The sequence below is a fragment of the Pteropus medius genome, unplaced genomic scaffold (genome assembly GCF_902729225.1).
Source record: "Pteropus medius unplaced genomic scaffold, Ma_sr-lr_union100, whole genome shotgun sequence".
NCBI lineage: Eukaryota > Metazoa > Chordata > Mammalia > Chiroptera > Pteropodidae > Pteropus > Pteropus medius.
Window position 1 is genome coordinate 284,998 of NW_024356336.1, and position 71,054 is coordinate 356,051.

The 71,054-nt window shown below is 51.4% G+C and overlaps 1 protein-coding gene and 1 pseudogene across 1 annotated transcript; both read right to left on the reverse strand.

The window, feature by feature from the left end:
- Positions 1-979: 979 nt before the first annotated feature.
- On the reverse strand, positions 980-54,685 carry FAM222A (family with sequence similarity 222 member A). Its single transcript, XM_039861802.1, has 3 exons — positions 53,633-54,685; positions 24,861-24,988; positions 980-3,531 (listed from the first exon to the last, which is right to left on the reverse strand). Exons 2-3 carry the CDS (start codon positions 24,940-24,942, stop codon positions 2,255-2,257), a joined length of 1,359 nt encoding a protein of 452 aa, XP_039717736.1. The 5' UTR covers positions 24,943-24,988; positions 53,633-54,685; the 3' UTR covers positions 980-2,254.
- Positions 54,686-70,351: 15,666 nt separating this feature from the next.
- Positions 70,352-70,470, reverse strand: LOC120602048 (uncharacterized; annotated as a pseudogene).
- Between the last annotated feature and the right edge of the window lie 584 nt (positions 70,471-71,054).

A 71,054-nucleotide genomic window follows, 5' to 3' on the forward strand; every position in this document is an offset into this window, starting at 1 on the left:
TTTTGCATAAAGTTGCAGAACCTATCGATGATACTGAGGACTTGCTGTACTGTTCTGCGCGCCGAACCTGGTGACAATCTACCTGCAGTAACTGTGGGCTGTTGGCAATTGTAGCAGTGATAGTAACATTCTCGTCACCTGTGCTGCCCCTCCAACGTTGTAATCACAGGTGATTGTATAAAGGGCAGGGGTGCCAAGATGCTGGAGGGCCCTTTGGGATCTGCTAGCTCAGCTCCCAGGGAGAAGGAACACTGCCAGGGCACCCAGGGAGGCTGTGCCAGGACAGGGTTAGAACCCCAGACTGGCTGTGCCACATGCCCAAGCTTGTCCTGCACGCGCAGACCTGAGCAGCTGAGGAGGTTTTCAGTCTCATGTCTGTACCCCTCTGTATGCCCCAGAGTGAGCGAGCCTGGCGGTGGGCCCAGGACATGGGGACCCAGGTTACCCCGACACCATGTTGGTGGTCCCAGGGGTGGTCCCGGGGATGGAATGGCTCAGAGCCACTCACAGTAGCAATGGCAGGATTTGAACCCATGACTAGCTTACTCCAGAAGCTGGGCCTGCCGGGTTGGCCTGCCTCCAGGGGCCGCCCCGGGTGCTGTGATGCCCCGAGGTGGGCTTCAGCCACGTCTGAGGGTGGAGGCTGGGGGTGTGCATGGCGTGTCTGGAGGCAGCCTCACACCGCACTGTTCAGGGAAGCTGAGGGCCGGGCTTCAGTTCCATCTCAGCTGCTCTGCATACCTGACCAAGTGGCTGACATGTGAACAAGGCAAATGACAGTGTCCACCTCAGAAGATCTGGAAGACTAAATGGAACTCCGAATGCAAAGAGGCCCGGCACTGCAGGTGCCAGGAGGCACCAGGGGGCACCTGGCCTGCCTCCTTGGGGCTCTAAGCCGGTCAGCAGGGGAGGAGATAGCTGGTTTTACTCCTAAGGGGAGGAAGAAAGCACAAAACGAGCCACAAAACAATCCCACAGCTGAGACACCATCTGTGTTTTCCGTTTTTTTCTTTCTCTTCCTTTTTAAAACAATATAGTGCAGACCCGCACTTCTCACAGTAGAATATAATGGTCAATTTTAGTATAAAAAAAAAACATTCTCAGAGATTTGTAAATGCACTTAGTGCTTGAACAGGCCTTGGAGAGAGATACAGTACCGCTTCCGGAATGCCAGAGGGGCCAGGGCTGGGGGAGGTTGGGCTCTGGGGACTCAATGGGGGGACCCCTGCCTGCCTTCCCCGGCTTGATGGTACGGGCAGGCCTTGGAGGGTAGCCGGCAGGAAAGGAGTTGCATTGGCTCTCCCAATTAAAACCAGTAGGTTGCCCCCTCGCTGGTCCTAGGAGAACCCCCGAAGAGGGCAGGGTAGGGTCCCTCCGATGGGGTCTAAGATGGCAGGCCCGTTGTTAGCCCCTGTGGTACCTTTGTGCGAATAGGGAAATGGCACCCCTTCCTCGAGATTCAGAAAATTGCTGTAATAAATATACAAGTCTAGGATGCAAGTGGTGTCTCCTTGGACGAGGTGCCCTTGTGCGGTGCACAGCCTATACAGCTGTGCCCAGCAGCCCTGTAAGATTTACTGGAGAGAAAGGGGAAGCTGGGTAGTCCAGGGTTTGGAGAATGGGGATGGGGGTGCGATTTTTCTATGTTGGGAAGGAACGTGGGAAGGGGAGGGAGAGGAGAAAGGAGCAGCGAGACCGGTAGTCCCTGGAACCTCTATTAGAGTGAGGTTCTGGTCCTCCCTGGATCGGCCAGTGGAGGACGCTGTGAGCCCAGGGACTTCCTATAGGCTCCTTCTCTTCCTTTTCCAGGTGACTGGGGAGCTTGTGGTGGGGAGGAGCTATCGGACCCCTGAGGGCTGCTTTGATCCCACTCTGACTCCAGACCATCACAGTTCCTCCTGCATCCCAACCCAGCCTGAGCTCCTCTCCTGGGAGGGCCAGAAGGAACCACTCCTATTTTTAGTGGTTTCTCTCTCCCTGCCTCTGCCAGTGTGGATGGAGGAAGGCAAGGACATCAGCAGCTGCCCTGGAGCCCTCCCCATCTCCTGGGGCAGTTGATGGGGGAGGGGCCTTTGTGAGCACGGTCACCCTGCCAAATTCCAACAGGCATGGCAGCAGCCAGCCTGGCTTCCCTGTGGGTATCAATGGGCACAGGGTGGGGCTAGGTGCCCCTGCACGCTGCCCACTCTGCTCTGTGGCCTGCCTTCCCCCATCGGTGCCCTGTCCATCTGTCTCTGTGTCCACCAGGTGGGCCTTATCTGTAGACAGGCAGGCGGATGTGGGCGTGCTGGTGGTCAAGCAGCCGGGGCACTGCCACTGTCTCATAGCCCTTGCCCAGCATCTGCTCTTTGATGCAGGGCGGCCGGATATCATTGATGAGATACTCCAGCGACTGCAGGCTGCTGCTGAGCACAGCCGTGTTGCACACGCTCTTGCTGGGCAGGCCTGAGAGGGCCTCCGCGGGGGGCCCTGCCAGCTCCCTGGCTACCCCGGGCCCCAGCTCGGTGACTGCCACTGCTGCTGGGTTGTAGCAATCACTGGTGGGGGTCACCAACACGCTGTTCCAGGGGGCGGTGAAGTACTGACCCGCGGGGAAGCTGGTGGGCAGCCCCACGCCACAGTTGAGGGGCGACCCACTGGCCCGCTCATACGCCCGCCCCCCGCAAGCCTCGGGGGACTTGCTGGCTACTGTGCCGCCGCTGTAGGCTCTCAGTGGCTGGGGTGGTGGTGGGGGTGGCTTCTGTGGCCACAGCAGGTAATCCAGGCCGCTGTCCACATACCCTGCAGGCTTGGTGGCCCCAGACAATGTCAAGGCCGCTGTGCTTCCCTGGCCCAGCTCGGTGCCTTTTCGGCAATCGGGCAGGCCCGCAGCGGCCGAGTAGGCCATGCTGGGGAAGCTGGGCACTGGGCCATGCTTGGCCGGGCTGGGGTGGGACACAGCCACGCCTTGGCAGGCAGTAGGTGCGGCGCCTGGGGCCTGGCACTGCTGGTTGAGCTGGTAGAGGATGCTGTGGATGGAGGGCAGGTTGGAAGGCGGCAGGGCCAGGCCGCGGCCAGGCAGGGGGATGACAGAGGAGGCGGTGGCAGCGGCCGTGGGGAGGCCAGGCGGTGGGGCAGGCGCCTCAGGTGGCTTGGGGTAGGCCAAGGGCCCCAGGGTGCTGGGTGCTGGGTAGGGCGCAATGCCCACCTGCACGGCAGCTGGCGACAGCTTGGTCCGCTTGCCTTCGGCGCTCTTAAGCACGCTTTTGGCGGGCCCAGCGGGTGCGACCACACTGGAGGAGGAGACGGCGGCCTTGACGATGGCCAACAGGCCCTGGTAGCCAGCAGCATGCTGCGGGTAGGGGCTGTAGCGCTGGCCGCTGGTATCATAGCCATTGACAGTGCGGCTGAGGTGCTTGTGCTGGGGCACGCGAATGGTGGTAGGGAAGATCTTGATGGAGAGTGGGCTGTTGGCTACCTTCTCAGCATAGGCATCCAGCTCGGCTGGGCTTGGGTAGCGGGAGGAATGCATGGAGCTGGCCGCCGTCTCGCCTGTGGGGACAAGTGAGGAGAGGAAAGCACAGGTGAGCACCAACCTGGTGACATGGGGAGTCCCGGAGCCACACCTTCTGCTGCTTCCCAGAAACAGTCCTGGAGCTAGCTGTGGGGCTGCCCTTCCCTTGCTCATTTCTCCATTTATTCACTTGCTCCTTCATTCACTCCTCAATTTTTAAGATTTGGATCAAAGTGTAAAGTATGTAAAGGAAACGGCACACGTATTAGCTTGCTGAACTTCCACAAACAGGACACACTCATATACCACCACCTGGGTTATGGGATAGGACACTGCCAGTCCCCTGATGGCCACTGTGCCACCTCCCAGTCCCTAATCACACCTATGTTAGCAGCTCTCCTGACTTCTAACTGCATGAACTAGTTGCAGTGAGATGGACTTGTGCGATGCACACACATTCGCCTCTATCACTGAAGGCTGTGTTTGAGGGCCATGCAGGTGGCTGTGGTTCGTTTTTCTCATTGCTGTGTGCTGTTCACGTGTGACTACATCGCAAGGTACTCATCCTTCCTCCTGTTGATGTTATGGCGTTTGGGTTGGTTCCAGTTTGGGGCTGATAAACGGTGTCCCTGCCCCCAGTGACTGCATTCAGTGGCTTGTTAGGAACATGCCCAGGAACAGAATTGCTGGGACATAAGAGGCAAATGCTCAGCTTTAGGAGAAAATGCATCAACAGTTTGCCAAAGACACTGCCAGGCTACATACCCAGAGGCAGAGCACAGGAGTACCTGGGGCTCCACACCCTGCAAGTGTCTGTCTTGCTGTCACGTGGTAGATGTTCATTCCTTCTACCCCTTCACTTTTCCTCTTGGTGCCTCGTCTGCAAAATGGGATGGTTCACAGCACATTGCTCCGTGAGCAGAGCCCAGCATGGCCGGGCATGGGGAGAGCTGGTGTGAGTGGGAGCTGCTGCTGTCAGCTTTCATCTGGTGCTCACCTTCTCTTGTTCAGAAGGAAGGGCTTTGCCTCCCCCAACCGCCTGTCCCTCCCTGAGTCTGCCTGTCATCTGCAAGGCCAGCGTGGTGGCTATTGCCTTTTTTGTGAGCTGTCAGCACGGGGCCAAAGAATGTACTTTGTGTGACAGGCTGACTGTCCCCACTGTCAGTGGGCACACCTGGCCCTTACCACAGGGGAAATAGGTCACTGGTGGGCAGACCCCTTTCTCCCATCCTAAGCTCCTCCCTAGTCCTGAGATATTCCTCAGTGCGACCCAGGACCCTCCATGGGGTGGGGTCTGCATGAGGCATCTAGAAAGACTGCCTGAGCTTTGGAGCTGTCTGACCTGGTTGTGGGGCTGCATGGCCCTGTGCAAATTGCTTGCCCGGCTAAGCCTTAGTTTCCCCACCTGTGGAATGGGGATAATGATCACGCAGGTCTGCAGAGGGGTGAGGCGCACAGTTGCTTGGTGATCGTGACCTCTCTAGGCCCTTAGGCAAGAAGGACCCTACAAGGTCTCCCAGGTACACTGCCTTCCTCCCTGCCCTGTGGGCATCCAGTGTCCTCAGGGAGACTTGGGACGGGGGCTTCACTACTCTGAGCCTGTTTCATCATCTGCAAATTAGGAGTGATGCTACTGCTAACACTACCTCCCACTGTGGCTGTTAAGGTTTAACAAGTTATGTGTGGTGGAGCACGTTAGCAGAAGTGGGTGCTCTCCAAGTGTGAGTTCCTACCCTCCCCAGCCACCTGGGACGAGGGCCTTCCTGAGAGGAAGGGGCATGGGCTTGGGCACAGATGGGCATAACAGTGGGGCTGGGGCAGAGTGCAGACACCATGTCCTATCCTTCCAGAGCCTCATCCATGACCCCTCATGGGCTCAAAGCCAATTTGATCAAAATATGTGCCATGATGGGGAGGGCAGACAGCAAAGGGACTCAGGGGAGCCACACTCAGCCAGGGAGGGCTTCAGAAATGGCTTTTTGGAAGAAAGAGCAACCCAGTTGAGGCAGCGGTGAAAGGAGTAAGGACGGAGGAGGGAAACATATTTCAGGCCGAAGACACAGCATTGGCAAAGGTCCAGAGGCAGGGAAGCACGTCCAGGTAGGAACTGTAAGTAATTCAGAGAACAGAAACCCAGAGCAGGGTGCGGAGAAGACCGAGAGAGGCAGCTCGGCAGATGTGCACGGGGCCAGAGCGGAAGGGGGTCGGGTGCCCTTCCCTGCAGGGCAGCGGTTCTCAGTGGGCCACCCCGTCCCCCAGGGCACACTGGCGATGTTTGGTTGTTGCAACTAGGGGAGGGTGTGCTACTAGTACCTAGTGGGCAGAGGCCAGGGATGCTACTAAACATCCTACGATGCATAGCACAGCCCCCGCCACCAAGAACTGTCCGGCCAGACTGTCAAGAGTGCTGTAGGCGAGAAGCCCCAAGACATTGGCAGCGAGGGAAGGTGGTAAGCAGGGGAGCGCAGGGCAGGCATTTGTGTAAGAAGGGTCTTTCCGATCCGCCCTGCAGTGCAAGGATGTGGTCTGACCTGGGCAGGGCAGCAGGGCGGGGAGAGGTGGGCAGCACCAAGCACCCTGAGGAGGCTGGAGCAGCGCCCCTCCGGCCCTCTGGCCTAACCTGGGCCGGGCAGGTAGAGCGGCCACAGGCCCTCATCCTGACCCTGCCTGGGGCAGCCCCCATCTAAGTGGCCTAAAATAAACTTAGTGTGGAGAATGGAAATGTCACTTTGGCCATCGGGGGAAATCTTTCTCCGAGATTGGATTTAAACTACATTATACAAGCAATTTCATGGGCACTTAGCACCGCTCAGAGAGTCCCACAAAAAAGGGACCAGCTCTTCATTTACTAGCCATAAATCAGCAGCTGCTATAATGAGCACAAAAATGTCACTTTTATGCAATTTTACAGATGAACAAAACTGGTGAAATTAACTGTGGTAACCTACTATAGTCAGCAAAAGTGGCTGCCGGGGAAAAAAAAATTATATCTGTATGTATTTTTGTTCCTCTTAAACTCTCTTCCCAAGCAAGTTTCTGCCATTGTGGTGTGAAAACTCATTTGTCCTCACCATTATACTTTCATTTGGAGTTTATCTTGAGTATCCAATGAGCCACCAACTGTGAAAATGATTAAATCTACAAAATCTATCTAATGGATGGAATAAATTAGGTGTTTAAAACCTTAAGAAGGGAAAGAAAAAAAAAAGCAATGCCTGTTACTAGTTCCCATTCATGGAAAGAAGGCACCTCTCTGGCCCCTGCCTGGTCAACAGGGCTCAGCAAGAGTGGGTTGGTCCCTCTGGCTTTTGTGGGAGCTGATAGTGGTGCCACTGTAACACAGAGGCTGTCCTTGGGTGAGCACTTAGTATGTCCTACGCTCCGTGCCTATAGCTTTTCTTGGCCCCTCTTGTTTGGAGCACCTGAGAGGTGGGAGGTGGTTCCCATTTCACAGACGAGGAAGCAGACAAGTTGTGGCATTTGGCAAGCAGCCTCCAAGATCTGCCACGCCCCACTCCCAATGATTCTCACATCCAGGTATTCACGTTCTTGTGTAGTCTCCTCCCACTCCAAATGGGGCCGACCTGTACGACCTGTGACATGCTATGGAAGCGAAGGAGTGTGACTTCCAGGGCTAGGTCATGAAAGGCACTTCGGCGTCCTCCTCGCTCATTCTCTCTTGGCTGGCTTGCTCTGGGGGAAGCAGCTGTCATGTGAAGACATTGGAACAGCCCGGGGGAAGGTCCCCATGGGGACAAACAGGCCTCCTGCCAGTAGCCACGTGAGCCTTCTTGGAAGTGGGTCCTCCAGCCCCAGTTAAACCTTCAGGTGACTGCAGCCCCAACTAACATCTGACTGCAGCTCCGTGAGAGACTGGGTAGAACTGTCCATATGAGCCAGTCCTGATTTCCTGATCCACAGAAACCATGAGAGGTACTATGTCATTATTGATGTTTTGAGTCACTAAGTTTTGGAGCAACTTGTTATTCAGCAATATAACTATAGGCCCCCATTTTACAGATGAGGAAATGGAAGCTCAGAGCTTCCTGAGGCCACACAAACAGTAAGGGGCAGAGGTGAGAACAGGACCTAGTCTGCTTTCCCAGTCATCTTCACCCCTCCCTCTGCACCTCAAGGCAGGCCCCAGCGGAAGCTAAGAGACTCATGAGGCATCCCCTCTTCCATAGAATGAGGAAGAGGGGGGACATAAAGTCAGCATGGAGGCTCAGAGAGGCAGGGAGTGTCCCATCAGAGGCCATGTGGCAGGCAGCTCTTACTCCTGCCCTAGGCTTCTGCCTTGCTTCTAGAGACTGCCAGCTGGTAGCCCTGAGCCGGTCTCACCGGGCTGTGTGCTTGCTTGGGCCTCCTCAGTGCTCTTTGGTGTTTTGGATGTAAGAGCCTTTGGGTGGACTTTCAGGTCACCAGAGTCCCTGTCTCAAACCTGGCCTGGCTGTGGTGCTGCTGTGGCCCCTGCTTTATGCCTTGTTCCTAAAGAGTTTTCTCTGGAGCCACCCTGGATGCCTCAAACGCAGCCTTTTCCACCAGAATACCATGGCCATGGCTTGGGGTCCCTGGCAACTCGGGCATGCCTGGGCCCCCAACCCCAGCTTGGTGGAAGGTTCCAGACCCTCCCTCGGAGGTGGGCCCAGCCCCCAGTGTTCAGTGCCATTGGGCCACCTTGGTTTGGTAAATGTAATGACACAGAAAAAGGCCTCACACGAACCAGCTGAGCCTACTGTCTGGGGCAGGCTTCCAAGCAGTGGCAAGGATGGAGGGCAGCATTCACAGGGTTGATGTGTGGGAAGGGAGGGCCTATGGGCCCACTGGGGACCCCAGGACCCAGCTTAGATGCTATTCTCCACCTTCCCTGATTCTCCTAGCTAGGCGAGGGGACCTCATGGGGGTCCCACCAGTGCCTGGGGTTCCCCACTGCATTCACTGATCCTGATTGCTGTGGGCTTCTCCCCCACCAGATGTGGGCTCCCTGAGTTGGCTTGTTCACTGCCGCGTCCCCACTCACACATAGTAGGTGCTCAGGAATGTTGTGCTGAATGGGTGCTGAGACTGTGGCCAGACAGACCCATCCAGCCTCAGAGACATCCTGTTTACTGCCGGTCGCGACACCTGGGGGAGACCGTCGTGGGGTAAGCTAAGCCAGAGAGACAGCTCCTGACACTTCCTGAGTGTCACTTCTGGAGTCCCTCATGTGTGCAGGCACTCTCCTGGGCCTTGGACATGAAGCAGCTATCAAAGCAAACCAAAGTCTCCATGTTCATGGGGCTGACAGCCTCGTAGGGGGAGATATTATATAACATGGTGGGTAGCAGCAAGCCCCATGAACAAGAATAAAGTGGTGTGGTTTTAAAACATGTCCACAGATTCTTTGACAGGCTTCCTACAAAGAGTGGAGCCTGTTTTTTCTTCGCTTGAACATGAACTAGTTTGGTGACCTGATTCTACTGAATAGGCCACGTGGAGAGGCCTTGTGTAGGTGTTTCGGCCAGCACCAACCACCTGATGATGTGTGAGGGAACAAACCTACAGAAGATTCTAGCTCCCCAGGCCAGATCTTCCAACAGAGGCCCTCCCCTCTCAGCGACATCATGGAGCAGAGACACCAACCTCACTATGCCCTGTCTGTATTCCTGAACATAGTAAATGGCTGCTGGACGCCATTGAGTTTTGGGGTGATTCGTCACACAGCGATAGTAAGCAACACAGAAGGGTACTGGGGACTGATAGTGATGAGATAGAGGAGTGGTGCCTAGTTTGGGCAGGGTGATCAGTGAAGAAGGCCTCTTCTCTGATAAAGTGGCTTTTGAAGAAAGATCAAGAGATGAGAGAGGAAGCCATGTGGATAGCTGATGAAAGAGTGATTTTGGCAGTGGGGACAGTAAGCACAAAGGCTGAGGGGAGCGGATGAGGTAAGTCTGGGAAAGCAGAATAAATGGGAGGATCACAGAAGATGAACCGGAGAGGTCGGGGCGCGGGGGGCGGGGGCAGGGCATGCAGTGTTCTAACACCCGGTAGAATGGCTATTACCAAAAAGACGAGAAATAACGTGTTGACAAGGATGTGGAGAACAGGAACCCTTGTGCATTGTTGGAGGGAATGGAATGTAAATTGGAACAGCCACTATGGAAAACAGTATGGAGGTTCCTCAAAAAATTAAAACTAGAACTACCATAGGACCCAGCAATTCTACTTCTGGGTATTTATCCAAAGGAAACTAAATCATTATCTTGAAAAGATATCTATGCCCTCATGTTCATTACAGCATTATTTATAATAGCCAAGATGTGGAAACAGCCTAAGAGTCCATCGATGGATGAATAAAGGACATGAGGTATACAGATATATAATAGTATACTACACAGGCATAGTACAAGCATGAAATCTTGCCATTTGTGACAACATGGATGGACCTCAAGGGCACTTAAGCTAAGTGAAATAAGTCAGAGAAAGACACATACTGTGTGATCTCACTTATACGTGGAATCTAAAAAATTTAAAAAACTGAGCTTATAGATACAGAGAGTAGATTGGTGGTTGCCAGAGTGGGAAGGGGTGGATGGGAGAAACGGGTGAAGTTTTTAATTAAAAAAAAAAAAAAACAAAACGAAGTGCACTGTGAGGACCTGGGCTCTTGTTCCACATTGGATGGTGGGAGCAGAGAAGAGATGTGACCTGACATAAGTTTTAACAGAAGCCTGAGGGCTACTGGGTAGAAAATAGGACAAAAAAGAGACATCAGGAAGAAGTCTTGGTAGTAGCCTGACTGTCCCCAGGAGACAGAGCACCCAAGAGGCCCCCAGCAGCAATATGCTTTGCTGGGCATTAAAACTTAAGTTCTAGAAGGTTCTGACAACATGGGGAAATGTGTATGGTACTGGTATGTGGAGAGAGGAGGTTACAGGGGACTGTACCGCATGAGCCTTGGTCTCCTTTCTTGCTCAAAGGGGTTTGAACCAAGATTTGAAGGAAAAAGCCCCGGATGCCAGCAGGGGCCCGGCCTAGGAAAGAGCATTTTATTCATGTTTTTCTGTAATGGCCAGTGGTAACCACAACTGCCCGTGGCTTTAGGGTGGGGCTCCTACTCCTAATGGGGTCCTGCCCTTGACATGACGCAGCCCAAGTCAAAGTGTCCTCTGCTTCCCTTGGCCTTGAGCAGCCCAAGGCCCTCCTTGGTTCCTGCCCATTATCATCTGGCTAGGTTTGTTCCTGAGCAGAGCACAAACATAGTCAGGGGCTTTTTGAGAAGGCTTCATGGGGTGGGGGTGAATGTGGGCTCCGACACCCGGGTTCAAATCCTGGCCGTGCCACACACTGACTGGCCTTGGACCCCTCGCTGAACTTCGGTTTTCTTTGTGTAAAATGGGGACAATGCTATTGCTGCTGCTGCTGACCTTGGAAGAGTTTTTGTGAGGACTGTAAAGGGTACCTACCCTCAGTGGGTGCCACGGTTGTTGGGGATGAGTTCACTAAAGCCGCCCCCCTCCACTGCCTCCAAGCCCCAGCTGCCTCACGAGGGTGTCAAGCGAGGGTTGCAAACACAAATTCCCACATGTTTTTGCTGACCACTGGAGGACAGATGGGCCAGGAAAGAGCCGGAAGGCCCAGGCAGGGCAGGGCCTGAGGTGTTAAGGCAAGCGTGCCCTGCCCAGGGACATTCACTTTTGACATGATCAAACATATAACAAGGCAGACCATACACTTGGTGAGTGGGATGGTTGTGGCTCACGGGCTGCCAGTTTGAGATTTCTGATAATGGAACAGAAAGGACCTGTGAGCCAGGATCTGAGCCCTGGTCATCCATCCTCTGGGCCCCTGCTTTTAGTTATTGGGCGTCATGTATGCTGTGACTCGGGCTGGCTACAAGCTGATGCATCTTCCCTCGTTAACCAGAATCCCACTGGTCCTTCAGACTCCAGCTCAAATGATGCCTCCTTGAGCTGACCACCTGAACACCCTGCTCATCTGGTCTGTGTCTGTCTCTTGTGCCCCATATTCTCATAGAAAGTGCCCCATCTCTGGGTCCCAACAGTGATGAATCTGGGGTTGGGTGGAATGTCTGCTTAGTGCCTGGCACACAGTACATGTTTGAATTATGTGCTGGGAGAATGAAGTAAAAGGTGTTGCCCACACCCCCTGGTCTGCTGGCTCTGACTCTCCAGGTCTCAGCTGGGATTCCCCCCACCGATCCAGGGAGTTTTCTTTGACATGCACCCAGCACCTCCATGCTGTAGCTGTCTGGTGACTTGTCTCCTAGGCTAGATTTAGAGACCTTTGAGGATACCCTGCTCTTTCTCACCATACTTAAAAGAATGGGTGTAACCACAGCAGGTGCTCAGGGAGCACTGCGTGAATGGTGGTGCAGAGTCCAGCAAATCCTGTTCCAAAGCCCCCAAGGCAGCCGCTAGACAGATCCTGCGCTTTCGTGTGCAAAACAAAGGTGCCCACCCTGTGAACTGGGCCACCCCTGCCCTATTTCCACCCATCAAAGCCTTGTCAGGAAATTTAAAAGGCTGGCTGGAAGTGCAGACAAGTCATCACTGCCACTGAGTTAATGTTGTGAGCCATTTATAGGTGCCTCAAGTAGACGTGGTTATTAACGACTATGTTGAGCCAATTAAAAGCAGCCTTTTGAGTGCGATTTAATGTTGCTACAGGGAGACACGAAAGCTGGGCGGGACTGGGCAGCACCCTGACTTTTGGAAACTGCAGGGGAGTGCATGGGTGTAGTGGGTAGAGGCTCTACCTTAGAGACCACGGAGGTGAGAAGCCCTGACTCCCGTCAGGCCACAGCGGTCTGGCGCCTGACATTATCACTTGCTGTGGGTGACCTTGAGTAGCCCCTTAACGTGACCCTCAGTCTCTCATGAGAGGTGGGCATGTCATAGTTGCACTGTAAGGCATGTGGTACTTGCTCACCAGGGGGCAGTGGAGGTGGGAATGGTGGTGGATGGGGCAGAGGAACAACACTGGCCCAGAATTCCTGGTCCCATACTCCAGAGTTCTCTGTGAGACCCCAGGCATCTGCTGTGGAGATACGCCAGTTCCTCGGTTACTGTCTAGCTGAACACAGGTTCCTACTGACCCACTGGACGTACCCCCGCCCTGGACAGGTTGTTCCCTCAGTGGACCTCAGATTTTTTGGCTGTGAATGGAGCTAACTGTAGCTTTCCCACAGGAGTAGTGGAAGAATTAAAGGTGTGCCAGGCACATAGTAGGTGTTTAGCAAATGACATTTTTCTTATAGTTTAGGTTTTACCAATGATCTCCCTTATGGCTCAGGAAGTCACAGTGGGCATTACCTGTGTTGAAATGCGGGGGTGTCCAGCGCTGCTCTAGGACAGAAGTGGTCCCTGGGCACAGGGCCTGGCCCCAGCCCATACAGAGAAGCAGCCCACATCTGCATTCCCCTTGGCTGCTGACACTCTGTCCTTGGAGGTGGCAGCCTCCTGAATGCTCAATTAACATGACACTAATTAGCTGGTGGCACCAGCAGAATCCCTAATGAGGCTGCCCAGAAGAGGGGGTGCAAAAAGGTGGCTGGGCCGGGGTGGGGACACAGCTGTTCTCTGGCCTCTGCTGGGAGGGCTGTGACAAGGGGCAAAGTCATTGCCAGCCACCCTGATCTGCCCCAGCCCCAGCCCACTGACCTGGGTGGAAGCCTGAGGGCCTTTGACCCCAGACTTGGGCGTGCATCCAGGTGCCCCAGTTACCAGCTGGGGAACCTCAGAGAGGTGACCACAGCTCCCTGGCCTCTGTTTCCCCTCAGAGGACAGAGACAGAGGAAAGATTAAACAAGAGGATGCATGTTGGATGGCTTGAGAGACAGTGAATGCATAGAAAAGGTTGGCTGCCTGCCTTCTAGCTCTTTCTGGGCCAGACTAGGCAGTGCAGGGTAGTGGTTATTATCACTGGGCACTGCACAAAGGGTCCATTCTCTACCCAAGTGTGTGCACACACAAAGGCAAACTTACACGTGCTCATTTGGGAACATCCTGCACCTATAAAGACCAGCAAGTGCTCACAGGTGCACACATACATTCACACACACCTTTATACCCCCTTAGCCCCAGCTGGAGCTCTGGAGCTGTATGTAGTCAGGGCTGGGAATACTTTAATTTCTCCTAGCCTGATTTCCCGCCTTTTACCTGTGCCTTCGTTTCTCTTTCCTGCTCCCTGACTGGGCTCCATCTTTGAGAGCCCACTGTCCCCAGGTCTCTGGTTTGCCTGTGCTCCCGCCTAGCCTGGCTGCATTGCTGCCAGCCCTTCTGTCTTTGCCCTTTGGAACTGCTGCCTCATCTCTCCCTTCTTTATACCTTCTCCTGTCTGTCTCCATCCACACCCAGGTTGGTCAGACTCATCTACCCCTTCCCTCCCCACTCATCTCCTGCTCTCTCTCTTGGTCCCGCCCACCACTGGCTCCCTGCCCTTCCCATTGCTCTTTCTGCAGCCACATCCATGGCTCTCTACTCTCGATACTGATCCATTATAAGTGCTGCAAATATCCTCTCTCAACTTTTGGCTCATCTTGACTATTTTATGGTATATTTTGCTGAGCTGCAGTTTACTTTTAATATGGTCCAACTTTTCCATTATTTGTGCTTTTTTCCTTTCTGTTTGCAAATACTTTCTATCCTGAGGATGATATTCTCTATCATTTTCCTCAAAGAATGCTATGGTTCTGTTTTCCATGATACATTAGCCCCCTCTTTATCCTCGGTTTTGCTTTCTATGGTTTCGGCCCCCTGCCGCAATCTGAAAATATTAAATAGAAAATTGCAGAAATAAACATAAGTTTTAAATTGCATGCCATTCTGAGTAGCATGATGAAGTCTTGCACCGTTTCACTCTGTCCCACTCAAGATGTGAATCATCCCTTTTTCTAGCATCTTCACCCTGTATATGCTACCTACCCATTAGTCACTTAGTAGCCATATTGGTTATGAGAGAAAAACAGTACATTCACATATTGTTATAATTGTTCTATTTCATTATTTGTTTTTGTTAACCTCTTACTGTGCCTAATTTATAAATTAAACTTTATCACAGGTATGTATAGGAAAAAACCTAGTACACATAGGGTTCAGTACTACCGTGGTTTCATTCACTGAGGGTCTTGGAATATATCTGCCATGCATAAGGGAGAACTACTGTATTAGATTTTTTGTATATGGTGTGAGGTAGGGCTCCACTGTCATGTATTCCATATGTATAACCAGTTGTTCCAGCGCTGCATATCCATCCCCAGTGATCCGCAGGGCCCACTTTGTCCTAGATTGAGCTCATGTGTCTAGAACCTTTTCTAGATGCTCTGCTCCATCCCCTGGTCCCTTCTGTCCCTCTGTTGATCCCATAATGTCAGCCTTAAGCCATGGCAGAACTAGGCCTTCCCCCAACTTTATACTTTCATTGTCAAAAGCACCTTGGCCATTCGTGGCCCTTTGTTCTTTATCAGCGTCAACATCAGCTTTTCAAGTTATACACACAGATGGTCAGGATGTAGAGATTGGATTGAATTTTTTCTATATTGAATCTCTGTCTATGTGCATGGCATATGTCTAAGTTTATTTAGGATTTTAGATTCCTTACTAAACTATACTAGTATCGTAACTTAGATAGAATGGACAATTCATAGGTAGACACTACCAAAATTGAGTTAAGAAGAAATAGAAAATGTGAATAGACCTGTAACAAGTAAAGAGGTTGAATTAGTAATCAAAACACTACCCACAAAGAAAAGTCCAGGCCTAGATGGCTTCACTGATGAACTGTACCAAACATTTAAAGACAAATTAATGCATATTTTTCATAAACTCTTCTAACAAAGAGAATAGGAGGAACATTTGCAGACTAATTCTGTGAGGCCAGTATTACCCTGAGAGCAAACCAGAGATACAACAAAATAACTGTAGACTAATATCTCTTATGAATATATATGCAAAAATCAGCAAAATACTAGCAAACTGAATCCAGCAACATACAAAAAAGGATTATACACCATGACCAAGAAGGACTTATCCCAGAAATGCAAGGTTGACTTAACACCTGAAACCTGATTAATGTAATACACCATAGCAACAGGATAAGGGACAGCTACCATATGATCACCTCAGTAGATACAGAAAAAACATCTGACATAATCCAACATCCCTTCAAGATAAAAATACTCAACAAACTAGGATAGAGGGGAACTCCCTCAACCTGATAAAGAGTATCTAGGAAAATCCCACAGCTAACATAATGGTGAAGACAATATTTTCTCTCTCAAATGAGAAATAAGACAAAGATGTCCACACTTGCCACTTCTATTCAACATTGTACAGAAGATTCTAGCCAGGGATATTAGACAAGAAAAAGAAAAGGCATTCATATTGAAAAGCAAGAAGTAAAACGATCTCTGTTCATGCATGACATAATCTTGGACACAGAAACTTCTAAGAAATCCACTAAAAAATTGTTAGAATAAACAAGTTCAGTAAGTTTACAGGATATAAGATCGATATACAAAAATCAGTTGTATTTCTATACACTCACAATGAACAATCCAAAATTTAAGAAAACAGTTTCATCTACAAAAGCATCAAAAAGAATAAAATACTTAGAAATGAATTTAACAAAAGAAGAGTAAAACATAATATGAAAAATAGAAAACACTGCTGAAAGAATTAAAGATTTAAATAAATGGATAGACATCCCACGTTCATAGACTGGAAGACTTAATTTCAAGATGGCAACGGTCCCTAGATTGATCTACAAATCCAACACAATCCCCATCAAAATCCCAGATGGCTTTGCAGAAATTGACAAGCCGATCCTAAAATTCATGGAACTCAAAAGAGCCAAAACAATTTTGAAAAAGGACAGAGTTGGAGGATTCACAATTTCTGATTTCACTACTTACTACAAAGATACAGTAATAGAACAGCATGGCTGGCATAAGGATAGACATATAGATCAACAGAATGGGTTTGAGAATCTAGAAATAAACCCTCACGTTTCTGGTCAATTATTTTTGCCAAGGGTGCCAAAATAATTCAATAGAGAAAGATTGGTCTCTTCAACAAATGGTGCTGGGTCAGAAGATATCTGTATGCAAATAAATGAATTTAGACCTCTTCCTCACACTATACACAGAAATTAACTCAAAATGGATCATAGACCTGAATGTAAGAGCTAAAACTAGAAAATTCTTAAAACACAGCAAATTTTCACATCCTAGGGTTAAATTAAGCAAAGCCTTCTTATATACAACACTAAAAGCACGAGTGACAAAAGAAATTTTGATTTCGTTAACATGAAAACCTTTAGTGTTTCAAAGGACACCCATGAAGAAAGTCGGAGGAAAAACCACCCTAGAATAGGAGAAAATATCTGCAAATCATGAAGCCGTTAAGGGACTTGTATTTATATAAAGAACTTTTACAACTTAATAAAAAGATAACCCAATTAAAAATGGCAAAAGAGCATAATAGACATTTCTTCAAAGAAGATTATACAAAGGCCAAAGAAGCACATAGAAAGATGCTCAACATCCTTAGTCATTAGGGAAATGCAAATGAAAACCACAGTGAGATACCACTTCATACACACTAGCATGGCTAGAATCAAAAAGACATGGTAAGTTTTGGTGAAGACGTGGAGAAATTGGAACCCTCATACGTTGCTGGTGGGAATGTAAGATGGAGACCAGTTTGGCGGTTCCTCAAAAAAGTTAAGCATAGAGTTACCATATAACCCAGAAATTCTACTCTGAGGTGTATACACAAGAGAAAGGGAAACAAAAGTTCACACAGAAACTTGAATGTTCCTACCAGCATATTCATAATTGCCAAAAATGTGGCAACGGTCCCAATGTCTGTCAGCTGATAAATGGATAAATAAAACATGGTATATCCAAATAATAGAATATTATTCGGCAATAACAAGCAGTGAAATACTGACACATGCTACAATGTGGAAGAACCTCGAAGATATTATACTAAGTGAAAAAATCCAGACACAAAATGCTACACATTGCATGATTCCATTTATATGAAAATCCAAAATAGGTAAATCTAGAAAGACAGAAAGTAGTTTAGTAGTTGCCTAGGGTTCTGATGGGGGCTGCTAACGGGTATGGGATTGCTTTTGGGGGTGATGAGAAAATGTTCTGGAATTTGATAGTGGCGATGCTGGCACAACCCTGAATTTATACTAAAAAGTATGCACTAGTATACTTTGAATAGATGAATTGTATGGTATGTGTGTTACCATACACATAAAGCAATTTCCAAATATCATAATAGTATCTTTTTGTGAAATGTATTTTCCAATTCTTTGCTATAGGTGTAGAGCAGGAGCTTGCAAATCTGGCCTGCTACTTCTGTAAATAAAGTTTTATTGGAACACAGCCCTGCCATGCAGCAGGGATGAGTGGTTACACAGAGACTATATGGCTTGTAGGGCCAAAGATATATTGGCTCTTTACTAAAAAAAAAGTGTGACGACTTTTGTTGTAGAGGGATACAAATGCATTTGTTTGTCGATCTTATATTTGTAATATTACTGAATTCTTATTCTCTTGCAGTTTCTATGCAGATAGTTTTACTTCTCTCTAATCCGTATAACTGGTTTTTTATGTTCCCTGTGTTACTGCACTGGCAAGGACCTCTGTACAGTGTGGAAAGGCAGAGATTTGGATCTGTCTCCTCTGATTTTATCTACCCTCAGGTTGGCTTGTTGTGGATTGTGGTCAGATACTTTTTAAGAGATGAAGGGAGTTGCCTGACTTAGTTTGCTAAGAGCTTATTTGTATTTGCTAAATCACAAAAGGGGACTAACTCCATCAGGCCCTCGTCCAGCCCTTCGTCTCTGAGCCTCTGTCCTCTCCTAGGCTGGGTTCCCATGGTCGGGGTGGCACTGGACCTTCTTTCCATCCCCCAGGCTGTACTCAGCAGCGGCTACATAATTGGATCTGTTGTGCGGCCAAAGGTTTGTTTTTAATTTTATTGGAATTTTAAATTGCTTTGTTTCTTCCGTATTTCATTAGTGTCAGTGGAAGCAGCTGCACCTGCAGGAATGCTGGTGGGCAGCGGCTCCCGCCTCTCAGGGTTAGGGTTGTTGCAGATTGAGGTGTGTGGGTGGGAGACAGACCACTCCCTGATTTTAGGGATTCCATAGGCCCTTCATAGCAAACCTATAAGAGCTTTCTCTATCCATGAGAATGTGAGGAGAGAGAGCTGGGTGGTGTGGCAGGAGTGGGGGGGTGGGGGGGTGGGGGGAGGGAGGGAAGGGAGGAGAGGGGCTCAGGGAACTGCTTGTCCCCTGTGGCAGTTATGGGAGAGCCACCACCCACCTTCTGAAGGAGATGGGAACCGGTAAAGTGTTTGAGTCTGCTACCAGTGCCTGGGGGTTCTCTCCTTCTGTGCTTATCCCTGTGTCACAGCAGAGGAGACTGACAGCCAGAGAGGGCTGTTCACTCTTTTGCCCAAGACCATGCCCATGCCCCATGCAGGGCACAGCTGGGACTTGACCCCCAGACTGTGTTGGTCTCAAAGCCTGTGCCCTAGGAGTGTATGGGGAGAGGGCAGGGTGGGCACGCTACCCTCACCTACAGAGCAGCAGTCCGAGTTACAGAGAGACTGCGTCACTTACACAAGATGTGGCAGAGTGAGGGCAAAAGTTTACGTCAGTGTCCTGGGGTAGCTGCCTCAGCTCCTCCTTCCTTGGCCCCCTTGGATGACAGGACCCCCATCAGTCCCCACAGAACCTCTCTGGAGCTCTCTGCATAGCCTGTACTGTAGCAGTGCGTGACTCAAAGTTTATGTATCAACACCATGATGAAAAAGTCAAGTATTTATTAGTCGGGAAGGTCCTGAGCAGCTGAGAAAAACAGGCTTCTGTCCTAGGGGAGGGCAGGTCCTGTTTGGAACCCAGGAACTGTGGCTAGCTGGGAAGAGTCCAAGATCTTAGGCTGAGGTAGGGGAGGGGTAATGGACTTTCCCTCCCCCAACATCATTCTTCCTTTCTTTTTCTCTAGGTTACTTTCTCCAGTCACCTGGAACAGACAACCTCCCAGGCTCCTGGACACATGGCTGCCCGTTCCCTAGACTCCTCTACTTGCTTGACTTCAGATCCTAGAGAGGTGAGATATAGCCATTTCCTCTTTGCTGGCCATGTTCAGGGTATATGTGGTGGCCAGTCCTCATGCAGCCCTGAGTAGTCAGGCTGCTCTGATCCCATTTTACAGGAAGAGGAGGGAAGGGGTCTCAGACTGGGCCATGTCTTCCCCCAGCCAGGCTTTGATATTATCACTCTAGATGGCCAGAGCTGGACAGCTTCTTAGGTCCATCTAATCGGACCTTTCACTTTGCGGGAACACAGGCTCTAAGAGGCTGACTGAATAGTCCAAGGTCATGTTGGACATGGCCCAGTCGAGACTGTTCTCCCTTGGTAAAAAACAGCAAAGCTCAATATGTCTGGTCATGAAACTTGGGGCCAGCCCTTCCTGTCTCGATTCTGCCTGAGGGCCAGACGGACAAGGGGGTGGGCCTAGGGCCCGACTACACAAGAGTCATGCCCAGGAAGAAAGGGCAGGAGCCTCCTCTGCCAATTGTCGAGGCTTTGACCAGTAGCAGGGCACCCAATTCAATTTGCTTATCTCCCTTCCTGCCTCCCTCTTTCCTGTGCTCTTTAATTATAGGCAGAGTCAGTGTCTTTTCCAATAAGTGCAAAGATGTCAAAGGGTCTGAGTGGGCAGAGGAAACAAGACATCCTTGATGGACCTCCACACTCCCTAGTTCCGGCCTTGGAGCAGGAAGGAAGGACCAGCCCATGGATCATGCCCAGTCCCTGTCTCTAGCCATCTGGCAGCAGTGAGCCAAGGCAGGGAACCCTGGAAACTGGACAGTAGAAATCAAAGGTTAAAATGCACAGATCCTTTGAGCCAGTAAGTCCATTCTGGAAAAAGTTTTGCACAGATATACACACATGTACAAAGGATGTTCATTACAGCCCCGTTCAGAATAGCAAGAGACTAGAAACAACCTAAATGTCCATCAACAGGGGGATGGTTAAAAATGTTATTTTTTTTCTGTGCCATGGAATACAATGCAGTTATTAGAATGAGTGAGGAATAATCTCTAAGATACATTGGTAAGGAAAAAAGACAAGGAGCTGAGAAGAGTGTGTAGGGGTGCACAGGTTTACATAAAAGGTATTTACTGCTTCTCACACATGTGTGTATTTTTCAGGAGGGTATTTAAGAAACTGCTAACACTGGTTTCCTCTGGGAAGGAGAGTTATTTTTCACTGTAAATTCTTATGCTTTCTGAATTGGGTGCCACGGACAATCTATTCAGTGAAGCACTTGATTTTATAAAAGACAATGAGATGTTCTCCCTGGAGATCATGTAAAGGAATGAAGGGGGCTGGTCATGAAACATTTTCTCTTGAAACTGAAGGCCCTCCCAGGTTATCTGTCATTGCTGTTTTTGATTAGACAAATATTTCTCTAAACCCCTATCTCTGAAGGAACACCATCAGTGGACCTTCAGTTTTGAGGATGTGGATAGAACATTTTAGGTCCCCCTTCTCTTCCTAGAAATACCCTGAAAGCAACATGGAACAAAAACAAGTTCCATTATTGGCAAAACTAGATCACTAACCCCCCAAACCAGTGGTTCCCAACCTTTATGGCACCAGGGACTGGTGCTCCTATAAGAATCTAATGCCTGATGATCTGAGGTGGGGCTGAGGCAGTGCTAGCCCTGAGAGCAGCTGCAAATACACATGAAGCTTTGCTCACTAGCTGCTCACCTCCTGCTGTGCAGCCTGGTTCCTAACAGGCCACGGAACTGGTACCAGCCCAGGGGTTGGGGACCCGTACCCTAAACAAACAATAGGTGGATCAGCTGCCCAAAGCAACTGAGATCAAGTGGGGCCAAGGGAGGAAGCAGAGGGAAGATGCCATAGCTATGGATTTCAGTACGAGCCAGCAGTGTATACTTCCCAAATATGAGGGACACACCCTAAGGTATAAAATCTGAACTCTGTCTTTGCAGCAGTGAAACCAGGGATGCATCGGCTGGCAACAGAGCTTCCCTAGACCCATTTGATTCTGAAGAGCAAAGGAGGTAAGGCTAAATAAGAAATCACACAAATATGCCACATTTGCAGGAACCTGTTTGTCTCTGAGGCAACTGGAGGAAAAGAGCTGGGCTAGAAAAAACTCACCTCCTCCGGAGGCAAATAATCAAAATTGAACCAGTACAGGATCTAATCAAAAATATATATAAGAAAAGTGAAGGAAAGGCAAAGCATAGGTAAAGTAATGGTTGGCAGAAAACTGCTTGCCCTCAGAAAAATGTGGCCCCAGAAGAGACGAAGATTATGGCCAAATATTTCATTGTGAAGGAAAAAACTTAGTAAACAGTTGTTTCTGTAAAGCAAAAACACAAAGCAGATATACAAGAGGAAGAAAAAACTTATCAGGAAAGCGAAAGGGGGAAAATGAAATGAGTGCAAGGGGAAAAAGGCACAGAAAACAGAAAAGCAGAAAAAAAAGGAAATAAGGAGCTAGAAAGGCTTAATCAGAAGAGAGCAGATAGACAGCTAATCTATGCTTAACTAGGGTCCCCAAAAGAAGGAAACTGAAATACAAGCCTCAGAACTGCCTGTCAAAAGGGCATGGTACTGTGTTCCAAGAAAAATAGACTTGCATGGCCAACATCAAGGCACAGGCTAGTAATGACATGAAAGATACGGAAAGATCAAAATGAATATAAAGGAAAAAATCAGGCTTCAGCTTCTCCATGGCAACATTCAACATTAGAAGAGAAAAGAACAAGATCTGCAAAAATCCTCAAGGAAACAAAGTGACCCAGGGATTATTTTTTACTCATTCAAGTAGAAAGGTGAGAGACCGTTCTGAACATGAAGGAACTCCAGGAGTGCTGTTCACAGGAAGCCTTAAGCTGTGGACTACAGGGTCAACTTCAGATGATGGGAAAGTAAGGCAAAAGTGCTGGTGGTGAGCACTGACCCTGTTTATCCAGAGGACAGATTGAAATGACTGCAGTGATATAACCAGATGCTAACATTACAGACCCTAGGAGAGTAATAGTATCTTTCACAACAGAAGGGAGGAGACAAGGAAAGATGACAGTAGTATAAGAACATGGATGTCCTCAGTTTTAATACTTGGGATCAAAGGACATCATTTAAAGCTGATGTCAGGTAATAGAGGTTTAAAGGTTTGAAGTGAACTCCATAAAAATGTTGTAGAAAGGAAGAGGAAATACAGTTGATGCTTGAACAACACAGGGGTTAGGCACACAGACCCACCACCCACCCCGTGCAGTGAAAACTCCACATATAACTTTGACTCCCCCAAAACTTAACTACTAATAGCCTACTGTTGACCGGAGCCCTTACTGATAACAAACAGTTGATTTACATATTTTGTAATATGTATTATATACTGTATTCTTACCATAAGGTAAGCTAGAAAAAAAGAAAATGTAAAGAAGAGAAAATACTTACAGTACTGTACATATTTACTGAAAAAAATCACATATTTTAAGAATTAAACCATAAAAGAACTATAAGAAACCCTGGTAGAGCTATTTCTTGTTTTGTTTGTTTTTAATAATCTCAGCGCGAGGAAGGTCATTCTAAGTATTCCAAAGGCCAAGAAAGGAAATAATGACAAGTTTCACTTCACAAAGAAAATCTCTCCATGGCAGAACCATAGACAAATGACAAACTGGAAAAAACATCTGCAATTCATGTGACAGACAGCGGTCTACTTCCATCATATACAAAGAGCTCCTACAAATCAACGGGGTCAAAAACAACCCTATTGGAAAAATGGACCAAGGAGATGAATAGATAAGTCAGTCAGACTACATCTATCAAAATTACAAATGCACATACCTTTGACCCAGTATTTATTTCTACTTCTAGAAATTTATCTTGTAGTTGCATTCACACCTTTGTGACACATACACGGTTGTTTACTGCTGCATTGCTTATAATGGCAACAGGTTGGGTGTGGTTCTACTTAAGAGACTAGTCAAATAAATTATGGATCATCCTTGCTATGGAAAACTATACGTCAAAAGAATGAGGAAGCTCTTTAGATGCTGACATATAGGATATATTACTAAGTGAAAAACTGAGGTGCAGGACAGTGTGTAAAATATGTGTGGACACACGTATTTGCTGGGATGTGCATAAGAGATCGAGAAAGACACACGGGAAGATGACAGTTCTAGCTGCCTCTGAAGGAGACAGGGTTGGGCAACGTTGGGAGAGGGAGGCTTTGGTCTATATACCCCCCATCATTCCTTTTGAATACTAGACCACATGAATGTGTTACCATGTCTAAAGGTAAATCCATGTTAAAAAAAAGAAAAAAAAAACAGTGTAAGCACAGCAATAAATGGCAACTGATCCTGTGCTATAGGACAGAGGTGATAGGGAGGGGTGGGGACTGTGGTGAACGGGAGATGGGTGTCCCTTTAAAGAGGCAAAAGTCCAGTTCTAACCAATAGCTTCCTGCGTATAGGAACACAGGCCTATGATGCCAGATCCTCTGATTTTTTTTTTTTCGAGAGACACTAGAAATCCAGATTTTTATACAAATCTGTTTTTAAATGTTTGCAAATACTTCAAAATTAAAAAGACAAAAACGCTTGGGTGGCTAAAAATAATCAGATCAGAGGGTCTGGGATCCCTGTCCTACGTGGTCAAGGAAGACAGACCAGTCCAGCTCCCCAATTTGACACACTGAAAATGCAAAGCCCAGAGAGTGAAAAGACGCCAGAGATCACATAGCAAATCAGGCCCTGAGCTGGGATCCCGTTGAGGACTACTTGCTTCCACATTATCCTACTCTTTGCTAATGCAGGAAAATGATGGTGAGCAAGACAGACATGGCATGTGGTAGGGTCACAGGAGGGGCCGGGGTTGGGGCCGTGGTGCTGGTAGTGGTCAGAGAAGTCTGCTCAGAAGGAGGTCACAGCCGGTGGGAGTTGGCCAGACAAAGGGGGTGGGTGCCGTTGTTGGGGAGGGACTCCAAGGAGGCGGCACAACATGGACAAAGGCCTAGAGGAACACGGAGAGTTCAAGACAGGGTCAGGGAGGGTGGATGTGCTGGGGCGTGGGTGGCATTCACTGCCCGGTACTGCCATGCAAAGGCCTGAGGTGGAAGAAGGCTTGTCACATGGGTGTTCCATGCCCACCTCCCACCGCCACCTTGGTGTGTCCAGGAATGGAAAGAGCCCTGTGGACTCGGAGTGGGCAGAGGAAGGGGAAACGTGGAGAGGGCTGGGAGGGATGGAGGGTACCGTACAGGGCGAGGGCACCCACTCACACTTGCGCAGCTCCAGGCTCTTGCTCGGGCAGGCCAGGTGTTGGCCCGGTGGGTTCTGGGTCCTCTGCAGACAGGCCAGCATGGCTGAGCTGGGGGCCGGCGGTGTGGCACGCTCTGTGGCAGGGTCCCTGTGAGGAGGGAGATGAGGTGCTTGTCACACGGGCTGTTCCATGCCCACCTCCCACCGCCACCAGCCGGGAGTTGCTGCCAGCATCCTCCCCACTATCCGGCAGAACATCAGAGACTTTCAAAACAGCCTCCCTTTCTCCGTGACAGATGAGGCCGAGAGGCATAGAGAGGCTCACACACGGCCTCACAGGAAGGAAAAGAATCCAGGTCTCCCAAGTGGTGGACTCCCACCATGATGGGGACAGAACTGCTCAGAGTACAGGTCACCTCCTCTAATCAGCTTACTGATGCCCCAGGTCTGCGCAGATCCCCACCCTTATCGTGTTCCCTCAGCAGGCAACCATTCCAGGTGGTGGCCCCCAGCTCCCTTGTAACCTGTGAGCAGATCTGATCCCCCAGCCCCCTGTAGCCAGAGACCCCCATCTGGTCATCTGTGGAACTTTCATGGAGGGGCACCCAAGAACCGCCGGTGGGCACATGGGTGTTCCAGTTTACTGAAGTTGGTTTGGCCTTTCTCCAGGGTATTCTCACAGCACCTTTGGAGGGGTGATGTCCAGGATGGTGTCACTGGGAGAACGAGGGGGGCTCTAACCCTGAGTTGATCCCAGGCCCCAAGGGCCACCAGGGCTAACTGACCAAGCTCCCTTCCCCAAAAGGAAAGGGCAGGGCCACCAAGGGCAGCCCTGCCAGCATGGGCAGAGGTCTCCAGAGGTGGCAGCTCAGATGTGGCTCCAGACAGGTTCGTATTTGCTCACTAACCCAGAGTCAGATGCCCAGCTTTCACCTGGAAATGCACGTTTTCCCTTCACAAAGCCCACTTCCCTCAGAACCCGGAGTCCCTGAGGAGCAGGATGACACAGGCAGGACCTACCCTGGAGGCCATAGGGAGAGAGCGGGGCTCTCCCTGCCAGGTCCTTCCGTTCCTCTTTTCCCAGTAAGGAGACAACAGGCCCAGGGGGGATCTGAGCCCTGGACACCCCTGATGTCTACTCAGCCCAGGCACTCCGTCCCGACCACCTCCTGACCCCACCCCACTCTTCCAGGTCCCAATCAGCCAAGTCCCAAGGCAGAAGTTGGACTAACTCAATCCTCATGCTGGTTTTGAAAAAAGAAGCAGGGGGGAAGAAAAGGAAGTTATTTAATACTAAACAGGTGTCTGGAGCCCTAAATTCTGCTGCATTCTTCTAATAATGAAGTATTCATGAGGAAAAGCCTTTTTTCACTACTTTCTTAAGATACTAATTTCACAACAAGCTCCTTGTTACCGCGCAATTATTCCAATCTTGTATTTCCCCGAGACGGTTGCAGCCTCCTGTCTGTCCTGGCCTCTCGGTAAATGAAAGACAATCACGTAACCACCTTTCATTATGCTCTATTTTACTTTCAGCAAAGGTACCCTGAAAGAAATGATTTACACTGAAAGGGACTTTTATTCAGTTTCAAAACCAATTTTCTCCTATTACTGTCTCAAAAAAGAGAGAGAGAGAAAGTAAGGGATGGATGGGGGAGGGTAGTCGGTTTTCATCTTCCCCCCACCCCCAATAGCCAGCCTTAACGCAGCGATGCAGTAAAAGCTGCAGTATCCACTTCCCAGCTTTGATTTCTGGTAATTTAAAAATATGCCATTACAATCAGGCAGAAATTATACAGTTTAAAAAGGGAATGAAGTGGGGCTTATTGCAGAGATGAAAGCCCTTGACTGCAGGAATGAGGCGCCACTGCCACTCCTTGGGGACTTGGGACATGAGTGGGCGGTGGAAGCAGGCTTTGCTGAGGCCCTTGAGGGCACACCCAAACACATGGGTATGCTCTGCCCCTTGCAGACACCTGGGGACATTTGGACATGCTGCCTGCCACGCTGGGTGTCCACATACACCTGGATTCGCTCACTGCATGTTTTCCCGCAGATGGGCTGTCACTCTCACTTCTCGCCCGCACCACGTGACATGCCCCTCCATGCCCTCTGGCACCCTCTCACACGTGTAGGCAGCCCACAGCCAGGCATACTGTGTGGCCTGTGGCTACCCCGCAGCACAGCCTCTCTGTCAGCCTCCTGCCCAGTGGTGTCCACCTCTTACCACTCTGATGCAGGGGCTGGGGCACAGAGGGGAGAGCTGGAGAAGGCCAGCTGGCTGCAGGGCCCAAGCTTCTCCCTCTACAGATGAGGAAACCCAAGCCAGAGAGAAGCAGCATTCCGCCCAGGGCCACCCAGCAGGCAGTGGCTGGGTAAACCTGCTCCCTCACCACTGGGCTATACTGCTGCCCACAGCCAGTGCAGTGCTGGGCCAGAGAGGCGGTGTCGTGTACTGAGGAGCCCTGGGCTGGATGCCTGGACCCCTCTCTGCGCCCCCGCCCCCAGCCCAGTGCCTGCTATGCACCCCAAGGGAAGCTACTGTCCCTCTTATGGAAATGGCTCCATGACCCCCTCCTAGCTCATTTTCCTTCAGGATCCTGGCCTTGCCCAGCCCTGCCCCATCTCTGGCCTTTCACTGGGTGCCAGAGGCCCAGAGCCCAGTCTCTCTCCAGCCCCAAGCCCACCCCCCCAGCCCAAGTCCGTAAGGGTCACATATCCCAGAATGCTTTGCAGCTGAAAAGAGCAGACTAAGGGCTACAGTTGTTAGGTGAGGGGCAGGCTGCCTATTCCGGGGCCTCTCCGGACCGCCTCACTGCCCTCTCACTCAGGCTCTAGTTTTCAGAGGACTCTGGTAGTGGATGCCCAGGCAGTTCTGGGAGCCAAGAGGTCACCTGCCCCAACTGGGGCGGGCGAGGCACAGAGGATTCTCTGGAGGCCTCAGTTCAGCTTTTCTGGTATAGCCGCCTGGATTCATCCCTTGCTTCCGGAGGCCCAGCAGGCAGGGCCCTGAAGCCTGAGAGATGGGCTTTACTTGGAGAGGAGGGATTCTCTTCTCTGCTCTCTTGGTTCCCCTAACTCATCGCTCGTTCTCCCAGGAGCCTGTGTAGTGCTGCTGGGGCAGGTGGGGGTTCCAGTGTGTGTAGGGGGACAGGGGCCAGCCGAGCATGAGGACATGTGGACCACCATGTCCAGTGTCTGTATCAGCCCCATCATCTTCATACAAGACTAAGATCCCTCTCCTCGGCCTTAACACTTCTCTCCGGGCTCAGACTAGAGCCTGACCTTCGTTTGCCTGGCCCCCAAGGCCCCCGTAACCTGCCACCCTCGTCTCTCGTGGCTTCCTCCAGCCCTCCCTCCAGCCTGGCTGCCTCCAAACCTTTGCCTGGGCTGGTCCTATTGCCTGCAGCACTGCTACCCCGATCCATTTTTAACTTAGAATCTGGCTCCCCGCTCGCAGCCCTAATCACACTAAATTGTAACTGCCAATTTTCATGACTGTCTTTCTCCACTGGACTCTGAGTTTCTCAGGGGCAAGGATCATGTCTTGTCTCTTTCTCTCCAGTGCCTGGCAAAGAGTACCATTTAATAAACAGGTGTTGAATGAATGGCTGAATCAATGAATTGGTTATTGTCAGATGAAGTGACCAAGGCCCAGAGGAGCCAACCACCCTGTACATGGTCACACAGCAAGCTGGGGACAGGACTGTGGCAGGTACTGAAAACATTCGTGATCTTCCCGTGACCCCACCCTGCCCCCTCCCTGCTTAGCATCATCCCATCCGTAGAAGGCGAGCCCCTCAGAGCCCCCACCAGCACTCATTACACCCCCAGCCAGGGACCATCCTGGGAGCACTGCTCATTTTGAAATCCTATCTGCAAATCAGGCTGTTTATAAGCCCAAGGTCTTTTGTGACTTTAATAATAAAAAGAGGGGAAGGGAGGGGGAAATGCCGTAAGCCTCAATGATTAGAATGCCTTGGCACTGTCCCTGACGTGGGGTCTGATAAGACGCCTTATCTCAGAGGCACCCCTAGGAAAAGGTCCCCTTCACCAGATAACGCCCCCAGCTGTCTATATGCCCTTTCATAGCTGAGGATTTAGATAAAAGAAGTGTGACAGGGGAGGGGAAAAAAGGAAGGAACTCTCCAAGTCCAAGGTGGAACTGAGTCGGTGCTGCTCACCTTGGCAGAACAATGAATAGGAGAAGGATGTCTAAAAGCTGTCTTTATTTTTGTTAGAAGAATGGGGAACTGGAGCCTGCCTGCCTTTTGTCATCTCTTCCTTCCTGTCTGGCTACAGAGGGCTTTGGGGACCCTCAGGCCAGCGGGAGGGGGTAATCTGAAAATAACAATGCCCCCATGAATACTAATAATAGCAGTGCACATTTATCGAATGCTCCCTCTGTGCCACACCCCATGTGCATCCTGTCTGTTATACCTCACCACATCCTCCTAGCATCCTCTGTGTGGCTTCTGTTTTTAGCCCCATTTTACAGATTAGGAAATGGTCACAGAGGGGAAGTAGTCTGCACAAGGTCACATAGTTTTTAGATGACAGAGCCCAAGGGTGTCAACCCCCACTAGAGCCTGCACCCTCAGCTCCACACTGTATGGCTCCCACCCCGGCCCCATTGTGGTTGGGGGCCCATCAGCCCCTAGCTCCCAGTCAGCTGGGCAGGAGGAAATAGAAGAAAAGGTCTGCTTCTCCCCACTGCCCAAATCTACTTTGATTCTATTCCAGGAGAGGCTGGGATCACAGAGAGGGAGGAGGTGAGAGGAAGGAAAAGAGGAAGGGGGCTTGCGGGAGGCCACTTATCCCATAAACATTCACAAAGGACAATGTGTAAGGCCTGGGTTGGGCAGAACAGAAGAGGAGATGAAAAAAGCCTAGGCCCTGTCTGGAACCATTTTGAACTGACTGTAATTTACCCACCCATCATTCACATTCATTCATTCATTCAGGCAGGCAGCAAACACTCCCTGAGCATCTTTTGGGGAACAGCCCTGTGCCATGTGCTGGAAGAATGAATATCAATGAGTGTCCTACCAAAAGAGAACATTCAATCAGAACTGGCTTCCCAGTCCCAAAACCAGTCGGTTAAAAATGGACTTTACTGGCTTCTCCCCACTCCGCCCCTCGGCCCCCACCACAGCCTTCAATATTTCCCTGAAGCGGCAGGTGGCCAGAACTTTCCCTGGTGCATCCTGTAGGTCAGCAGTCTGCCCCTCACCAGGCTGGGCTGGCCCTGGAGCAGGGCAGAATGTGAGTACATACTTGGGCTCCACAGCAGAGCGAGGCTGTGATTCCATGAAGGCCAAGGATTGTGCCACTTCCCAACCTGTCCTTCCCCTCTCCCTAGGGCTGCCCACTCTGGTCTCTGTGGCTCAACTCAAGGCCAAAGACTGGCTTTGGCTTGGAGGAGAAGGTCATGACAGGCCCTTCCCAGCATCAGACTAGGAGTTCAGAGAGGAGGGCCAGCCTCAGAGGCTTCGGAGTGGCACCTGCCAGGCAGTGGCCAAGCACGGGGGTTCTAACTAGCTTAGCGACCTTGAGGAAGTCACAGCACCTCTCTGTGTCTGTTTCCTTCACTGAATCTTGATAGAGAGTGAGCCAGCAGATGGTAGGAAAGCCTTCCAGCTTGGATGAAGGGATGTTATAATTTGGTTTTCAAACACAATCCAGTGCACTAGGTTTGTGCAAGATACAGGGCTAGGTCCTTGGCCCATTGGCACACAAAGGGGGTTCTTGATGCTGTCTGTCATTGAGGGATTTAGAATCTTGAGTGGGGATGAGACAGGAAGCTGGAAGAACGCAGAAGTTCATGTAAAGTGATGAGTGAACTGTTAGGACCCTGAGTTGTTTAAAAATAAGCAAAGGAGATGCCTGCTATTCCCAGGGCTTCACCACCCTTATGGAGAGGGGGCAAGAGCCCTCCCACAGTTCTCACCTCCAGCCCCCTTGCTTTACTTGTAGCCTCATTCTCTTTCATCACAGAACCTGCCCCCAAATGCAGGGAAGAATCTGAAGTGATGACAAGAGGCCCAGGGCCTGGGGAGGGGAATGAGCACTGGATTGGGAGGCTGGGAGAGTGGGATCAGATCCTGGCTGTGTGGCCCTGAGTGGGTCACTTTTCTGTGTTGCTCCCTACTACCATGAACAGGGCTAGCATGAAGCCTCAGAAAGCTCAGTACCCCCTGAACATCGACGGGCAGAATTTGCCTGCCCTTGGCCAGAAGAGAAGAGTGAGAGCCCCTTGCCCAGCCGTGCCACAGGGAATCTGGGCGCATGGTCCCTCCCCTACAACAGGAGGATCCACTGTCTGTCTTTCTTCCTCTCCTGTCTCTAGCCCTGTCTCTTATTCCATCTGCTTCCCTGTCCTTCCCCTTCTTTCCTGCTGTCTCCTTTCTTATTCCCTTCCTGACCCCTACTCTCCCCTCTCTCTTTCCTCTCTCCTGCAACTCTGTCTCTCTGTAAAGCAGATGGAAGAGAAGCCTACACCCCTCCCCCTCTTGCAGCTCCCTCCCCCATCCCTGTTCTGAGCCTGAGGCCTTCCAGGGGACCCTGTTAATAATTAAATGTTAATCTAAAAAGCAATTTGAGCTGTGGCTAGGCAGATCTGGTTAGAGATTACATTAGCATGGAGGAGGTGAGGGTAATTTTCTTTAACCCCTCTCCTGATCTCTCAAGCCCTGGAATCTTTAAGTCACATTGGCACTGCTGATTAAACTGGTGCAGGGCTTGGCTGTGGATAAAGGGCCTGTGAAAAGTGATTATTTCCCACTGCTATTTGGGCCACAGCACCAGAAAGAGATTTTCACTCTTTTTAAAAGGTGGGTGGGCACTACCCCCATTCAACAGGAGGCCTCAACTACTGCCAAGATTACTGCTGCATTCACCCCCACAGCTGGAGGGCTCTCTAAAATGCAAAACTGGACACAACATCCGTGGGTCCCTCTGGTCCTGGGATAGAACACTAGCCTCTGGCCCCTCCATTGAGCCGAACTCACTATTCCTAGCATCTCGTCTGGGTCTGGGTGGGGAATAGATACTGGTAGTTCTGGGCTGAAGGGGAGACCAAAAAGTGAACCGACAATCACTAATTCTGGATAGAGAAGTCCTGAGGTGGGCATCCTTCAGGACACACCTCTCACCCCCGCACTTACAGGCCTTTGCCCACATAATCCCTTCTACTTGCAAGCCCTTCCCATGTCTCTACCCCTTGAAATTCCACTTGACTTTCAGCTGAAGTCCATGTTCCTTAAGGGCTTCTAGGAAACATACAAGGTGCTTGATAAACGTTTGATGAAGAATCAAATGAATGGCATTCCCCTTGTGGCTCTCCTTGACCCATCCTCCATGGGTTTATGGTACTATGACCAGTACCTGTGCATAGCGGGCCCTCAGGAAACTGACCGCTGAAGGAAGGATGGGTGAGAGGCTGGCCCGGGGTGGAAGGGCAAGGCAAGGCTCAGGAAGTGTCTGACTGGAACCCAGGGCTGAGGTCTAGGGGTGGGCAGCTGGCCTGAGCTCTTCAGCACCACGGCCAGATCCCAGCGCACCTGCCCTGAAGAAGGGGCAGTGCTAAACCTGGGAGAGTAGTGACATCGGTCGCCATAGGAACTAGCCCTGCCGTATCTGCCCAGAGCAGCACTCCAACCTCTTTAGGGACCACATGACAATAAAGCACCAACTTACTGCGTGCCAGGGCCTGTGCTAGATGCTGAGGCAGTGACGTGACCTGACAGAGGAAGCGGCTCTGAGGAGTAATTACGAGGCAGGGTGAGAAGCCATGATGGAGCCACCACACCTAGCCTGGGGGTGTCAAGATGAAAGGACAGCCCTGCTATCTCATAAAGGTGACAGTACTGTGTCCCAGGCTTTGGAGCCCAATGCTGGAGCTTTATCTCTTAACTAAATCCCAGCTTTATCCCTTAACTCTGTGGCCTTAGGCAAATCCCTCTCTGAGCCTCAGTTTCCTCACCTCAAAGAGGGGTTAATTCCTTACCGCAAATTAGTACAAATAAAGTGCCAGGGTCACAGGAGTAACTCCCTAAGTGGCAGCCATTATTAGTATGGTTTATTATTATCAACAGGTAAGTAGTAGAAAATAGCCCAGTGAAGAAAGCAGGGCGAGGGGGTCCCCAGCAGAGGACTGTACAGGCAAGGAGACTTGAAAGCAACTGGTGTGTGGAGAGCCTGAAGCTGCTCCAGGTTGCTGGAGGAGAAACCCTTCTGGCGAGTAATCGAGAGCCCCCATCTGTGCGAGGCCAGGCAAGGTCACCAAGACAGAGGAGACAGGGACAGGCATCCCCCCACTTCAAGGTAGGGTGATCTGTTTCTTGTGGACAAGTGCTGATTTAGGGCAGGGAGAGGCTAAGAGAAGGTGCTGCGTGGGTGGGGCTCATATGAAGGCTCAAAAGCTGCCCCCTCCAGTGATGGGGTGTAGGGGCAGTCATTGCTGCTGGCCATAGGCCTGGCAGCCCTCTCCCAGAGCCAAGCTCCCCTCCAGGGCCAGCACCTAGGGAGTGAATAGCGGGTGCAAATGAGCCTTCAGGAAGCCTTAGCTGGAGGAGCAAAGCCCCAGACCTCAGGCTTCCTCCCTAGCTTCCACCTCCTGAAGTACTCTTTCCTGACAGCCAGATCCCAAGGTAGGAATTTGGGTTGGGGCCAACTATACAAGACACTGGAGGCCTCCCATCTCCTAGTTCTGGCCTTGGCTCTTTAATGACAAGTGCTATCAAGTCTCCATCATCACCTTCCAGATAAGGGGTGAGATGTGGGTGAAGCTGGGAATCAATACTGAATGCCATCTGTGCTACGACGCTACATAATAGGGGCTGAGGGAGCTCAGGGAAAAGGCCTCAACCCAGCATTTTTGGAGGAAATTGTGGGACCTTCCTGGAGGAACAGTATCTAAGTGGAGACCAAAAGGACAGTGGTGTTACCAAATGACTCCAGATAACAGGATGACAACCTGGAAGAAGGAACTCTGTGTGCAAAGGGTAAAAGTAGGACCCATCATGGAGCTGGGAGGGGCTGGGTGCTCCCAGCCATCCTATCACCTATTCCCCTGCACCCCAGCCCCTATTACTGCACCCACAGTTCAGGGTTAACTCAATGACAGGGAAGGAGAAAATCTAATAATCAGAGCAATAATAGGAGCTAGTTTTTATTTTTAGTGTTCCCCATGGGCCCAGCACTTTACAGACATCACCTCATTTAACCCACCCCACATCTGAGACAAAGCAACAGTTACTATGGTCGCTGTACCCATGAGGAAACAGAGGCCCGTGGGGGCAGCGGCTATCTAAGGTCACAGACTGGGTAGTGGAAGGGGTAGGAAAGCCCAGTGGAAGAGGTGGGCCTGAAGATTGGACCCCGAGGGGAGAAGAGGACGGGAGGAAGACGGGAATGGCTAGGAGTGCTTAGGAGAAGAGAAACTGAGGCGGGCAGGGTGAGTAGGAGGGGAGGAGAGTGGAAAAGAAAGAGGCCGATAAAGGCTGATCTTGACTTTCAGCCTGAAGCCAAGGTTCAACAGATGCTTCAGGGAGGTCAGGCTGGCACAGAAATTAGTGGAGCATCGGGGCAGGGGTGCAGAAACGGAGCAGGGTGTATGGCCAAACCTCACTTATGCATGGGCCAGGGCTCTAGCTTCCAGCCTTTGCTGGGCTGGAGCGGGGGATGATGTGTGTGCAGTATCTCTAATCCCGTTTCTAGTGGAGGAACTCTGTGTCATCGGGCACGGGGCACCCTAATTTTAGCGTTGGGGAGGTGGGGCCAGACCACCTGGGTTCTAACTCAAGCTTGGCTACAGCCTGGCCTGTGTGACTGTTTATCTCTGGGGAGTTTGATTTTTCTTTTTTGTGCTTCTCTTTATTTCTGATTTTTCTGTGGTGCACATATATCACTTGTGTATTTTTAAAAATAACTTCTTAAAAGGGATTTAACCACTGCTCACCAGGATGCTGGAGTGTATTATAAATTCCCTAACATGCTGGGGAGCAGCTGCTCCGTGAGGAGGCAGTGGTAGCCAGGGAAGGTAGAAATGGGTGATGAGAGAGACAGGGGGACAGGAAGGCCCAGAAGCTTTGAAATCCAGGAGTGAAGGGAAGCAGTGAGCTTTCTGGGGGTGAGGAGGTGGGGGCTGGGGGACAGGAACAGATCCAGTCTAGCCAGCCCTCCAGCAGTTCATGTCAGCAACTCTTCTGCAAGGGACCGCTGCTCTGACCACCTGCTCTGACCGTGTGCCCTATCACCTTTCAACTTCCACACGGCCCCCATGCGCCATTCTCCACCTTGCTGGGGGCAGGCTGAGCTTTTCCATGTGGAACTGCCTTCTCTGCTCAAAACTCCTTCACTGGCTTCCAGGGCATTTGTAACAATATCCTGTGTGTGAACCTCCCCCCAACTCCCTCCCTATACTGTCCCCCTCCCCTTGCTCACCCTGCTCAGCTGTACTGGCTTTTCTTCCCGTCCTCTCACAGGCCGACTCTGGTCTCATCCCAGGGCCTTTGAATTTGCAGTTTTATTTGTACCTAAATATTCTACAGCCATGCTCTCCAACAGAAATATAACGTGTTATAAATTTATTAGTGCTCACAGGAGAAATTATGTTTAATAATTTATTTTATTTAATTCAATATATCCAAAATACTATCACTTCAACACGTAATCAATATTCAAAAATTACTGAGTATTTTACTATTTTTTTTTTTCATACTAAGTCTTCGAAATCTGGGGGTAGATTTTATACTTACAGGACATCTTCGGTCGGACTGGGTGGCATTCCCTATACCAGCTCTGTCTCCTCGTTCATGCCTCAACTCAAACATCACCTCCCCCAAGAAGCCTTCCTTGATCACCTAAACTAAGCTGGCAACCCTCTGCCCTGGCCACTATCCCATCACCACTGTAGTTCCTTCACTGCCATCATCACTCTGAAATGATCTTATGAATGATTTAGCATCTATCTCCCCTACCTGAGCACAGATTTTGCTGTGTTTGCACACTGGGGCACACAGTAGGTGCTCAGGGTGGACAGGTAGAGGATGGAGGTCAGGGTGGCAGCCCAGGGGCCCCTCTCCGCCTACTTCGTTCCAAATTCTACTCTTGGTGATGAGAGGCAGAGACCAATTATGTGTGTATGTATGCACACGTGTGGGGGATGTGTACACACACACACACACACACACGCACGCACGCACGCACGCACGCACCCTCACCCCCTCCCCTCTGCTTATGAAAAACGGGCTCAGAAGATGGGCCTCCTTTCAAAATCAGCCCGGCGCAGAAAAACGGCTGTGACAGCACAAAGCCGAGATTGAATCAGCAATGGGCCCGATTGCCTGGTGACGGTTACAAATGATCTGATGTGGAAAAGACAGGATCAGATGTGCGCAGAACAATGGCTGCTCAGAGCCCCCACATGCCAGACAATGGGCTGCCGGGCAAGCGAGCAGGCAGGTGGCTCCCAGAAGCTCAGGCCAGAACATGCTGATGGGTGTAGGGCCCAGGATAGGCTTAGCCTAGAGCAGGCCCTTCCTTGGTGCCAGACCCTGGGCTTGGCCGCATCCATGCACCAACTCACTCATGTGAGCCCTGCTTGACCAGGGTGGTCAATTATGCAAGACAAAATCAGACATTTCCCAAATGCTTAACATCTGGGAAGAATGTCTCTATCATGAGACCAAGTGCTCAGCTCTGGGCAGTTGGATGATGGCTGAATTTTTCTTCATCAGATTTGCCATTTCCAAATACTAAAACATGAGTATTATTTTTGTAATTGGGGAGGAAAAAGAACCTTTTCCCACCTTCTTGTACTCCACTGACCCCTAGCTTTTGCTCTCTGAGGTGTGCAGGAGGGCAGGAGGGAGCCAGGTCCCCTGCCATTCACAGCTCCAGGACAGCCACTGAACTGGCTTCTACCCTACCCCCAAAGGGTGGGTTAGAGTTTGAACCTCTGAGTGTGCAATTCCCAGGCCCTCAACCAACTACTACTGCAACTCCCTCCATAGCTCTGTTCATGGAGGTTGGGTCCAGAGAGACCACATGGCTTGCGAGGGGTGCACAGCAGTGACGTGGCCCAGCTGGGGCCTCGCAGACACACCTCTAGTCTCTTTTTACTCCAAGGCCAAGCACATAACATATGCTCAATAAATCCCCACTGAACAAACAGAGGGATGCGTTGGGGCCCCTCATTTCTGCCTGCTCCTCCTATGGCCCAGGGCTCATAGTCTCGTCTCCGGTCACTGCCGTGGGGTCCCTTCCTCCTCCTCTCACTGCAGTTTACCACCTCAACCGAACAAACCCCTCCACATATCTGGAACACCTGGACCACCAGAGAACTGATGACTGAGTGTTCTTCAACATAGTGGTGAGTAGGCAGAGAGGCAGGGCTGGTGGAAAGTAGGTAAAAGCCTCCTCTCAGGCCCACTGTCACATGCCAGTGGGGCATGGTCTGGGAGGTGATGCAAGCCCCAGCTGTGTCTTGAAAGCTCAAGGGCTGGGAAGCTTCTGGAGGAGGGGGCCGGCCCCTTAGGAGGTCTGGGAGGGGGACTACTTCATCCAACAGCAACCACATGCAAGACGCCACATCTTAGGCTTGAGCTCACCCTGAGAGGTGGGGGTAAATCCTTTGCTCCTGCTCTCTAGCAGGGAGCAGAGGCTCAGAGAGGACATGGGTTTGTACAAGGCCACCTGGTAGGGTCTGGAGGTGGAGCAGGCCTGAAGGACTCTCAAGACAGTGGAGGGCTGTGCCGAGGAAGGGCAGGGATTCCAGTGGGTACTCAATGTCCTACAGGACTGCCCACTCCTGGGGTGGGCACTGAGTCACCTCCCTTGGGTGCCACCTTGGCCCTGAGTGGTTGGCATGACTGCAGGCCAAGAGGCTGATGTCAAAGGGGACATCCTGAGGCCAAAGGGGACATCCTGAGGCTACCACCACCACCACCGCTCCACTGGCCTTCACTCTCCAGACCATCGAGGCACTGCCCACCTCAGCCCCTGGCCGGTGGCATCCAGAAGGGGTCAAACGGCACCATGGCTAAAGCACAAACCCAGAACTGTGTTTGAACCGTGGCTCTGCCACTTACCAGCAGGGCTCTCTTAAGTAAGTCGCTGAGTCTCTCAGGCCCTCAGTATCTCTGTCTGAAAAATGGGGCTAGAAACCATACCTCCCTCACCAGGCCTTGGTGAGGACTAAGCCGGATGTTGTGTCACCCGCCCAATGGCAGCAGCTACTCTTACTGTCGCCCTCTTAGCTCCTTGAAATCTACCACCCACTGGGTATCCACTGTGACAGCAATGTCCACCCTCAGCTTTCACCGTCATGGGCCAGAGAGGACATCAAGGGGCTTAGAGAGGTGAATCCCCGGGTTCAGGTGGAGCTTCGAGGGAGCCCAGCGAAGAGGGTTAGTTCCCAGGAGGAGTAGCTTCCTAGAAGAGGGAATATCTGAGCCCCCTGACTGTGTGTACTGGCACAGAGCCTAAAAGCACCTAGTGGGAGCTCAGGGAGTCTGGTGAGCCAGTTCTTTTAGGGCCAACTGAATGGTATGGGGGGCAGTGAGGGCATTCTGGTGTAGGGACCCCACCCCACGGGCAGCCACCAGAGGTAACACACCCACTGAGTCCTAACCTCCCTAAGGTAAGGACTATTATCCCAGTCTTCCAGAAGGGGAAACTGAGGCACAGGGAGAATTCATTTGTCCAAAGCCATCCAGTGAGGGACTGGTGTATCAGGGATTTGAGCTATCTGGCTCTGCAGTCATAACTACCCACGCACAGCCTCTTGCCATGACAGAGCATGCAGGGCAGGGGTGAGGTATGCAAGAGAAGAATGGACACAGGCTGGAGGAGCTGGGGTTAGGGAGGGGCCCTGAAGGCCAGCCTGAGGTCTTGGCATATCATCCACAGACTAGAGGGAGCCACAGAGAAGGCATGATGGTTATAGGACTCTGGAGCTGGCTCACCTGGGTTCAAACCCCAGCACTTCTACTTGCCAGCTGTGTACCCTTGGGCAGATCAACTAACCTCTCTGTGCTTCAGTTCCACGTCTGAAGAAAGGGGTTCAGATCAATGAGGCTGAAGTTTGGCATACAATAAATTTTATGTGTTTATTAAAGTGGAAAAAAATCCCTGAAATCTCATGGATTGAGGCAGTGCCCATCAGGTTTGGGGACAATCTAGTTGCTAGCCCTAAGGCACATTTTGTCCCAGGGCAGTGGGCACAGCCTGGCACACCCCAGCCCTGCCAGGTGGGTGCTAGGCCTGGGGAAGGGTGGCAGCGGCATCTCGAGCCTCGCCAGGGCACGTGCCAGCATATGCGTGTGCGCGGCTGTGTGTGTTGCTGCAGCAGCTTCTATGCAAACATGTTAATTTGTTTTCATTTTGTGTTTTTTTTCCCTCGCAAGATAATTGGGTGAGTTTGAAGTCTTGGCGAGGCTGCTGATTATAGCTATTTGGGTGGTGCCCTCGTGGGGCTTGGGCCCTGCCTCCTGCCTCTGGCGGTGTCTTGAGGGTATGTGGAGCTGCCACCGGGTTCTAGGGACTCTTGCTGGCCAGGATTGGGGATGAAGGTGGCATGACATCTGGGATCCCCATCATGCCCTCCACCCAGACAATACCCCATCACTGAAAGGTACAAATCCCACCTACAAGCATTTTTCCTTTGCCCTCCTTGATGCAGTTAAAAAAAAAAAAAAGTGACAGGTTGCCAATATTAAAAAGAAAAAAAATCTAAGATTCTACTTACAATTCTCATTATCCGGTTTCTCTTGAAAACAAACTAAAACTGGTAGCTTTAGAACCACTGTGACGGCTGCTTTGTTTACTGTGCCACCTGGTTGGCCCCATGGGCACCTGAATTTTCTGCCCTGGAGAAGGGCACAGGCTTTGGGGTCTGATAGTCCGAGGCTCAGACCGAGGCTCCACCCTCAGAAGCTGTGTGGCGTCAACCAGTATCTGCCTTTCTGAGCCTCTTGTCCCATCTGTAAACCCTTTGCCTCGCCTTGGGAGGATTAAAATGAGATGGCCCAGTTTTTAAGAGCATAGTAGGGGCTCAGAAATATTTGTTCCCGTCTGTAGGAGGAAGAGCCAGGATGGGAATTTCCTGCTCTTCGGGTGTCCTGCACTTGATCCCATCCCCAGACATGCAGCCTTGTCACTGATCTATTTGTATCTGTTTCTCCTGCTAGCGGGGGACGAGGTCTCTGACAGCCAGGGCTGCGTCTTTGTTTCAGACTTTAATGAAGGCCTACTGTGCACCACACTGAAGAGCTGGGAGAGGTGAAAAGGCTTGGGGGGCTCAGGGATCTGGTAGTGGTGAGCAGGGTACGAGACCCAGAGTGAGGGCTCCACGCCTCAACTAGACAGGGGGTATTTAGGGAAGAGGCAAGTCTGAGTTACGAAGGCACGTGTGTGTATATGCACGAGTGCACTGGGGAAGGGGACGGTGGAGGTGCTCCTGGTGCGAGCTCTGGCCTAAGCAAAAGCCTAAAGAAAGGAATGACCTGGTGGGTGTGAGCTAGTCCCAGGTGACTAGAATATGCTCTGAGAAGCTAAGTGGCCTTTGGGGGCTTCCTGTGGGTGGTTCTAGGCCTTCCATAGAGCTGGTTTCAGAGAGGACTTGGTCAGTGTCTGCAGTGGACAGCTGCCAAGTGGGCCAGGTGAGGTTCAGGAAGCTACCTTTCCTGTGTTCCTGGCTCCTTGGGATCCTGGGACCCTTAACCAGTCGCTTCAGTGACCTGAGCCTCAGTCTGCTGACCTGTAAAATGGGGCTGCAGTAAGACAATCCCTGCCATGTGCTCATGCTCCTTAGAGTTACCCCGCCACCAGCTCACTGCCTCAGCTCGTCCTCTCGTCTCTCCCAGGAAATAGTAGGGATGCTGTAAACCCCAGGCCATGTTCGTGCATCCTAAGCATGTGTAGACACTGAGCTCAGTGCTTTACCTGCATTCTGGTACAACATCCCCAGTGCCGGATTCTACTTCATTCTTAGTTTTAAGTCAAGAAGATGGAGGTTTAGAGAAGGTTTAATGGGTAGGGCAGCCTTTAACAGGGTCCTGTGCTTGGCCCCCAATAAAGCTGCAGCTGCTAGCCTAGAGCCTAGCCAGGATGGAGGGATGGAATGGATGCCTGGTGCCCACTCAGGGAGTGAAGACAGCCAGTAGTCCTCTTGAGGCCACCCAGACAACTGAGGCAGGCACCTCAAATTGCAGCACTGGGTCCCAGGACCCCAGACCAGCAGGGCACAGATCATGGCTTCATGGCCAGCTGTGGCAGTATGGCAAGTCACCTGTCCTCTCTGAACCTCAGTGTCTTCATCTGTCATATAGGACTACTGCCCTTTATTTGTTGGGTTGGTGGAATGCCTGGACCAGTGGTAGCACATAGTAGGCCCACAACAAACCCAGTAAATGGCTGCCAGTGACTCCATAGCATCCAGAAGCCCCCGGGAAACAAGAGGAAGGCAAATAATGGTGGAAGGACGTGGCAGGGGAGAAGATGACAGGCTCCTGGCCAGTCCCCTTGGGATGGTGGCAGACCTTTGTAGAGGACTTGGACCTCCCTCATCACACAGGGTGGCAGCTGGCAGCACCCCTCCCCCACTGAGTGTCATACAAAAGGGCCTCTATTCCTGGCTCTGAGCATTTATCCCTGGCCAGCTGGGTTGCACCGCCCTCTCCCCACCCTGCTGGCTACCCTGCCCGGCTGGAGCCTGCCCAAGGCTACACAAAGCCTGGTGTGTCCCTGCAGAGCCAGCCTGGCCTCAGAAGACCCCATCCACGGAGAACCAGAGAGCTCGAAAGGGTCCTGGGGAGGGTTCATAGTGTGTGGCAAGGCCATGTCCAGGCCACGATGGGGAGAGGATTGGGAAAGCATGAAAAAGACTCTGACATGGATGAACCTGCACATGAATCTGGCTCTAGTGTACCCCTCTCCTAGCTGTGTCACCTCAGGTTAGTTTGGACCTTGGTTTTCTCATCTGTACAATGGAGACAATAATAATAACACACCCAACTTTCTGGGCTGTTGAGGGTTCAGTTAGGCTATGTAAGGCCTGGCACACAGTTAGCACCCAGGACCTCAGAGCCAGATCAGAGGTACCTGGGGGAGGGGGTGGCAGGCAGAAGTGTCCTGAGGACTGGCCAGTCATGTTCTCAGCATATCCCTCCTCAGCCCTACCCTGGAAACCTGGGGGGCCCAGCCCCCTGGGTAGGAAATGGGGGACAGTACCCCCTCATAGACCATTCCACCCTCCACTCTCCACCCAGCAAGATGCATGTGTATTGCATGGCCTGAGCCCCTTACTGCCCCTGGCCTATCTGCTGGCAGCAGATTTTACCGAATAACAGCAGCTACTGTTCATGAAACACCTACTGTGTCCTGGGACTTCCAGCTCTATCATCTCCTTTCAACCCTATGGCTACCATGAGAGGCACAACAGGATGGCACAATGGTTATGGGCTCTGGAGATCAGCAACCCAGGTCCAAAGCCCAGCTCTACCACTTCTAGCTGTGGTACTCCTGGCCAGTCCCTCTCTGTTGATCCTCAAAGGGTCTGTGCAACAACCAAATGAGAAAAGGCCTGATCGATGCCCTTAGCCCAGAGCCCAGCCCCAGCAAGCTTGAAATCCTGACCACTGGGCTATTACCTCCAACTCACAGATGGGGAAACTGAGGCCCAGCTAGCAAGTGGCATAGTGCCTGGTATGCAGGAGGAGGGCAGTAAACCCAATGGCTAATTCTAGGAGATGGACTAGGGATCTGAAGCTAAGTCTGGAGGACTCGGAGGTCCTCTTTTTTTCCTTGAGGGTTTTGCAAACATATTTTAGCAGTTTGTTCTTATTTCATAGATATCCTCAGCTCCATGGGCCATGTGGCCTGGGGCAGGTAGGGCAAGAGACCAAGGCCTGGAGGCTGACCCACCTCTCTGGCTGACCCCCAGGAGAACCTCACCCTGCCAAACAAAGTCCCCCTTTCTCCCTCTCACCCACTCGGGGCGGCCAAGTGAACAGTGGAATACCAAGTAATTAAGCCCGCGTGCACCATCCGGGCGCCTGGGAACACTGTGGAGTTTCCCTTTTATGTTTATAGCAATTGTATGAAAATGTGCAACATGAAGCGGCACCAGCTGACAAATGAGACGAAACAGACAGGATTCCGGGCCGGCTTTTTCTCGGGCCTGATTGGCATTAATTGTGAGCGTTTACAAAGCACAGCTCGGCGCCTGACATTTGCTTCAAGCGAACGTTTCCTTCTAATAGTTTTAATGATTACAATGGGAGCTGCTGATCACCGCCAGGCGGGTAACAGGCTGCCTGGCCTGAGCTCCTGCCAGGGGCCTGGCCAGCCTATGCTTGCCTGGGTCCTGGGGATCTCACTTTCCCCTGCTACCTGTTGTGGGAGGGCTGCACCAAGTACCAGGCCTCGGGGCCTTGGGCATGGCGTCACCCCGCATGGGGCCTGGCTGCTGGCTGGCACACACTGAGACGCCAGTTTATAAAGTTGATGGGGAAACCCACAGGCACAATGATCCTGGGCACTGACCTAGGGGAGAGGCAGGGAGGGAGGGGAAGGAGAGAAGAGCAGTGGGACTGGCCTCCCCTGGCTGTGAGGCTAGAGGCCCTCTGTTTCCTCATCTTATAACGAGGGTAGGAAGGACCCCACAAACGCTGGCTGCTATTTCCTTGCTGTGTGACCTTGGCCAAATTCCTTCCCCACTCTGGGCCTAACCTTCCTCACCTATGTGAGGGGCAGGAACTTGGTCAGCTGGAGTCACAGGGATCAGTGTTCCAGTCCCAGCTCTGGCCTCTTTCCAGCTGCGTGACCTTGGGAGAATCCCTTGATCTCTCTAAGTTAGTTTTCCTCATCAGTAGAATGAAGTTCAGAATCACTACCGGTTGCACAGTGATTTCTAAACTCCAACAGAAAAGGTGTAAAAACCCTGAATTGCTGGCAAGCCAAGAGGCTGTGTCTTATTCCCTCCCTGGAGAGTCCTCCTAATACCTCACTCATCCATCCATCCATCCATCCATCCATTCATTCAGTCAGTCATTCATTCACTCATTCGTTCATTCAATAAACATCAAGTGTCCTTATTAGGAAGCTGGGAAGATATCAGCAAACAAAGCAAGACTCTTCCTTGGGGAACAGACATGACAGATTAATATAGCACTTCACATGCAGTATCCCATCAACTTATCCCCATTCGAAGAAACTGAGGAACTGGGATGAGGTAGCGTGACATTTGAACACTGGCAGGTTGCCTCAGAGGTGGGTCCTTTCAGGACCCCATAAGCAGCCCACTCAGGCCCCAGGTGGAAGCCCTTTCTGAGGAACTGGAGTAGGCTAACCCTTGGGTGAAATTCACCTTCAAGCCAGGAACCACGGCAAGAAGACTGGACCCTGGGAAAAAGAGTCTGTGAGCCTGGGTAGCCTCATGGGGAAATTGCCCAGTCTCTTTGAAACAGGTAGGGAAATCAAGGCAGTCACTGAGAATATCTCAAACCCTCATGGGGTCCTTTTCCTAGGCTAGAAATAGAAGAAATGCCTCAACTATGGGTCACACGACACACTCATTCCCACATTTCCATCAACACTGTGCAATGCCCACTCCATGCCAAGTCCTGCTTTACAGGCCATGCAAACAGCACCAGCAATGTGGCTGGGAAAGGACAGCGGGTTCAACAGCTGCAGGGCACGTGCAAAGGCCGGAGCTGAGAGAGAACCTAGTGGGTACAGGAACTGCTGGCGGTTTACTGAGGCAGTAGCCTCCTCAGCAGTCAGGCCTCACGGGCCCTCTTACCCAGGCCCCACATGACCCCTTGACTTTGCCAGACCCACCCTGCGGGAAGCCCCCAGGGCAGTTTCCAGCTCTGTGCTTGGCACTTGCCAAAAAACCCTGGCAACTGTTTCCTTTGGAGTCAGTTTGGGAGGGTGGGGCAGGGAGAAATTTTTTTTTTTTTAATGGGGATTTTTTCTTCTTTTGCATATGGTGGCACAGATGGGCCCATGATCCATAAAAACTGTTTGCAATTAAACTCCCACTTTGCATGGCTGGATTTGTCAGTTGTCTGAACCACAAACGTGGGGCTCCACACTGACAGGGAGATGGGACTTGGGGTAGGGTGGGGCCAGATGCTGCAGGATGGGTAGAGGCCCTGGAACCTGCTCTGGGCTTGGGGCCCAAGCTGATGGGGTATCGAGACAGCCTTGCCAGCTCCCTCTCTGGGCATTCCCCAGCCCTCGCCCAGAGTCGGAGGGTGGCCAGGCAATTGGGGTGGGGCTTGGCAGGGCTTCCCTGTCCAGCAGAGACTTGGCCAGTGCTGGGTACCCTGGCGGGGGCAGGGGATAATGAGGGTGGATAGAGTGGAGCTAATCACCACTCAGACCCTGCCAGAGACTGGGTTTGGGACCCAGAACAGGCAGAAGGGTGGTCAGGCAGTGTGAGCCATAATGGGGGTCCAGCAGGCAGAGTACAATGGCAGGTTCAAAGCTGAGGAGTAAGAATCTCTGGTCCATTTGGCAGAAAGGATCTAGGATGGTGCCAGGAGCATCTGCCAAAGGCCAGAACTGGCTCCTTCCTCATCCCCGGGGGAATTGGGCCTGCCTCCTTGACGCAGGTAGGGAAATCAAGGCAGCCATTGAGAACATCACAAGGGCCTGGGCTTCCCCTTCCCATACCAACTGGCTCTCTGCATTTGGGAACCTTTTCAGAGGGCTTCCAGAATGGGGCTGAGGGGCCTATACCCCTTCCACTACTCCTGGGCTTAAAATGCCAGCCTGCCACCCTGGGACGTTTGCTTGTTTGGGTTTAAAAATGCATCATTTGGCTTGGGGAAATCCTGAGATCGCTAATAATTGTTCCCTGATGAAAAGAAATAAGGCCTTGATACCCGCTTCCCCCGCCCCCTCCAAGCTGGGAAAGAAAAGTCATAAAAATAGCTTGTTATCTCACCTATTGAGGCTCCGACTGGATGTTACTGCTAATTGGGTATAACATCCTTGTCTTGTTCTCTCAGAAGCTAAATCAAGAAAGCGCTACTGCTGCGAACTAATTATATCTCCGGCCTGCAGCCTGCAGCTTGTCTCTCCCTTTATTGAGTTAAAAAATGGTCATGAACCTTCATCTTTTATCCCCCCAAGCTCTGGGTCTAGGCTGCCCGCCAGGCATGAAAGCAAGGCAGGGACAGCCCTTTAGGAAGGTCTAGGAGAGGTCTTGGGGACAGGCAACAGGGTTGGGAGTCCTTGGAGGGAAGCTCCTGCCCCAGGTACCTATCTGGCTCCTTCCCCTTGCCTCACCCCAGACCTGGTATTCAATTTTTCCTAGAAAGAAAGACTTTGGCCTCTCCTCCTTGCAGCTGAGCATTTCAGTCCAGTGAGCATTCATTAATTCATTCAAAAAACATTTATTGGCTACCTTCCTACTGTATACCAGGCACTGTTCTAGGCTAAAGCTTACAGAAGACCAGGGGTCACCCCAAGCACCAGCTGACTTCACCCTGGGTTCATGGGAACGTTGAATAAATACACTTAGACAGGACTGAATTGCTCCTCTGCTCAAAGAGCTGCCACAGCTCCCTACTCCAGGGAGGCAAAGCCCAAATGCCGAGACCAGTCTTGGCTTCCTCCATGGTCTCTTCCCACATTCCAGCCACATCCAGCCACAAACTAGTCCTTCAATCTAAACATTCTTGCCTGCCTGCCTGCCTGCCTCTGAGCTGCTTCTCATGTTGTTCCCTCCACCTAGAAGGGCCTCCTTCCCCGTCCTAGAAGGCCCATCTCTGCCTATAGAAGTCAACCAGTCTTTCAAGACACTTCCTCCAGAAAGGCTTTCCTGTCTGTCACTCTCAGTCCTGCTCCAGGCTGTGGACTTTGAGACCTAGGTGTGAATGCCAGCTCAGCTGCTTAGCAAGTGCTTAACCACTGAGCTTTGGTTTCCTCATCTCTGAAACAGGCTAAGAATTCTTCCTAGAGGTGCTAAGAGGCACACTGCAGAATGTGTCCTGCAGAACGATGAATGAGAGGATGCCCCTGAAGGACCTAGCTCTCAGGAAGAGCTCAATAAATGCTGTTATTATTATCCAGACTGAAAGCATTTGGAATCTGCCCAGAGCACTTGCAATGAGCATGTGCTGGACTGCACGGACTGGGATACAGATCTCTCTGGGAGAACAGAGGAAGGTAACAGACTCTCACACTTCCATAGCTCTTGTGGCTAAAAACCCATATCTTCAGAAAAGATCCCCCAGAATTCCTCGCTCTGATAGCCTGGTCTTCTGAAGCACACAGAGAAGGGCTAGTGGGACCCCTGAGCTCATCCAGGCCAGGCAGGCAAGAGGGCTTCAGCTATTAGATTGTAGAGCCTTGGAAAGAACCCCACTGATTGATTGGTGCTGCCTGCCCACAGCCCTGGAAAGAACCCAAGGTCAGGAGAAGAACTCAGCAGGGGAAGAGGGCAGCAATTGATTGGCAATGTCTGCCAAGGGCACAGCTGTGTAAGGAAAACCAGATATGCCACAGCTTCACCATCCTTGACATTTTACAGAGGACACAGCTGATGCCTGGCTGGGGTGGGGGTAGGAGGATGACCAGTTCCAGGTCTTGTAGCTCATAAAGGCAATAGCTGGCTCAGAACTGGGTCCCTCAGCCCTTTTGCAAGGATCCTCCTGTAACAGCCCCACCCAACTAAGTGCCCTCACAGGCAGAGAAAGGCAAAAGCTTGTGTGGATAATGAAGAGGGTTCTGTTGACCTGCCATGTGGCCTGGGGCTGTCGCTTCACCTCACCGAGCCTCGGTTTTTTCATTTACACAACAGGGATAAAAACACCCTTCTCAGAACCATGAGAATTAAATGAGAACAAAATGCGTAACCAGAAGCCCAGTCTAGCACATAGCAGATGCCAAAAATGTCCTAGGATTCCCACAATAGGCAAAGGTGTTTAGACAGAAGCCCCCAAAGCCAGCAATCAGACGTGCCTCCACCTCCAGGGAGCTCTCTCTGGCTACCCCAGTCGGAAGTATAAATTTCCACCTCTAATTTCCTAGCATACTCTGAGAGAATGAGGGCCCCAAATGGCCATATCTGGCTTGTTTCCTGCTGTCCCCCTGCTCCTGGCACAATGCCTGCAGACTGTGAATTCCTGTATTGTGGTGACTAGCCACTGTACTGTGATGGTGTGCTGGAGGCCTCACCACCTTTCAAGGCAACTGGGCTTGATCATCTGTGTCCCCAGCACCTGGCAGGGAGCCTGGCACGGAGAAGCGAATCTCTCTGAATGAGTGGATGAATAAAGAACAAAAATAGCAGTTCCTGTTTACTGCCCTCTTGCTATCAGTTACTGCCAAGCCTCACAGCTGCCCTCCAAAGATGACCCTGGGCTCATCTGACAGATGAGGAGACTGAGGTCATGCAGATGCTGAGCGGCAGGGCCAAGTCTCAAATTCAGGCCTGGAGACTGCAGGCCAGAAGGCCCTGCCACCTCTGCCTCCCTCAATGCCAAGCTCTGACCTGGGCCCTGTAGGGAAGCTGCCCCTGCTCTGGCATCAAATCCTAGAGCAGACAGCCCGCTGCTGGACCGCCTTCCTCCTCCCCTTTCTCTCCCTCCTCCAAGGGAGGTTTCCCTCCCCACAGACTCTGGGTCATTAAGTTCTACGTCATTAAGTCCCCATCCCCGCACGCCTGTTCACAGCCTGCCTCTGCCTTACCCCCTGACCTCTCAGCCCTTTGTTCCCTGTGCCCTCTGCACAATGGTAGGGGCTCCCAGGGCCCCAAACAGCTGCTGTGTCTGGGATGCTAGTTTGCTGTGGGGCCGGGACCCTGAGCCTGGCCCATCCAGCTCTGAAAGGCTCAGTCAAGCTGACTAGAGCACTCAGCACACTCAAGCTCATCCCACCCATAAGCCTGCAAGAAAATTTGAGCACCCACAGCCAGTGAGAGTAAAGGAGCCAAGGTCCCACCCTAATCACACTCAAGGCTCTATACACGCTTCTAGTTTGTCTCCCTTTTATCTCCACCATCTTATAAGCTTCCCCTGCCCTTCCTGGTCATTCCCCTTAGTTCTCAAACTTCCTCTGCCAGTGACATCTCCATTCACTTCATACTGCGCAGTTCCACCCAGTCTTCGGAACCCAGAACAACACCCCCCGCCTCCACCGCCCCCGTCAGGAAGCCCTTTGTGGCCAGCTGCAGATTCTCCCTCCTTGATGTCTCTCCTCCAGACCTGATCTGGCTCTGTCCAGAATCCGAGTTAGTTGCAGACTCATCTAATTCCTAATGGAGGCTGTGGGCCATCTGATTCCTTAGGGCTTTGCCACCCAGAGAGGGGCCAGCAGGGTGCCCTGGCCCAGGCTGATGTCAGGGGTTTACCAAGTGGAACTACAAGGGGGTTGAGGAGGTGGGAGCCAGAACCCCACTTTTGGCTACTAACAGATCTCATACTTCTGCCACTCCCTGGCTGTGTGAACTTGGGCAGTGACATAACCTCTCTGTGCCTATTTTCTCCATGGCAAAACGGGGTAGTAACAGTACCTGCATTTCTTAGGCCTATAACATAAGCCCTGGGAGGTACCAGCGAGGTGACCTCTACCCAGGATTGACTACCATTATTATTTCTGTCTGCACCCCACTCAGTGGTCAGCACAGGAATTTGGGGGTCAGAGAGACTAAGGTTCCAACTGGAGTCTGGCTTATTGAGAATGCGATTCTGGGCAGGTGGCTCATTCCCCAGTGCCTCTACTTCCCCGTCTCTGAAATGGCACTAATACTGCCCACAGGAATGCAATATCTACGCCTCTGCACCCTCTTTTGTTCGAGGCACGCAGTAGGCCCTCAGAAATTTCTCAACTAACGGATCGGTGGTCCAGGTGGAAGGAATCCATCCCCCTTCCAGACTCCTCCCTACCTCCAGTCTCCAGAATCCCCCTCCCCACCCCCAACCCATGCAAACTAAAATAGTCATTAGGCAGATTTCAAAAGATGTCAGTAGCTTATAATTATAGTCGACATCCTTCTGAGATAAAAGTGATTACCTTGGATGCAAATCACTTAGCAACCAATCAGGGCGGTGGGCGGCGCCCACGGAGGTGACCGGCCCGCGCGCAGCCCTCCTCCCGCAGCCCGCCCCGCACAGGCAGAGAAAGCGCACAATAGCTCTTGACACGCAAATGGGTTAACACAATAAAGGCGGCTCCGGCCGCTGCTAGGGGAGAGCAGCAATTCCCGGCCCGCGGGAGGTAATAAAGCGGCCCTTTTGTGCGTGCCTCTTCGTTCTCACCCCCACTCCGAGCCCAGAGGAATCGCTGCCTGATTGAATTACGGTTCATGAATATGAGTGGCTTCGCTAGCTTCCTCCGGTTTGTGAGGGATTGGAAGGCAGAAGGGGCAGGAGAGAGGTTGGGGAGGGGCCCTAACCTCTGGCCCCGTGGCCAGGCCCTGGTGTCCCATCAGGAGCTCAGACTGAAGCCACGTGTGTTCACCATGTGGAGTGCCCTGGGTAGGTGGGTGGGAGATCCAGCAGAGGCATTTGGAAGGGTGGGGGTCCGGGACCTGCCCTAAGGTCTTTCATCTTTGGCTCTAAGAGGGACTGGGAGAGCCATTCAAGGCCTTGTCCTGAGGATGAGGCCACAAGAATGTGCATTTATCGAGTGCTTACTGTATGTCACCACCTGTTCTAAGCCCTCACTGAATCCTTACCATATCCTGGGTAGTGGGTGCTATTATCAGTTCCTTCTAGATGAGGAAACTGAGGCTCAGAAAGCCAAAGCTACTCACCCGAAGTCACATAGCCAACAAACAGTTGGACCCACTCCATCACTGGGGGTTAAGTAACCCAGCCAAGCACCCTTCCAGAGCAAATGTGAAGCTCAGAGGTAATAGGGGATGGGTGAGCTTACATGGAATTAGACAAGTGATAAGGATTACTGAGGGTGGGGGATGGGGAGCTAACCTTGAGAAGGGACTGTCCAGAGAGCTGAGAAGGCCCCCCCACGCTGACCCACAGGAATGCCCAGGGTGACCATCCTTGTCAAGGGAGCCCTACCTGGATCCTCTCCCTTGCTTTAACCTCCCCCAATCACCTAAGTCCAGGACACAGCCACCCCAGGGCCACCTCTTCCCCTCGTTGAGCACACCGTAGCACTCCCAAGCATGCTACCTGGCCACTCCGACTGCCCAGAAGACTCGTTCCACTCTTCCGCCTGGCGGATCCCTATTTGTCCTAAGAGGGACATGGTACTATTCCTATAGGGCCTTTCCTGACCTACTAAAGTTGCCCTTGCCCCATCTACATTCTTGCCTTCCCCACCAGCTGGGTGTCTACCAAGGGGGTCCCTGAGATGGCTGGGGCTGGCCTCCCAACCCACCCCAGGTAAGCCCATGGGGGGAGCAGATGACAAGTAGCCTAGGGGCTGGCTCTCAACCTTTCCTGGCAGGCAGGTTTCAAGCCATACCTTCCTTCCCTCAGTGCTGGAGAAAGAGGTACAGGGGGATGAGGGGAGCAGGCTGCTCACAAGGCCAGGACAGAAGTAACTACTCTGCTCAACCTGTTCTATAGGTAATAGGGAAGCAGGATTCCAACCTGGGTTTCAGTGTGGCAAGGCATCCAGGTGAGGCCAGACTCCCTCTATAGCCAGAGTCTGGCCCTTGCAGGAACCCTGCCCAACAAGTGGGGGTGCCTCCCTTCCACTCATGTAAGGGGGTGGGAAAACCTGGGGACTCTGGAGTCAGTACAATTCACAGCTGAACCTCTGTGGTTGCCCGGCTGAGCACCTGCAGCCCATCACTTCCTCTGCCTGAGCCTCAGTTTCCTAATCTGTATAATGGGCCCCAGCACATGAGCCACTGCAAGTTGTAACTGAGATCCTATAAAATGCCTGACATGTAGGAAGACGATGGGTAAGCTGGCACTCCATCCTGCGTGTCTCCTGGTGCTATTGCCAAGCCCAGGGAAGGAAACAGAAGGAATCGCCCAATTCTGACAGCATTGGCTGTGGAAGTGTAAATACTCCACGAAGGACCTCCAACTGCCTGTGTTTGTGGATCTCTGGCGCGCACTTGAGTTTGTTTCTAAACTGGGAAGCTTCGAGAGGCAGCGCAAACAGCCCTTCTGCCCACCTCTCCCACTTCTCCCCCCATCTGCTATTGCTCCTCTATCCTTGGAAGCCTGAGTGTTTAACGACACCATTTCGGCTGGAAATATCATCTCCCTGCCAAGCCCCCAAAAGCAGCTCCACTGATATTTATTGACCTGTTAATCTAGCTAGAGAGCCTGGTAGGAGAACAGAAAAAATGCTCGCTGCATAGAAATGGGACCTGGCTTCTCATCATGACCTGACACACTCCCCTCTGCTCTCACCCCACCCCACATTGCTGAAGCAATGACACAGTTCTTTAACCTTTTCCTAGAAATGTGATCACAGCAGTTTCACCCACATCGACAATGGTTGGAAGGAACTTAGAAGAGGAATCAAAAAGCCAGCAGCAGGATGCTGCCTGAGGGCTCTCTGGGCCTTCACAAGAAACGGGGCTAGTGCTGAGGTGTGGTGGGGAGGAGAGGGCTAGTGCCTGACCTCCATCAAAGCTGGCCCCTTGGCAGAGACACGCTTTATTCAGACCGTGGCACTGATGGGCCTGACTTGCTCTCCATTCACTTAATGAGTGCCACATGGAGCTTGTCAAATCATCTAAAACACCAAAAGGAGTGGGGCAATCAGGAGTTCAGGACTGGCCAAAGCCTCTCATCTTGGCGTTAAAGAGCAGAGAACCCCCTGAACTTGAGGGGTAGCAGGCAGCAGCTCCTCTGCACCTTTTCTGGCTGGGGGTGGGGCAGCCACATTTTCCTAAGCAAAAGTAGCCTGTTTTAAGGCAGGGAGCCCATAGTTCTCTGGGGACTCTAGGAACTTAGGCCTGCTGGGTGTGTGGGGTTCAGGGAGGTGGTCTTTGTATCTCTTTTGAAAGCAGAAAGTTGTTCTGTTTGGGAATCCTAAGGCCCCAGGCACTGCCAGGCTCTATGTCCAAAGCTGAACACCTGTCCTTCTGGGGAGGAGTATCAGAAGGGACAGCTGGAGCTGCCTCCCTCCCCCACTTCATCAGGGCGCTGGGGATTTAGGTCAGAGGACTGTAGTAGGGGTGGAGGGAGTCTGCCTTCATCCCTCCACTACCCAAAGGCATCCAGCCCTGCCCCCTCCAGCCTTGGGTCAAGGCAAGTTCCATCGCCACGGCAACCCCAGTGGCATCAGTGGCCTGGTAGTGACATCACCTCGAGCCCCCACTGGGCACCCGCTCTCTCTGAGTTTTTTTGTCAGAACAGTCTGTAAGGGGACCCTGCTATGGTTTAGCCTCAGAGAGCACAATCCTCAAAAGCAGCCGGCCACATGCATCCATGAGACTCCATATACCACTCAGAGCTGATGTCCCTGAAAGATCTCAAAGGCTATTTGAGAGAACCCCAAGCTGTCCCATCCTGGGTGTTCCACTCCTCAAACACTCCGAGACGCGGGAGTTTCCGAGGAATTTTCGGAAGACGGAGCCGCTACCCCGCTTTAGGGGTGGGGTGGCCTCTGACATATGCGCATCCCGGGGCCCAGCAGAGTCCCCACAACGGGCCCGCAACCTCCACTCTGGCCGGTTGGCAAGTCTAGACAAGTTGTGTGTGGGAAGGAAGGGGGCGGTCAAGAAGCACTGCTGCTTCAGTGTCCCCAAAAGTCCAGGGCCCCTTTATTTCCAATCCGGCTGCCCCTACACCAGGGGGTGCACCAGTTCCAACCCAGAACCCCGCCCCGCAGAACTCACCAGATCAGCCAGGCCGTCGGAGGGCACCAGGTCTCAGCAGCGACGACTCTCCGCTCGCAGGGTTGCAGCCATGCAGAGGTGGCAGGGACTGCCTGAGGAAGCCCCTCTTGGGGGCCGATACCTCTCTCCGGGTAGGAAGGGACGCTGTCGGTTAGGGCGACCCAGGCGCCGGCCCGCGCCGTCCGAAGTCGGGTGTGAAGGGTCTCTCGGCTCAACGAGGGTCGCGCCCGCCCGGGACCCGGGCCGCGCGGGCGCTCAGGCGGCGCATCCTCGCCCAGGCCTGTGCTCACCGCGTCCGGCGGGCGGCGCTGCGTCTCCCCTCGGGGTCCCGCTCAAGGCTGCAGCTCGGCCGTGCGCTGCTCCCCGGGGCGCCCTCTTCGCCCACACTGGGATCTTGGCGGCCGCGGCCCCTCTCGCCGGCTGCAGCCTGTCTTTGTTGCTTCCTCTCGTTCGACCGCCCGCTGGCAGCTTGCAGCCCCCGGGTTTGCCCGGGGGTGTTGGGGGGTCGTCTCGTTTGGGGTTGCAGGCACCTGCAGCGGCCCGGAAGCCTCGCAGGGTATGCACCGGCCCCCGCAGGTTGCAAAGAGCCGCGGCAAGAATGCACCGGCCCCTCCTCCTCCTGCTCCGAGCCCCGGGAGTTGGGGGAGGGGAAGCAGGAGAGCAGTGGCAGCCAAGGCGGCGGCAGCGGGCTGCAGAGGCTCAGATGCAGCCCCGGGGGCCTCGGCGCCGAGAAATCACTGGTCCAGGTGGAGCCTGGAGGACGCGAGGACGGCCCGGAGGACAGTGACTGGGCGTGCAAGCTCGCGAGGTGTAGTAGGGACGGCGCGAGCCGGGCTCTCACGCGCCCATGGCCCCGCGCGGCAAGCAGGGGCTCCCGGGGCCTCGGCCTCGCGCCGCCTGGTGCGCGCCGGCACCTCGCCTAGCCTCAGGCCCGGGCGCCGCGCCCCGCAGGTGGCAGGCCGGCTCTTTGCCTTCCCAGGCTAGCTAGCGCAGCCTCTTCTCAGAGCCGCCGGCCCGGCTGTCTTGCCCGCTGCTCCGCTCCGGCCCGACTGACAGGCACGAGCGCCGGCAGCCGCCGCGGCGTCTTGCTCCCCGCCCGCCCTGCGGTCCAGCCCAATCAGCGACGGCCAAGAGGCGGTTACCAGGGTGACGCGGCGCCGCGTCCTGCTGGGGGCGTGGCCAGGTGCCGCCACGCGCGCTTTTCGCGGCAAAATTCAAAGGCCGGCAGGGCGGCTCTCCAACCTCCTCCCCCAAGCTGGGGCGAGGAGGGGCCAGCCCCGGGAGGACTGCAACTCCCTGTATGCCACGCGCCGGCGCCGGGCGGAGGGGCCCCGACTGGGGATGTAAGGCATGCTGGTACCTGTAGTCCCTGTGTCGGGTACCAGGGGTGGGAAAACCAGTATCATTTATTGAGCACATATTTGGTAGCAAATTGTTAAAAATAATAAGTAAAATAAGCTAACACTATCTTCACACACACACACACACACACACACACACACACACACACACAATCCATTTTTACAGATGTGAAAACCGATGTGGTAGATACTATTATTATATTCCCAACGTATAGAGGAAATTGAGGTTAAGAGACATGACATGACACTCTATCTTAGAGTACTTTGCCCCAAAGCACATTTCTGGCAGTGATTGATTTTTGGCATCACAGTTGAGATCTCTGGAGCACTAACTATATAACCAGGCACCATGCTGAGCTCTCGATAAGCTCCACCTCATGGAATCTTCAGGACAAACATGGGAGGCAGGCACAGATATTCTCCCCCACTTAACAGATGGGGAAACTGAGGCACAGTATCCCTTGGGATCCAAATTTTGAATCTATTAAACTATACTGTACCTTGCCTTTTACTTTCTGAGCAGCTTCATAGGTCCTCATTTGGTCTACCTGAGAGCTCATGAGTGACCCATTTAGCAGTCCCATTTCACAGCTGGAAAACTGAGTCCTGGGAGGAACAATTCCCTCAGTTGCCATGTGTCCATCACACAGCAAGCTGGGGAGCCAGCTTTCCAGGAAAGACCTCAGGATCCCTACAAAAATGCAAAGCAGCAGCCAGAACTCCCCCCACCCTTAGGCTATGTCCATGTGCACACCACCCATACACGCTGGAGTCCCCTGTGGGTGGCAATCCAGCCCTGTCTTTGCTAACCGCTGGCCTTGAACGTTTAACTTCATGACTCTGTGCCTCAGTTTCTTGTCTGTGTTTAATGATTCCTATCTTACAGGGTTGTGTGAGGGCAAAGTGAGTTATTGCATGGAAAGGACTCAGAACACAGTAAGTGCTCAATAAATACCATCTCTAGTTATCAAGAAGTGGAGGGCTTTGGAGACCCCGGTGAATTTACTTAGTGGGATGAGCTCACTATAGTCGGCCCTGGCCTACTTCCAGGAGCCAACCCACCTCTACCCAGAACCTGGGAGAGGCACCCACAGGGGAGCTCAGGGCCAACCCAAGTAGGCCACCTGCCACCTTATCTAGGGCAGGAGCTGGCTCTGTTTCAGGCCGCTGAGCAGCCGCCATGAGCACGGTTCCCAGGGCTTTGGTGCTCAATTTTGGTTCTCCCTACAGCCCCACCCGACCCCTGGGGAGTTGGGGTGGAGTGGGGATTTATCTGGAAACTTGATCCTGCTGCCAGCTGCTTCAGCTGGGCAGCCAGCCTCTTGAACTGTCAGTGACGTCAGAGTGGGTTGCCTGGACAATGCACTGGGTGGACCCTGGGCATAGACAGGTGGGGAGAATGCATGGCACACTCAAGCCAGTTGCAGGACAAGGGACCACGACAACCAAAACCCTGGGAAGAAAGAGAAGGCGGAAAGGGAGGAAGAAGGCAGCAGGCCACATCATAGCTTTTCTAAAGTTTGGGATTTTTTTTTCCATTGTAGGCTACCATGACTTGACACCAACTATGGGCCGGGCAGTGCTCAGAGCTATTTCTATCTATATTTCTATCTCTTTTAACTCTCAGAGCAATCCTGTGAGGTCTGTTCGATTATTACCCACCTCTTACGGCGGAGGAAGGCTGCATGATTTGCACAAGGTCATACAATGACAGAACCAGGTCCCAAATACCAGTGCCCCTAACCTTGATTTATTGCACTCAGTGCTAGCCACTAATTGACTGTGTGTGACCTTAAGGGCAAGTTTCTTCTCCTCTATGGACCTCAGTTTTCTCTGCTATATAATGGAGGGTGGGGCTCACAACCCAACCTATCAGACTCAGGAGCTGGCACCCCCTCCTGGCCTCAGTGGTTGCCAAAGTTTCCCATGTGATTCCATTTTACAGTCAAGGGTTTAGAAGATCTCAAACGCCCTACCATCTCTGAAGTCTGCGAGTCCACGATGTGCTAATGGTGGGATTTCAGGCAGCAGCAGACTCAAAGGTAGCTATGTAGGTGCAGAGGTGACTTCCAGGTACCCACCCCCCACCACCAGATGCTCAGTCTCTGGACTTCACTTATGTCTCCCCCACAAGCACTCATAGTGCCCATCACCCCACACCACCCCATACGTGCCCACATCCCTGAGATCAGGCCTTCATTTCCCCCTGCTCCCAGCCTCCCCTTGCTCTTGGTCATGTCCAATAACTCTGCATTATGTGAATGGAGGCAGTGTCAAGATGGATGTGCACGGTCCACAGAACTACCAGGCAGGCCAGCTCCTGAATGCTGTTTCCAGCCAGGGGTCTAAGGGGCCCTGAAGAAACTGGGGGACAGAGAGCATCTCATTTCTCACTGCCCATGTAGGCCCCCTACACACCAGCCTTGCTGAAATACCCGCACATTCTCCCATGTGTCTCCTGGGCTCCCAGATCATTGCCCAAGCTGTTCCCTCTACCTAGAATATCTTCTCTCCAGGCAGTTGATTCTTGCTCCTCTTTCAGATTTCAGCTAAGTTGCCACCTCTTCTAAGAAGACTTTCTTAACGGCCACCTTCCAGGCTGGAGTGCTTCCCCCTTCATAAATGTACCCAGTCTGTGTTGCAATGGCCCACTTATTTTGGTCAGTATTGCCCACCAACCTGAGGGTTCTGTGAGGACAGTGGCTGCATTCGAACCACTTTATCCCCAACACAGGCCTGGCATACAGTCAGCACCCAATAAAAGTTTGTTGAATTAATCTCTGAATCAATGAATGAATGTGGCCTGGGTTTTTGTTTTGTTTTCTTATAGGCAAAACAGAAAGAAGAGGAGGAAGGGGAATGAGACTTACTGGATTTGAATCCTGATTCTTCAGGTTACTAGCCATGTAACTCATTTGCTCTGTGCCTCAGTTTTCCCCATCTGTGAAGTAGGGTTAACTGCCACTGCAAGGGGCCTGGCACTTGGAACTCTTGCTTCTACCCTCCCACTTATGTAAGGTTAGTCATGTCCTCACTCACTGAGGCCTGATCATTCCCCTTTGAACTCTATTCGTTTGTTCGTTCGTTCGTTCATTCATTCATTCATTCATCCATCATTTCCTAAGGACCTGCCCTGTGCCAGCCACTGAGGATTCAGCACAGACCCAGACATAGTCCCTGGCTTCACGGAACTCAAGTTTCATGGGGGACAGAGAAGGCAACTAGCAGTAATCATCCAGAGTAATAGGCAAGGAGAAAGCCCAGAACAGGCCCCTGCCCCAGCTAGTGATGGTGGAAACCCTGATCAGCTGCCTGTGAAATGTGAGTAGGAAGTAGCCAAGGGTAGAGGTGAGGGAAGAGTGCTCCTGGTAGAGGGAATTGCTGCTGCAAAGGCCTGATGTCCAAAGCAAGAGAGCTGTGAATGTCCCAAGAGTATATGTGGGTCAGAGGCTGAGATGAGGCTGGGGAAGGAAGCAGAGAGGCAGACACTGAACCTTTATCCTGGTTGGGGGAGCAGGCCTGCCCAAGCCTCTCTTCCCAGCCCCCAATTGCCTCACCTGCCCTCGTTGCCGTAATCTAGGCCAAAGCCTGGAGGGAGCCGAGCCCCCATTGGTGCATACCACGTAGATTTTTCAGAGATAATTTAATCAGAGCTATTAATAAGCAGAAAAGAAAGAGCTCTTTATGCTTCTCCTGGAGAAAAGGGAAAAGAAGAAGCACGTGTAACCTTGTTATTCACCCAGCCCTGCCCGCAGTACCTGGAGCCTCTCTCTGGAGCAGGCCTACGGGGGTCGGGCAAGGAGGCCAGAGGACCAGAGGAAAGGGGCTGAGGAGGACCAGGGAGCCTCAGGGACTGACCTCTGCCAAGCTCCCCAACCACACCTCACCCTCACACCCCTCTAGCTACTTTGGCCTCTTGGCTGCTTGAAGGTTCCAAACTGTTTTCCACCTTGAGGCTTTTGCACAAGCTGTTCCCTCTGCCTAGAACACTCTTCCTTCTTCTCTTCGCACAGTTGGCCCATTATTGTACTTTAGGTCTCAGCTCAAATGTCACCTCCTCAGAGAAGTCCTCCCGACTATGCCATCTGAGGTTATTCTCCCCAGAGCACCTTCCTTTTTGCTTTTCCCTTTCCAGCACTTAATAATATTGGCTACTCCCTGAGCACTTGCAGGTTGATTTATTTTCTGCCCCCCACTGTCTAGACTGTAAGCTCTGGGAGGAGAGGGACTCTTTGTCATCATCTTCACTGCTGTGTTCCCAGCATCTTGCATGATCACTGACACAGAGTAGGTTTTATGTCACTATTTGTTGACAGAATTGGGAGGGTTAAAGGGGCCTGGGTTGTTGGGACAGGAACCAGTAAGTGGTGGGAGACCATTCTACCTGGGAGATCTGTCAGAGAATCTGGGGACCATGAAACGTCCTCCTTGTTTTTCACCCCTGGGGATCAAGAGGCTCAGAGAAGGGAAGGCACTTACCCAAAGTCATGCAGGAAGTTTGGACCGGAGGTGGGACTTGAACCCAGAGCCCTTTTGGGGGTACACAGTTCTATACGATTCTCATCTCAAACACTAGCTCTGTCTTGAGGGGGATTCTGAGGCCTCGCCCAGGCTCAGTACTGACAGAGTGCTGCCATCGGTTAGTGGTGTCTGCTATGGGTCTAGGATTGGCTATTGGGGAACTAGCAACACAGGGGCTATCCCCGTGAATGGAGTTAGTAAGAGTTAGAATGGAGTTAGAATGGGAGTCTGCAGGCTTGGTTCCTTCAGTCAGTGCCACCATCTTGTCATGTGACCTCCTAGACAAGTCAGCCAACTTCCCTGGGCATGTTTCCTCATCTGAAAGTTGGGACTGTCTACCCTAGGCCAGCCTATCTCAAGGACTGTGATGAGGAAATAATATAACATTTCCAAAAGCCTAATGGGCTCTACAAATATAACAATGATTATTATTGTAAAATATAGCAAGACCAACGATAATAACATCTATCTAGTACGTCTCCACTATGAACCAGGCAATACCCCAGATCTCATATGGGATCTGTAAACCTTGCAATCAGCTCATGAAGAGGAACCACTGGTGTGTGTTACATATGTGAAACCCAAGGCTGGGGTCAGTGGCCTTGCTCAAGGTGGCATACAGCTCCTAAGTGCGTGGGACAGATTTTAACCCTGCTGTGGTCTCTTTGCAATAGAGAGTTTCTGACTTAGCTAGCAGCCTTAAACAGTACATTGGAAGTGGGGGTGGTCCTGCAACCCCCTTCTCCCCTGCCCAAGGTCATCTCTGCTCTCAGGCTAGCTGGGCCTGTTTCTCCCAAACTCTGAGTGGCAGGGAGATTTCCAGAGATTAAACCCAGCCTGCCCTGCCTCCCCTCTGGCCTGGAAAGGCCAGCAAGCCCTCCCAAGCCCGCCTGGCAGATCTCCTCTTGTACAAAAAGTTATTGACTTATCAAGGTTAAAATACATTCAGCACAGGCCAATAAAACAGGGATTCTGCCGCATCCTGGCTGTCATGTGCAGCCTGGTTTTCATGGCAACAGGCCCTCTTCTGCACATGAAACGGTTCAGTTGTGCAAAGTTCAGGCGTTACATAAACAGGGAGTTAACAACAGCAGCAGAAATCAATGCCTGGCCAGGCATGGCCTGGGGAGATAGCATTGATTGGGCCCTTCGTCATTGATAGGCTGGGTCCGTGCTTCCTGCCCAGTCGCCTCGGGCTCCCTCCCCTGGCTCAGATCCAGAGAGCTCCAGGAAGGTGCCTCCGCCCTTGCCCCAGAGCCCCTTTCTGGCTGGGATCCAGAAGGGAAAGGATCTGCTCAGCTGTCTGCAGCCGTTTTGTAAATCATTATTTCTAAGAGACGCCATATCATTGCCTTAAAATATGTTCACGCCATTGTTAATGGAGAAAGCATCCCTTTGTCTCTTAAGCCTTTCTCGTGACAAGGAACAATCCCATTGCCTCTCTGTTTAGCCATAAAACCCACCCATACATCAGATGTGCCCCAATGAGGTCAAATAGAGCAGGATATGAAACCAAACTGGCTGTGCAATTTTGGGTAAGTCACTTCACCTCTCTGAGCCTCGCCTTCCTGTTTTCTAAAACGGCAAGAATAACAGCACCAACTTCACGGGTGCAGGGAGGAAGAAACTTCAGGGACACGTGAAGCCCCTAGCTTAGGGCCTGTGTCAGGAAGCTAACCCTCTGTGTCTCTCTTTGATTACAGATTCCAGGAGACACCCTCATGGAGCAGAAAAGAGCAGGGAACTAGGAAGCAATATTAGCTCTACCACTAGCTGTGTGACCTTAGGCAAGTCAGTTTACTACTCTGAGCCTTGGCATTCATTCCCTTATATAAAATGGGGAAAATGCCTTTGTAAGAGTGAAGGAAGAATAAAGAGAGCTCAACCACGTGGATGTTCTGGGAACACAGAAGGTACCTAGGAAAGTTTTACCAAATCGGATTTTTCCTCCAGTGTTCCAACGTCAGACCCACCCACCCTCACAAAATGGAAAATCTTATGGGCTTTTTCTCAGAAAAGGGGGAGTTTCAAGAAGAAAGAGTTGTTCGTTCCATTTACTGAAAGGTTCTTAAAGATAGGAGCCTGGTCTTCTTCATCTTTCTATAGTTAAGGCTTGGGACAGAGTCCAGGTATACAGTAATAGCTCAATACATGTTTGTTGAACAAAGCTAAACTCCTGTAGAAAGCTGGCTAGGTAGGCCACCTGTGATCTGTCATTGGTAGCGTGGAGACCGGGGCATGGCTAGGATAGTTTAGGATGATTGTGGGGACTTCCGGCCACACTGGGTATAGCAGAGACGGCCAACTCACCACTGAAATTCATACCCCCTCCCATGGGATGGAATAAATACTAGGAAGCAGAGTCTAGCTAGGCTATGTAGCCAGGGACTATATTTCCAGCCATGGCTGTATGAGTAGCTTTTCCAATGAAATATGAACAAGTATGATGTAAGAAGTGAATATATCTTCTTCTTCTGTGAGCGTTCTCTGTGAGCTCTTCTCTGTGAGCATTCTCTTCTGCCTGAAAGAAGATTATTGAGCCTTCTAGATCAGGGCACGGCCAAAGATGGATGGAGCCTGGGTCCCTAAACCACTTGTGGAGGAAAGTTGCCCACATGTTGACCAACAATACAGGCTCTGAGCTGTTAGGCGAGCAATAAACTTCTGTTGAGTTTCACCACTAAGTTTCCAGGGTCCATTTGTTGTGGCAGCTGATGTTGCCATCACGACAAATCACAGGGCTTACTGGAGAAGACCAAGACCCCCCAGCATGGCCCTCTCTGAGTCACAGAATTTTGCAGAGCTGAGAGGGTGTCCTTATTTGATAAAGTAAATATAGTAAAATATTAAGGGTAGAATCCACATGGTGGATATCTGGGTGTCTACTGTAAATATCTTTCGATTTTGCTGTACGTTCAAAATGTTTCATAATAAAATGCTTGAAAAAAATCGCTATGCCTATATTTTCAAAGATTTTCTAGGAACCTTGAGGTTTGAGGAAGATGAGTCAGGGACCACTATCTGTGGTGGGGGTGGACAAAGGGAGCTGGGAAAGAGAGAGCTCTGGGGTCCACACTCTATCCCACCTCACCAACTTCAACTAGAGCACATTCAGTTTCATCTCTTTTTCATATTGGAGTTCAGCGTGGATTTAATTTTACAACAATAAGGTTTGAAAACCACTGAGCTCAATCCTGTCATGTTGCGGATGTGGAAACTGAGGTTCAGAAAGGAGAAAGGACTTGCTCCAGGTCCTACAGAGAGCCAGAGGCTGAACAGGAATTCAAATCCAGGTCTCCTGACCCCCTGAGCAGAGATTGCTTCTGTGGTTTTCTGATGGTTTTCTAGGAGTCTCCACCCTGGGGGCTGCTGGGAGGCCAAGAGGTTGAGTTAGACACCAGGCAAGACTCCCTCACATCCTGCATCCTCCAGCCAGAGCCCTTTGCCTTTGTCTGTCTTATATGTTAGGTTCCAAGGTATTTGGCCAAAGTGTTCTGCAGGCAGGGAGTGGCTATTTGGGAGGTGATAGGGGACACTGGAGAAGACTTCAATGGAACCAAGAGTTTCCTGGAGTGGGGCCACCCCTCCATCGCAACACTACTCCCTTCTCTCTAGCTGTGGTGGGAAGATGGATGGAGGGAAGCAGTGCTGGGACAGAACACTCAGGAATGATGGATTTGGGCCCCGATCAGAAGCCTTTGGGGTCATCTGGAGCTGCAAGCAGAGGTGAGGGGTCACCCATCTGGGGCAGGGGGGTCATCGAGGGATAGGGATTCAGCTTAGAGGTTGGAGGGATAGTATGTATCCTAAGCCTGGCACTCCTCTAGTACTAGCTGTCTCATTCATTCATTCATTCATTCATTCATTCATTCCATGACTCTACTGTGCTAGGCCCTGGGCTAGGCACTGGAGATTCCAGGATAAATGGGCACCATTCCTGCGGGAAGAGTGGCAGGTGGGAAAACAGCACCACTTCACCCCACCAAGCCCATGATCAACCCTGTGACCTTGGTCAGGTCCCCTTTAGCTTTAGTTTTCCCATCTGGAAAATGAAGATAATTATAGTTCCAAATTGATAACATGTATGATACACGTGACATAGAGCTTGGTGAGGAGAAACGGTGATTCTCTTCCCCAGACTTCCAATTAAAAAAGAGTCACGTCACCCCATCCGGACTGCTGGGGTTCAGGTGAGACAGGGGCATGAGTTGAAATCCTGACCCCACTTATAGCTATGTCAAATCATTTCTCCTTTCTGGACTTTGGTTTTCTCTTCTGCAAAATAAGCACGATAATATTAGTAACTGCCGTATCTAGTAGTTATGAGGTTTTAATGAGTCACTATATGGAAACATTTAGAACAGTGCCTGGCCCGCAGCTAACACTCAAGTAGATGTTAATCATTGCCGTAAGTGCTATGCTGGACTCAGTCTATCACAGCAGTAATAATACCACCGATGAATATTGATGTCATGCTAGAGGCGAACTTGCAGGCCATCTAAACCCAGTCTGGTGCCTCTGTGCTAACTCTAACCCCCTCTGGAGGGAATTCCTAGACCTCTGGCTTTGATTGGTTTTGCTAGTCCATCTGGGCTCAGTGAGAACAATGCTGCAATCAATTAGCAATGCCTGCATGGGCAAGGGAAAAGAGAGGGGCCGGAGGCATGACATCCACTAGCTGGCCCAAGCCTCCCCTTTGTACAGATGGAGAAACTTAGGCTCAGAAAAGGAAACGAGACTTGCTTAAGGCCACACAGGCTGTCACAGATAGGGCTCCTGAGCCTGCCTCCCCGATTCCTCACTGGGCCCTGGTCTATGTCATTTAATCCTGTAGAGAGACGCCATTATTTTGCCATTACATTTCCCAGCCTGTTTTCTGGAAGGGAGTTAATTGATTTAAACTTTTCCAGGATGATTCTCCCTCCCCTTCTCTCCCTTGGGTTCCCATTCTATTATCACTCTGCCTCCTGGAAATGAGTAAGTGGCATCTGTGAGGACAGGCATGGAAGTCGCTAGGTAGAGCCTCCGCACGGGTATGGAGAGTGTGCACCTTGCCTGGAGCAGGGTCTTCTGGAGACCTCCACATTTAATGTCAACAACTAGCAGGACTCAAGTGTGGGGTGTTAACAATCCTCATAGCGGCCCCCTCTTGTGCCATGTGCTAGGTGCAGCTCAGAGCTTTCATTGGCTATTCACATCCACCCAATATAAGAAGGGGGAACTGAGGCATGGGGGTGGTCCCAGAGCTGAGATCAAATCCAGGACTACCTGGCCCCAAATTTTTAGTTCTTTTTTTTTTCATACTCAAAACCCCATTACCTCAAATGTCCTTTCAGATTCTGACCCCTGACCTGTAAGCATAGTTGGCGAGTGATCATTGACATCCCATTTGATGGATGAAGAAACTGAGGCCAACAGGTGGGGAGTGACTGATCCTGGGCCACCCAGTAAGTGAGGCTAAGGCTCTGTCCTTCGTCTGCCCCCAAGGGGAAGAAGGACAAGAGAGTCTCAGAGCAGGGCTGGCTGTAACAGTCCTCCTTCCAATTCATCTTCCAAGCTGAAATATTTATTTACGCACCCCATTTAATCAGGATATGCCATAATTAGCGGCAGATTTGTGCCTCCTGCCCGTGGTATTATTTATTTTGGGTTCCGGGCGGCCACTTCCCAGGGCTGAGTGTGCACTGGGCCTGGATTTCAATCAGATGGGGCCACGGCAGAGCTGTCCCTGGGGACCTCACCGAAGCGATGCCCCCCTCAGAATGATAAATGAGCCCACATACAGCAGAAATGCTGCCCAGCTGCTCTGGGGGGCCGACATGCACGGGGTGGAGAAGAGGATGTTCTCACCAATCCCAGGATCCTGTCGCTGAGGAACTCCCCCTCCCCCAGTGCCAGATAATAGCCTGGCGTTCCCCAACCCCAGGAAGAAACATACAAGAGAGATGGTGCAGTGCAGGCCCCACTGCAGTTCTGCTTCTGAGAGTCCTCAGGCTGCCAGGACCTTGGAAGGGCTGCCTGTTCCTATTGTCTCAGGACAGGTTTTTATGTCAGCATCTCTTGGCCTTGACCATGGGGGACGTACTCTTCTGTTCGCAGCCCCCATGGCTGGGAAGTTACTTCCACTGTCTAACTTTAGTCAAGATAAAAGCATTTGCAACTCTGAATCCTAGGTGACCCCACGTATGACATCTCTGTCACTGGAAGGAAGCAGAAGATATGGGAAGAGAAGAGAGTGTGGACAAGGGTTCTCTGGACATTGGAGGGAGTAGAATAGAAATAAAAGCTACCTTTTATTGAGGCCTTCTGTGCTAAGGCCTTTATCTGTGTTTGGCTTAGTTTCTTAACCTCTCGGTGCCTCTGTTTGCTCAACTGTAAAATGGGCTAACCTCCCTTGGTCGCATAAAGATTAAGAGATAATACATGCAGAGCCCCCCAGAAGTACTCTGCACACAGTAAGTGCTCAATAATTGTGTACTGTTATTATTTAGGGCTTAATTCTTACACTACTTTGTCAAGTCAGAGCCACACCATTTTACGGAAGAGAAAACTGAGACCAGTGCCTTGCCCATGAGATGAGCTTCATCATCTTCATTTTCCAGACAAGAGAACCGGGGCCCAGGACACCAAGGAGTCCCTCAAGGATTGACTCCAGCATGGCAAGGGCTCTGTGACTTCATCAGGTGTTTTGGGAATCAAGCGAGGGCATCTCCAGAAGGCACCCAGAACGGGCCTGGCAGGAAGCCATTCTCTGGCCACAGAGGAGCTGGGTTCTGGGGCCGGCTCTGAGCAGCTCCAGGCAAGTGTTTCACAGGTCATGAACTGATCATAGCAAAGCTGGCACAGCTCCCAGGGGTCCACTGTCAATTAGGCCAGATGCCCACAGGGGGATTCCATTGTCCCTGGCCTAGTTGGGACAGGGTTTGTGGCTGAGCTTTCCCCAGGGACTGCTGCTTCCAGGCCAAGTGCCCTAATGAGGTCAGTGAGAGACGTGGCTGTAACAGGTGGGGTGGGGGTGGGAGGACTTCACCTGGTCTCATTTTGCAAATGAAGAAATTGAGGGCAAGGAGAGGCAACTGATAAACCCTGGAGGCTCTGAGAGGGCCCCAGATAAATAGCTCCCCGATACACATATCCACCAAGCTGGTCCAGATCCAAAGTGCCTTTGCTGTGTGGCCCTGGGTGAGTTATTCAACTTCTCTGAGCCTTCCCTGCTTCAGGTGCCATAATGGGAATACTATCTACCTGGGGATGGGGGGCACAGTGGATGTGAGGATCACAAGATGTGAGACACGCCTGCCACTCAGAGGATTCTGATCTTGAAATAGGACAAAGGAGCATTGTGGAGACCCATTCTGTGTCCACACCTGTGCCTTCTCACTTTTCCCAGGCTGTTCTCTCTGCCAAAAATACCGTTCTGGCCCCCCTTCCAAGACTGATTTCTACTTGTCGTTGGGGTCTCAGCTCAATTGTCACCTCCACAGAAAGCTCTCGCTGACCTGACCCTCCTCCACATATAGATTGAGTTCCAGTTGAGCCTCACCCTGATCACACTGGACTGTGTCACCTGCTTCCTCACTGTCAGCTCTGTGGGGCAGGGACCCCCGCTGTCTGTTTTGCATGGGATCTGGCATGTGATAAGTGCTCAACAAACATTTGTTCAGTGACTGATTTGCTCATCGAATGAGTGAATGATGGAACCAGTGAATGGAATTCACTGCCATGCTAGTGTGATTTGAATGTCCGTGTCCTTCCAAAATACATATTCTAAAAACCTAGTACCCAAGGCAATGGTATAGGAGGTGGGGCCTTGGGGGTGATTATGTCATGAGGGCAGTGCTCTTATAAAAGGGGCCTCAGGAGCTCCCTCATCTCTTCAGCCATGTGAGGACACAGTGAGAAGTCTGCAGTCTAGAAGAAGCCCCTCTCCCAACCTTGCTGGCACCCTGATCTGGGACTTCCAGCCACCAGAACTGTGAGCGATAAATTTCTATTGTTTATAAGCCATTCAGGCTTTGGTATTTTGTTATAGCAGCTTGAATGGACTAAGACACATGCTCACCTCTCCTCACTCCTCACCCCTCATCCTTCTTCACAAAGAACCAGGAATCTGGCAGCTGGGGTGGCAGCAGCTAAATTTAAATGCCCCGTGACAGGAGCTGCCCAAATGTGAAGCCAGGTTCTCAGCTCTGGGAGCTCATTTGCTTTATCCAGAATGCTGGTCAGGAAGATATTGCTGGGGAGAAATCAGCTTTGAGCTGTCCATCTTTGGTGCCTATGGGAGCTGCAGAAAAGACTGATTCGGGATTTGCCAGCCCTGGGTTCCAATTCCAGTCCAGGTATCATCCATTCTCTTCTGCAAATGCTTTCACACCCTGGGCCATATTTTCCCCATCTATGAAACAGACTTGCCTCCATCCTGAAGCTGTCATGTCCACTTAAGGGAGGCCCTTTGATTGGGCAGGGGACAAGAAGCAGGCCTAGTCTGTCCCACATCCTGACCTCCTCATCCAAGGGAGGACCCAGGCCCCAGATCCCAGCATATTGGGTTTGAGGGACCCTTATCATCTGCCAGTCCCATCCCTTTCTCCTCAGCTGCACTGATGCTGAGCTCTGTCTCTCCAGAAATTTCAGCTGTGAGAAGAGCCAAAGGTATCCACGGTCATTTGCTGAGCACCTACGACATGCCAGGCCCTACGTATTCCTGCCCTTGCTGGATCCTCCCCAGTGCCCCATTTTACAGATGAGGAATTTGAGGCTTAGAGAAGGAGAACAGGAGCCTAAGAACACACAGCTGGGAAGTGCTGAACATGGGGCTTGAACTCACATCCCCCCAGCTCTGGAAACAGCCTCTCTTTAGGGGATGGCTTCTGGCCCCTGTGACTTCATAGAAAATGTAAAAAAAACACCAGCTCCCAATTGGGGCCCTGCAGACATGAGGGCAGAAGAGGAAGTTATTTGAGGGGCGGGGGCAGGTAGAGTGGGAGTCAGACAAAGAAAAGAAGCCCCCTGTAGAAACCACTGATTGTGACTATTGATTAATAGTAATAATAACCCACATTTTGAGCCTTTACCACATGCCATGCCCACAGAGGCCTCCCAATAGCTCTCTTGAGAACGGTTCGAAATGTATCCCCGTGTTACAGATGAGGAACCTGAAACTCAGAGAGGTGAGGTGATTTTCTGGAAGTCACCTAGCCGAGAAGTGGCAGTGCTATGATTCGAACCCCAGTAATGCCAAGGCTTATGCTCCTTGGCCAGCGGCCTTACAGAAAGGTGGCATCAGGAAATGTTCGTTGATTGACTGACTGACTGAAATAATGAATAATTTAATGAATAAATGGCCTCCTGTAGGATGCCTATCGGGGGCTGGCAGGGGCAGGAGAAGAACCTCCAAATCAAACTCAGGCCCTCCAGGCCTGCCTCTTGACCACCCATGAGGCATTTCATCTTTTGCCTCATTAAGGGAGGGGGTAGATGGCCATCCGGTGGGCAGAGCAGGGGCAAGCGCCAGACTCCCCCAGCCTCTCTCCTGCCCCTGAATGCTCACACTCTTTGTGACTTATTGTTTAACTTTACAAGCCCCTTGGCTTTTATGAGGGTTATTTAGAAAGCTCTGGGCTTTGATTCACAGTGTAAAAAAGCAAACTCCTGTGTCTGAAAATGTCACCAGGGATTAGGGGAGTCTTTGAAGTCTCCTCCCTGCAGGCAGCACCCGCCCAGCTTTCTTCTCCAAAGCATCTCCAAGCCTGGGAGCCCTGGCCAGGGCCCAGGGGCCCTCCTTCGGGGTGGCTGTCCAGATGAGTGGCTGTACAGGTAAGGATTTCTCCCCCAGAGCACTCTTCCCAGCTAGGCACTTTTCCCAGTTCCAGGCAGGACTGGGCCTCCCTCGTCTCCAGATGTTAGCAACATCTGTCTCTCATGTTTATGCACAGCCAGAGGCTGCTATCTCACGTCCCTGAGCCCAACAGTGGGGACTAAGGGTCTTTTAAAAATGGATTATTATTACTGGCTTATTGGGGCAGGGCATGTAAATAGGCAGGTAGAGTAGAGAGAACAGCTCTTGATGTGGCAGGGGGCTAGCCTCTTCCTCCTAGCCCCGGGGTCTAACCTTACACTGTGCCTGGCAGGGAGGGACCCTCATTAGTTTCTTCCTCTCTATTCAGTCAGGTGACAGTGGAGGGGTTCAGGTTAGCTCATGGGGTGGTAGAGAGAGGGCCCCAAGTGGACAGTGCAGAGAAGCAGCAGCATTCTCGCTCCCCACCTGATTCTCCATCAGCATAAGGACAGAGGGATGGACAGAATAACTTTGCGCACTTCCATTCAAACATTCATGGTGGTCTGAGGATGCTTCCGGGACATTTTCTTTCTGGCTTTCTCTGGATCTCGTGGGACCTCTTTGCATCTTAGTAGCCAACAGCAAGTGAGGAGGTAAAGTCCCAGCTTGTCCCCTCTGAGCTGTGTGATCTTGGGCAAGCCCTTGTCTTCTCTGAGCTTCCCCTCCCCTATTTCCAAAATGGGCACCCTCACTTCAGGTAAGGTTGTGTGGGGGATGAAATAAAGTCATTCTCGAAAGTATGCAAGATGCTTGGTAGCCCTCGAAGGAGCCAGTGGTCCCCTACTGCCTCCTTCTTTAAACCAAGCCCCTTTCTCTAGGCCCAGAGGAGATGAATTCTGGATCCTAGGGAAGAGAGACCTCAGCCAAGGCCCCCCATCTGAGCCTCTGCCCAGCCTTCTCCCAGATCTGGCCTCCCAGCTAATGGAGGAGACAGCCACCGTGACCATCTACAGTGTTGGCTTCACTGCCACCATCTTCTTTTTTTTTTTTTTTTTTTAATGCCTACAGCACCTGGTCTTCCTAAATGGTCTCCCATCCAAGTACCAACCAGGCCCAACCCTGCTTAGCTTCCAAGATCAGACGAGATCTGGCACGTTCAGGGTGGCATAGCCATAGCACTGCCACCATCTTTACTTACTCCTTTTAAAAATCACCAAGGGGGGATAGGGTGCTTCTCTTTATGGGGAAAGTCAATAAGGTAGCAGTGGGTGTGTTCAGGGCAGGGGGCTGTGCGTGTGAGGGTGAGGGTTGGGGAGGAGGACTGTGGAAAAACTAGGGCGGTGAGAGAGGGGCCTCATGAGCGGATAGGTGAACAGTTCTGTCAGGAGAGTAAACTGGTAAATGAATCAACAAACTGTGTTCTCTTTATACCACAGAATACTACTCAGTGATAGGAAGGAGTGAACTCCTGATAAAGCAACAATATGTGTAAACCTCAAAAAAAAAAAATGATATATTTGCACCTGCTATGCCATCTGCCTGCAAAATTTCCTCCCTCCCCATGTATAAAATTCTAGAAAAGGCAAAACTATTTGATGGAAAGCAGATTGGTGGTGGCCCGGGGGCCAAAGTGTGGGGATGGGAATTGCACGAGGGAAATTTTAGGGGTGATAGAAATGTTTTCTATCACAATTGTGGTGTTATTTACACAATTGTATACATTCGTATACAAATTGCACACATTTGCCTACATTTGTATACT

Bases quoted from the DNA above. Each gene is read 5' to 3' on its own strand.
- FAM222A (XM_039861802.1), bottom strand. From the start codon at position 24,942: ATGCTGGCCTGTCTGCAGAGGACCCAGAACCCACCGGGCCAACACCTG. The intron at 3,532-24,860 runs GTGAGTGGGTGC...TTGTCCCCACAG, and splicing joins GAGCCTGGAGCTGCGCAAGT to GCGAGACGGCGGCCAGCTCC.